The sequence below is a fragment of the Scatophagus argus genome, chromosome 10 (genome assembly GCF_020382885.2).
Source record: "Scatophagus argus isolate fScaArg1 chromosome 10, fScaArg1.pri, whole genome shotgun sequence".
Lineage (NCBI taxonomy): Eukaryota > Metazoa > Chordata > Actinopteri > Scatophagidae > Scatophagus > Scatophagus argus.
The window spans coordinates 6730343-6799975 of record NC_058502.1 but is presented as its reverse complement, the minus strand read 5'-3'; the positions used below and the strand labels follow the sequence as shown (position 1 = coordinate 6799975).

General features: G+C 42.0%; 7 protein-coding genes across 8 annotated transcripts; 1 reads left to right on the top strand and 6 right to left on the bottom strand.

The window, feature by feature from the left end:
- Positions 1–1641: 1641 nt before the first annotated feature.
- On the top strand, positions 1642–2810 carry olig3 (oligodendrocyte transcription factor 3). Its single transcript, XM_046402866.1, has one exon. It carries the CDS (start codon positions 1719–1721, stop codon positions 2601–2603), a length of 885 nt encoding a protein of 294 aa, XP_046258822.1. The 5' UTR covers positions 1642–1718; the 3' UTR covers positions 2604–2810.
- A 28876-nt stretch (positions 2811–31686) lies between these two features.
- LOC124066492 (amine sulfotransferase-like) lies at positions 31687–35860 on the bottom strand. The gene is made up of 7 exons (XM_046402917.1): positions 35793–35860; positions 34975–35138; positions 33993–34201; positions 33703–33829; positions 33268–33362; positions 32959–33133; positions 31687–32829 (listed from the first exon to the last, which is right to left on the bottom strand). Exons 2-7 carry the CDS (start codon positions 35126–35128, stop codon positions 32711–32713), a joined length of 879 nt encoding a protein of 292 aa, XP_046258873.1. The 5' UTR covers positions 35129–35138; positions 35793–35860; the 3' UTR covers positions 31687–32710.
- Positions 35861–36594: 734 nt separating this feature from the next.
- LOC124066268 (amine sulfotransferase-like) lies at positions 36595–40278 on the bottom strand. The gene is made up of 7 exons (XM_046402537.1): positions 40207–40278; positions 39329–39453; positions 38560–38768; positions 38158–38398; positions 37527–37621; positions 37218–37392; positions 36595–37088 (listed from the first exon to the last, which is right to left on the bottom strand). Exons 2-7 carry the CDS (start codon positions 39441–39443, stop codon positions 36970–36972), a joined length of 954 nt encoding a protein of 317 aa, XP_046258493.1. The 5' UTR covers positions 39444–39453; positions 40207–40278; the 3' UTR covers positions 36595–36969.
- Positions 40279–40748: 470 nt separating this feature from the next.
- LOC124066462 (amine sulfotransferase-like) lies at positions 40749–44563 on the bottom strand. Its single transcript, XM_046402847.1, has 7 exons — positions 44496–44563; positions 43678–43841; positions 42700–42908; positions 42410–42536; positions 41975–42069; positions 41665–41839; positions 40749–41538 (listed from the first exon to the last, which is right to left on the bottom strand). The coding sequence occupies exons 2-7, from the start codon at positions 43829–43831 to the stop codon at positions 41420–41422; spliced, it is 879 nt and encodes a 292-aa protein (XP_046258803.1). The 5' UTR covers positions 43832–43841; positions 44496–44563; the 3' UTR covers positions 40749–41419.
- Positions 44564–45544: 981 nt separating this feature from the next.
- Positions 45545–49325, bottom strand: LOC124066463 (amine sulfotransferase-like). Of its 2 annotated transcripts, XM_046402848.1 has the most exons (7): positions 48921–49325; positions 48043–48167; positions 47273–47481; positions 46994–47120; positions 46249–46343; positions 45939–46113; positions 45545–45809 (listed from the first exon to the last, which is right to left on the bottom strand). In XM_046402848.1, exons 2-7 carry the CDS (start codon positions 48155–48157, stop codon positions 45691–45693), a joined length of 840 nt encoding a protein of 279 aa, XP_046258804.1. In that variant the 5' UTR covers positions 48158–48167; positions 48921–49325; the 3' UTR covers positions 45545–45690. The 2 variants fall into 2 exon arrangements, with proteins under 2 accessions (XP_046258804.1, XP_046258805.1); XM_046402849.1 differs by lacking the exon at positions 48921–49325 and having other exon boundaries at positions 48048–48130.
- A 118-nt stretch (positions 49326–49443) lies between these two features.
- Positions 49444–52608, bottom strand: LOC124066267 (amine sulfotransferase-like). Its single transcript, XM_046402536.1, has 6 exons — positions 52494–52608; positions 51679–51933; positions 51437–51604; positions 50693–50787; positions 50384–50558; positions 49444–50254 (listed from the first exon to the last, which is right to left on the bottom strand). Exons 1-6 carry the CDS (start codon positions 52606–52608, stop codon positions 50136–50138), a joined length of 927 nt encoding a protein of 308 aa, XP_046258492.1. The 3' UTR covers positions 49444–50135.
- Positions 52609–56459: 3851 nt separating this feature from the next.
- On the bottom strand, positions 56460–60238 carry LOC124066496 (amine sulfotransferase-like). Its single transcript, XM_046402920.1, has 7 exons — positions 60124–60238; positions 58793–58917; positions 58209–58417; positions 57922–58048; positions 57266–57360; positions 56957–57131; positions 56460–56828 (listed from the first exon to the last, which is right to left on the bottom strand). The coding sequence occupies exons 2-7, from the start codon at positions 58905–58907 to the stop codon at positions 56710–56712; spliced, it is 840 nt and encodes a 279-aa protein (XP_046258876.1). The 5' UTR covers positions 58908–58917; positions 60124–60238; the 3' UTR covers positions 56460–56709.
- Positions 60239–69633: the final 9395 nt, after the last annotated feature.

Below are 69633 nucleotides of genomic sequence, written 5' to 3'. Positions count from 1 at the left end.
CTAGGTGGGTGGGTGGGTGTGCAGACGGATGGATGGGAGGACAGACAGATGGATGGATGGAGGGATGCTGAGGCGGTGGTCGGAGGGACGAGTGCTTCAGTTACTTCCACATGTTATTGTTGGTGGCCTGTTCGTCCACTCCACCTCCACAAAACGGATCTGGAGTAGACTCTTCAGAGTGGAGAGAGCAGCTCTCAGCAGCTCAATATAGACAATACTGACTCAATTTAATGCATTCTTCCAATATATCAATGGGACGACACCTTTAGGGAGCTGTTTGACCACTTGTTTAATCAATAAAACGTGTTGGAGGATATTTAAACGCTTTGGGTTAATGTCAGAAATTGTTGGAGAAGCAGCTTCTGGTTGATTTTAAATAGTTTATTGAATTTCTTAAATACATTTCTAGTCTGGTATTTGTGACACTCCTCCTTATTTTCTGTCTTTCTTTTAATTTTATGTGCGTGAATGAATCATTTTTGTGTTTGTGTCAGCTTTTGTTTTTTTTGTTTTTTTTTAGAAAAAACAAAAAACAACCAAAAAAAAGTATTTTGAACTGAATTGTTGTCTAAGCTAAAATTTTAAACAATTAAGTGCTGATTATTGTTAAGCAAAATAGTTTAAAGTATTTTCTTATTTTATTTTTTGGGGAATAAAATTGTTTAAAGAGAGAAACGGCTCCAAAATGTGCTGCTGCAACAACAGTAATAATAATAATAATAATAATAATGATAATAACAACATGAACAATGATCTTTCAGTAGGGGAAAAGAGGAAGCGATGAGAAGTTTTCTGAAGGTAAACTCTGACGCCCACATGCTGCCATATGGCCAGCAGAGCGCTGAGTGTCGGAGCGGGCTTGTTACTTCTGTCCCAGCGGAGGCCACGCACCCCTGCGGCAGCGGGAGCCGCTCAATGGGAAAGCAATTTCCCTTCCCATTCTTCCTCATTCCCTCAGGCAACCACCGGCCCAAACCGCGCACACTGTGGTGTTAAAATGTGACTGTCCGATAGTGAACAACCCTGTGCAAAGCGAATAGCGACATGTGAGGGGGGCCGAGGAGGGTTTGAGCGCATGCTGCCCGGTCTCTCCTCCTCCTCCTCCTCTTCCTCTTCCTCATGGAGGGAAATTTGACGAAGCTTTTTTCACGATGTTAGATTTGTACACCGCATGCAAAAACGCCGAGCAGCTCGTCCCAGGAGATGCACTGCAAGGGGATGAGAGGAGGAGAGGAGAAGAAGAGGAGGACAGAAGCAGAGGAGAGGCGCGCTGTGCCCCCCGACAGGGTCCTGACAATGGCAGTGAATGGATGCGCACCGCGGTCACTGGGACAGTCAAAGCACACCGCCCCCTTTCTAACCGGCACGTCATCCTCCTAACGAGGCGTTATGAATAGGAAAGCCGCTTTTGTCTGTCCGCATGTATAAATACCCACTATCAGTGTCCTCCTCGCCGCAGAGATACAGAGGCACACACAGAGAGAGGGAGAGAGAGGGGAAAGTCGGCAGAGGCAAAGTGGTCGCCGATGTGATAAGAAGGACAGAAGCGTGGGACAGGAGGGCTTCACACAACATCAGGAGAGAGAGAGAGAGAGGAGAAAGTGAGAGAGGAGGAGAGACAGACAGAGAGAGAGGGAGAGAGAGAGAGAGAGAGAGAGAGAGACAGGGGAAGCCAGCAGCGACCTCCTACCCAGCAACCTCCGAGGCGAACCCATAAAATGAATTCAGACTCCAGCCCGAGCAGCAGAGCCTCTTCCCCGGACATGGACGGCATGTTTCTCCGAGACCACCACCAGCATCACAATCACCACCACCACCACCACGTCGGCTCCTCGGTGTCCTCATCCACGCAGGGCGGCGAGCAGCAGCGCCAGAAGATGAGTGGCGGCGGCGGCAGTGAGCACCTGCGGTCTGGAGACGCCAAGTCAACGTCTGTCGGGAGCAGCAGAGAGGCCAACAGCAACAAGTTCAAAATGAAGAAGCAAGTCACCGAGGAGGAAATGTATCACCTCCGTCTAAAGATTAACGGCCGGGAGCGGAAGCGCATGCACGACCTCAACCTGGCCATGGACGGCCTGCGCGAGGTGATGCCCTACGCGCATGGGCCCTCGGTGCGGAAGTTGTCCAAGATCGCCACGCTGCTTCTCGCCAGGAACTACATCCTGATGCTCACCAGCTCCTTGGACGAGATGAAGCGGCTGGTGGGGGAGATTTACGGAGGACAGCACTCAGCTTTCCACTGCGGCACCGTGGCGCACACCACCGGCGGACACTCCGGGGGCCCCGCCGCTGCAGCCGCTGCCGCGGCCGCCGCCGCCGCCGCGCACCAGGTGCATCCTCTCCTCGGGAGCGCGCTGACTTCTTCCACGTCCTCCACACTGTCCAGCGCGCTGCCGGGGCTCACATCTATCCGTGCGCCCCACTCCCTGATGAAGGGCTCCCCGGCTGCGCCCCCGGCCCTGCAGCTGGGCTCCGGTTTCCAGCACTGGGCCGGACTGCCGTGCCCCTGCACCATCTGCCAGGTGCCTCCTCCTCCACACATCCCCGTCACCTCCACCGGCCTCACGAGACTGACAGTGGAGGGCAAGGACGCGATGAAATGATGACAGACACGCAGAGACTGAGAGAGATGTTGAGATGTTTGTAAATAGAGAATTGAGGGCATGAGGGTGGATTTGGCCTCACTGGTGCATGTTGTTGTTTTGTCTGTTTTCTTGTTTGGCGTATGAGAAAAAAAGTGTCATTTTCCTCCTTGTAACAAGGACTTATAAAGACTGATGATTTTGCCAGTTGAAGGTAAAAAGAGAAAGTTGTGTGTCATGCAACAAGAAGCCACGACCCTCTTGTGTCTGACTGAGTTTTAGTCTCACATCGCGATGTGGAAGGTGAAGGAGGCTGCATGAACATTTTGCTTTAATTTTACAGATTTTTTGTTTTACATCACGCGTCATTTTGTGAAAACGAAGAATGCTCTCTGTGCCTTGTACCAAGGATTTTAAACTTGAGCTCTATATGAAAATAATGACCTTTATGTGTTTGGCTAAAATGTTTCTGCCACCGCGGAAATTTGTTTTCAAATCTAAGTTTTTAGATTTATTTCGTGGCTCATTGTTTGTCCATTTATGCTTCGACTTTTATTTGTGTTTTCCTTTCTTTTTTCTTTGCATGATGGTATAATAATTATCAAAGCATGGATGTTTTTTTTCTGAACTGAATTTGTTTATGCCCAGAGACCCCGTGTCTTTATTTTTGTACATTGTTGATGACTGATGAAATATTTATTATTGCCCAGCGTCCCTGGATGAAATTTCAATAAAACTGAAATTATGGCTCACATACACTGTCTTCCCCTCTTTTTTTAGACACCTGAAACATCAAAAACAATATTTATCATGTCGACTCTGTGCTGAACACCCTGAAAGATATTTTGGATAAAACCTTCACATTATTATTATGATTATTATTATGATTATTCACTTGTTTCTTTAAGGGCTGTGCGTTGATAGCTCAGAGTCCCCCAAAATACACAAACTCGTTTTATTTCCAGATAAAATCAGACCTTCCTCTCACCAAGTCTTTGATTTTAGCCACTTTTCAGCATTTAAGTGTTAATTTAAATGATGTATTTTGTGTAATATTCTAATACACTAAAACGAGGCCTCAGTGGGGGAAGAAAAACACGACAGTCAACGTTGATTTTTACAGGCTTCACTTTTAAGCTGGTTGCACGTTTACCAGCTTATTTGAATTACAAGGAGAAAATGAAATTAAATACAACAGATTTTAGCAAGAAAATGGACAAATACGTTTATCATAAACAAAACTAAGTTAGATGACGAAACTCTGATGATTCTCTCTTTCAAATTGTTCTAACTGATTTTGAATTTTTCTGTTGATACATAAAGCACTTTTAGGATTTATTTTTTTTGTCTGATTATTAAAATTAATATTTTGGAATCACAGAGGACGAGTTTCTGCAACCACACGTCATTCATCCAACTTTAAAACTAACTGAAATCGATATTCAAACCCGATTTTTATTATCAGCTCGTGCTTTTATGTTTCCCCCTCTCATCTCTCCACCTGTTCAGGCCCCGGGGTTTGCACCATCAACATCAACTAATAACGAGCTAAGACACACACACACACACACACACACACACACATGGTCAGACGGCATTTATTTAACATTTCCGAGCAGCTCACAGCAAATGTTAAGAAGCAGCAAACGAGGATGAAATGAGGGACTGGGCTGCAGCCTAATGGAGCCCAGCTGAATTGTTCCCCGTCGCGGCTAGAAAGCGATCCGTCTCGGGGAGCGCAGAGCAGTTTGTCCCGCCGCGTCCCTTGGGTGTTTCTCCGTCTCATCTCCGCAGCGACAGAATGTATGTTTGTGGAGATTACAAGTTAATTGTTCATGGGGGACCAAGAGGAGAAAATCACATCACAGAAAGACGTCGGGATTACAGGCTACTAAACGCAGAAGATTATACATTCAGACCCCCCTCGTCGGCCTCGCCGCATGCAAATGAGTGTGTGGATTAAAAAAGAAAAAAAAAATAAAGAAAGAAAGAAAAATAAAGAAAGAAAGACAGTAAGAGAAAAGGGAGAAGAAGCCCTTTTGTAACTTATTTGGAGGGAAGAAAACACAAGTTCTGTGGGCTAAGTTGGGAAAGAGTGAAAGAGTTCATTTTACACTTCGTCTTCTTCTTCTTCTTCTTCTTCCTCTTTTGTCTTTAGGAATGAGCACAGCCTGCGTTTTACCCTCGCAGGCTGCCAGATGGGATGTAAATAGCTGGGAAGCAGCAATGGCCTTTTAACCACGCAACACTGAGGAGGATGTTGTCAAGGGAAGCTGGCGGTTTGCGAGTTAATAGTCATGAGTTGGGGTAATTACTTAAGGTTTATTATGCTCTGGTTTCAAAGGAAATGGACTCTTCAATGGCTCGAGAAATACTTCTTAATTCTGGCTAATTAAGAGCTGAGTAAAGCAGAGACAACTGCTGCTGCTGCTGCTGCTGCTGACCATCAAGCACAGTTACATTCATGGAGGGAGACCATTTGTGAGTAAGCCACAAAAAAAAAAGGTGCACAAAACAGTCATGCACATGCAAATAACATGCACGAAACACAAGCAAGCAACTGCACAGTAAAGAGGTGGATGTAAATCACTGCTTTTGAAATTTTAATCTGGGAGTGTTGGATAAATCTGCTCTCTGCTAACAGGAGTGTCTACTGGTCTGCACACTCAAGATGTTTTTACTGTAATTCAGCTAAAAGGCAACAAATAAGTGCGGAAAAAAAACGTAATTTGCACACTTGCAAAACAGTCACTGAATTATGTGCTTTCTGTCACTGTGTTTATCATAATGACGGGGCTTATCTTCTTAGCAGGATTCACAAACATCCTCATTAGACTTTTATTTATACTTTTACCTAATCACGTAAATCCCACTGAGATTCAAATTCTTCTTTTCCACTAGAGGAGGCCTGACACAGAGAAAAGTTGTTGATAACGATGCAATTCTGCAAATAAAACAAAACAGAACAAGTCAAAATGAAGAGTAAGATATTTAACAGAGAAAACAAAAAGTGAACTCTGCAGAAATGTTTGACACTTATTTATTTATTTATTTTTTGCCTTGTAAGCTGTGAGGGACCAGAGTGGTCTCCCCGAATAACGGGATCTCGGCAAGACCGGATTCAGGTGGAAGAGGTTGAAAAACAGGAGGCAGCAAAGCGTCAGGTGCCAGGAAAAATCCTTTTAATCTCCCAGAACACAAGGTTTTCACAGGCAGACAAAATGCAGGAATAATGCAGGAACTGAACACCGATAACCAACTCTCACAACAGCACATACTAGTTCTCCCAAGGAACAACAAGTGCAAAATGAGGCTCCTTTAAATAGGGCTGCTTGTAGAGCCCAAATGGTCCAAACCATTATTGAGGGGATTACCAATAAACATAATGGTCCATACAATACTATAATCATAATAAATGGATACAAACAAATAAATAATGCACAAGTTAATTTACCCACACACCAAATATGTACACACCACACAATAATTTTATACAAACACCACATAGCCAATACCATAGAAAAATAAAAACCCCCTGAGTGCAATGGGCCGTGCCCCCTTGCCCTGGGCCCAATAAAGTCCGCCCCTGCAGCGGCGCGCGCTTCCGCAGAGGAGCAGTGGAGCTGGACCGGGAGTGCAGGTGATTATGAGTGTATGAAAAACCAGAGTCTTTACAAACTGAAATGAAGAGGTGGACGAGTAGTGGGTACCTCACTACACGCCTGGATGCTAAACCGGGGAGAAAACTGATACGGGTGAGTTGTGGTTGTGGAAGGTGAGCGACGCAGCGGGCTGAACTTTCAGCGCCGAAGCGTCCATGGCGTACGCCACGCCAAACATGTCACCAAGCATTTGCATATACATAAACTGACGATAGAGTCCATTTCTCCGTGTGCTTGGGAGTGTGTGTGTGTGTGTGTGCGTGTGCGCACACACGCGTCAGCGCGTATATGCGCTACAAAGTCCGAAACGTCTTTTTAATTTTAAGTGTTCGACGCTGCCTCACAGGCCATCAAAACGCGTCCCTCGTGGGAGACCGTGAGAAGGAGGGTGCTCACCTTCTCACATTTCCCTACCCCTCTGGAGTCTCGCCAACTGGGTGGCGAGACAAGAAGTCTGCCACGGTATTCTCCTTTCCCGCCCGGTACCGCACCGTAAAACGATACGGCTGCAATGCCAAGAACCAGCGGGTGACACGAGCATTGGAGTCCTTCATGCGGCCCAACCACTGCAAGGCGCGGTGGTCAGTCTCCAAAGAAAAGTCTCTACCTAGGAGGTAATATTTTAAAGTGTCCAGAGCCCACTTCACTGCCAAACACTCAAGCTCAACCGTTGCATACCTGGTCTCTCGAGGAAACAGTTTGCGACTGATGTAGGCCACAGGCTTCTTGTTGTCACCCTCTCCTTGGAGCAGCACTGCCCCAAGACCAACACCGGAGGCATCAGTCTGGACAGTGAAGTGTTGTCCAAAATCAGGACTCTGGAGCACTGGGTCTTTGCAGAGCGCCTCTTTCAGGTCCAGGAACGCCTGCTCTTGCTTCTCCCCCCACTGGACCTTGGAGGATCCCGACTTCCGGGTCAAGTCTGACAATGGTGCCGCTCGCCGTGCACAGTCCGGCACAAACCGGCGGTACCACCCCACTAGGCCCAGGAACGACCGGACATCCTTCTTGGTCTGGGGCCGCGGGCAGTCCAGTACCGCCTGAACCTTCTCTTGCTGCGGCCGAATCACTCCTCGGCCCAGAACATGGCCAAGGTACCGCACCTCCTCCTTCGCCAGGGAACACTTCTGTGGGTGGATGGTCAAGCCCGCCTTCTGGATGCGCTGAAACACCTCACCTAGATGACAGAGGTGGTCCTCCCAGGTTGCACTGTACACCACAATGTCATCTAGGTAGGCTGCGGCAAAAGAGTCGGTACCAGCCAACACAATGTCCATCAGTCTCTGAAAAGTGGCCGGTGCCCCCTGCAGACCAAAGGGCATTACCTGGAACTGAAACAGCCCCTGAGGGGTACGAAAGGCTGTGTAGGGCCTGGCCTCCTTAGTCAGGGGTACTTGCCAGTACCCTTTGCACAAGTCCAAGGTGGTGATAAATGATGCTTTACCCAGGCGCTCAATTAAGTCTTCCAGCCTCGGCATAGGGTAAGCATCAAAGTGGGACTGTGCGTTCACTTTTCGAAAGTCGATACAAAAGCGCATGGTGCCATCTTTCTTGGGCACCAGCACTACTGGGTTGCTCCACTCACTAGACGATTTCTCGATCACCCCCAAGGCCAGCATCTCCTCCACCTCCGCCTTGAGGCATGGCAGGAGACGCTCAGGGACCCGGTACATCCGCTGCCGCACCGGAGTTGTGTCTTTCAGAGGGATGGAATGCTCGACCACTGTTGTGAAGCCCGGTCTCTCCTGGAAGAGACCTGCAGGGATGACCGCTTCCATCCCTCTCTGCTGCTGAGGAGTCAGGTGCGACAGGTCTAGGGTGGTTGACTGCTGGCTGATGGGGAAGAACTGCTCCGGACTCTCCTCCCCCTCTGCCACTGCCAGCATACTGAGTTGCAACTCCGGTTGCCTCTCATGCCACTCCTTCAGGAGATTAATATGGAAGGTTTGCCTGGGTTTTCTCTTCCCAGGAAGATCAATCTCGTAGGTGGCTGGACCCATCTTCCGCACCACCTTGTACGGCCCCTGCCACCTGGCAAGCAGCTTGTTCTCAGTGGTGGGCAGAAGAAGCAGAACCTTCTGCCCTGGTTGGAGACTCCTCTGCCTGGCTGCCTTGTCGTACCAGGACTTCTGGTGAGTCTGGGCCTGCCCCAGGTTCGCTCGTACCAGCTCTGCCATCTCCTCCATCTTGTCTCTCATCTTCAGCACATGAGCCAAGATGCTGTGAGTCTTGGGAGACCTGGGTCCCTCCCAGGCTTCTCTCAGGACGTCCAAGGGACCACGAACCTGTCGGCCATAAAGCAGCTCAAAGGGTGAAAAACCCGTGGAGGCCTGGGGGACCTCACGGTAGGCAAAAAGTAAGAAGGGCAGCCAGCGGTCCCAGTCTTTCCCATTGGCTGCCACAAACTTTCTCAACATGCTTTTAAGCGTCTGGTTGTAACGCTCTACCAGGCCATCGGACTGAGGGTGGTATGGAGTGGTTCTTATTCCCTTAATACCCAGCAAACTATAAACCTGTTTCATTGTTTTTGATAGGAAAGCTGTGCCCTGGTCCGTAAGGACTTCCTGTGGGATGCCCACCCTGGAGAAGAGTTGCAACAATGCCTGTGCTATGGGGCGAGCTGTTACCTTGCGCAGAGGGAAGGCCTCTGGGTAACGCGTAGCATAGTCACAGACTACCAGAATGTACCGGTAGCCTGTCTGTGTTCTCTCCAGGGGACCTACAATGTCCATAGCAATACGGGTAAACGGCACCTCGATGACAGGAAGTGGTTGAAGGGGATAAGGGCTAGTCTTTCTGCGACTGGTCAACTGGCATTCTGGACAGGTCTTACAGTAATTTAAGACGTCACTGTAGAGCCCTGGCCAATAGAACCTGGCTGCAATTCTCTCATGGCTCTTGGTGTTGCTCAGATGACCTGCCCAAGGGATTTTGTGACCCAAAGCTAGCACCTGTTCCCTGAGCTGTTTGGGAACCACTAACTGCTCAGTCCTGCCTTCCCCTGGCTGGTGATATAACCTTCCGTCTCTCAAAACATATCCCTCCCCAGACAAAGCGGAAGGGACTTCTGTCTGGACATCATCAATGTGGGTGACCTTCTCGAAAGCTTTCTGCAGAGTGGGATCCTCTCTCTGCAGCTGCTCAAAATTATCTTCCCCCTTCACCCACTCATCGTCTGGTTGGTTAACCGGTGGCTCCTCAGATCTCTGCAATGTCCCCACTAACCTATCCTGTCTGCGCTGCCTGCGGGTCTTCCTGCATTTTACTCTGGCAGGAGGAGTGATGTCCTCCTCGGCAAATGGCAGCTCTGACAGGCTAGTGGACTCAGGCTCATCAGCAGGCTCTTCAGGACCCGGTGCCCGGCTCTGGGCCCTCGTCACTACCATGCTGATGGGTCGGCTTGTTTGCACTAGCTCAAGCAGGACAGGGAGGTCTTGGCCAATGACCACAGAATGGCTCAGTCTCTCAACCACCCCCACCGTCATTTGATAAGTCTGGCCTCTGACCTCCAGGTAGATTTCAGCTACCGGGTACTCATGCTCATCCCCATTTACACAAGAGACCCTCAGTTTTTCATCCGGTAAATAGTCTCTTTTTTCTACTACGCGGGGCTGCACTAATGTCTGGGTGCTTGCAGTGTCCAACAGGGCAATAGCCCTCTTCCCATTAACTACAACTGGTTCAGTCTGAAGCCTCCCCACCAACCCTGTGTCACCCTCTTCCCGTCTCGGGACACAGCAATGGCTGGAGTGCTTGGGCTTCCTGTTTGGACATTCAGGCTTAATGTGGCCCTCTTGATGGCAGTGATAGCAAACCACCGTAGCAGTAGGTTTCTGTTCACGGGCATCTCTGGACCTAACTGTGGGCAACGAACTTTGGACAGGCTGTCTACTGGGCTCCCTAGTCTTTGAACCACTCCCATGACCAAACCCCTCAGACCTACCTCGAGCTGCTGGTCTTGGTGGTGGCTCCATCCGGAAGGTCTTGTGGCCCCGCCGAGCTGCCATGAAGTTCTCCACCAGCTCTGCTGCCCTCTGACCATCCTGCGGATTGTGCTCCTTCACCCATACTCTGATGTCGGGGTTCAGGGTTCGCAGGAACTGCTCCAAGACAAGGGTTTCCATCACCTCGTCAATTGTCTTCGTTGCCGGCCGAATCCACTTGTTGATGAGATCTTTGAGGCGGGTGTACAGCTCCCGAGGCGTTTCTCCCGGCCTGACGTCTGGTTCACGGAACCTCCTCCGGTACACCTCCTCGTTGATCTCATATTTGTTTAGGATGGCCTCCTTCACACGATCATAGTTCATAGCATGGTTTATGTCCATTGCCACATACGCACTACGTGCCTTGCCAGAGAGGTAGGGCACCAGGATCACCGCCCAGTCCTCTCTTGGCCAGCGGTAAGCCATAGCTAGCCGCTCAAATGTGGTCAGGTATTGTTCGATGTCATCCCCTTCCTCAAACCTGGGGATCGCCGCACTGGACCAGGCCCTTGGTGCAGGGGCTGGTCCTGCTGCTGCTGGAGATACTGGTGCTGCTGGAGCTACTGCTGGTACGCCACCCAGTGGGGAATGGAGACCCCCTGGCTGATGCATAGGTGGTGCTGGAGGTGGACGTCTACGGTCAGCATCAACATCTTCCCTGAGTTGATTCAGCTGGAGCTGGACACCCCTCCATCTCTGTTCCTGCTTCGATGCCTCCCTCTCCTGGGCTCGAAAGTTCCTGACCAGGAGCTGATGCAGGGTGGCTAGGTCACACTCACTGGGCTGTTCTCCGCCCGACGCCTGGGCCCCGACCTCACCGTCTGTCTGCACCTCTTCTTCCTCCTCTGTGTCCACTGGGGTCTGGATGGGGACATCCACGCTCACCCCAGTTCGGCTGTCTTGCGCCCCACGGCCTCGCTTCCCTGCTCGACCTCTCATTCCAACTCTTTTTTCCAGCTTCTCCGATGGCCACAGATCCCACCGCTGCCACCAAATGTGAGGGACCAGAGTGGTCTCCCCGAATAACGGGATCTCGGCAAGACCGGATTCAGGTGGAAGAGGTTGAAAAACAGGAGGCAGCAAAGCGTCAGGTGCCAGGAAAAATCCTTTTAATCTCCCAGAACACAAGGTTTTCACAGGCAGACAAAATGCAGGAATAATGCAGGAACTGAACACCGATAACCAACTCTCACAACAGCACATACTAGTTCTCCCAAGGAACAACAAGTGCAAAATGAGGCTCCTTTAAATAGGGCTGCTTGTAGAGCCCAAATGGTCCAAACCATTATTGAGGGGATTACCAATAAACATAATGGTCCATACAATACTATAATCATAATAAATGGATACAAACAAATAAATAATGCACAAGTTAATTTACCCACACACCAAATATGTACACACCACACAATAATTTTATACAAACACCACATAGCCAATACCATAGAAAAATAAAAACCCCCTGAGTGCAATGGGCCGTGCCCCCTTGCCCTGGGCCCAATAAAGTCCGCCCCTGCAGCGGCGCGCGCTTCCGCAGAGGAGCAGTGGAGCTGGACCGGGAGTGCAGGTGATTATGAGTGTATGAAAAACCAGAGTCTTTACAAACTGAAATGAAGAGGTGGACGAGTAGTGGGTACCTCACTACACGCCTGGATGCTAAACCGGGGAGAAAACTGATACGGGTGAGTTGTGGTTGTGGAAGGTGAGCGACGCAGCGGGCTGAACTTTCAGCGCCGAAGCGTCCATGGCGTACGCCACGCCAAACATGTCACCAAGCATTTGCATATACATAAACTGACGATAGAGTCCATTTCTCCGTGTGCTTGGGAGTGTGTGTGTGTGTGTGTGTGCGTGTGCGCACACACGCGTCAGCGCGTATATGCGCTACAAAGTCCGAAACGTCTTTTTAATTTTAAGTGTTCGACGCTGCCTCACAGGCCATCAAAACGCGTCCCTCGTGGGAGACCGTGAGAAGGAGGGTGCTCACCTTCTCACATAAGCCAAAATAAATGAGCTCAGCTGAACTGTATTTCCATTATGACAAACTTTGTTTTCCTTGTTGAGCTCTTAGTGCAAAAGGACGGGACAACATTCAGAGCATATTAACAGTAAAAGCATCACATGTGTAAGAACATATTGAAATACACAAAGTAGCATAAATAAAAAAGATGGACTCAAAGTGTGGAAGGTTTGCACTTCAGTCAAGTCAAATCATCACAACCAGCAAAAACAATAGACTTTTAAAAGTGCTCAAACCTCAGAAAAGGCACTTCAGACAGACAGGCAGCCAGACAGACAGACAAACAGGCAGGCAGACAGACAGGAAGCACAAAGTCTCCAGAAATCCTGTGCATTTTGAGTGGATTTGTGGCCATCAGCTCCTCTTTTCACGAGGCTTAACAAACGACTGGTCCTTCACACACCTGTTACTGGGAGCCACTCGAGGTTTATCACTTAAAGCAACAGCGCTTTGTTTGACCTCTTACACACTCACACTCACACAAACACAAACACACACACACATTAACAGATGCTAACAAGGCAACAATGGCTGTCATCCTCACTCCGTGGCCCTGTGCTTCCCGAGCTGCCTTCTCCAAAATCTGACCTTTAAAATCTGCAGTCTGTAAAGTTGTTTTAGTGAAAACACACTGATAGATGTTTGGCAGCTCCATCAAAGCTGCGAACACAATGCAGCTTTCTGGTCAGATGTGTGCAAGGCTTTAATAACTCCACAGTTTGTCTGTGACACCTCATTTGGCAATCGCACACCGCTGTAGCACTGAATCTGAAGAGAGTGTGTGTGAGGCTGAAGCGGTCTGCTGGTTTGTTTACTCGCTCGGCCAGTGAGCTGCCGCAGGGCCGGTGCCTGAGGGCGGCAATTGAAAATAAATTTCAGTTGAATAAGGGGCAGCGGCAGCATCAGCCGAGCTGCCGTTAGAACAAAAGCAGTTGAGGGGATAAGTTATTGACTGGGCTGACAGCCTGAACGAGGCTGATTATAACTGCCTGGTCGTGCTGTGTGTGTGTGTGTCATAGTCTGTGAAGCAGGTGCAGAGGCCATTCCCTGTCTGTGTCTTACCTCTCTCGATCTGCCTCTCTCTCTCTCTCTCTCTCTGCCCTCGGGGAAGCCTCGGGACCCTCTGCCCTCCTGTCCTCAGCTGATTCCACAGACTAATGTTTAACCCATACTGCCAAAACAGAAAGCATATTTCCATCATAAGAGCGCTTTGCCATCGCCATTAGCGACTGAGCTCATTTGCATGTTAATTGTGCAGTAAGAGAGGTGGTGTTGACACTTCCCTTTGTCCACGCAGGGTCGCCGGGAAGTGAGAGGATGGCGCTGCAGAATGACACGCATGTGCTTTATTGTTTCAGGCTGCTTGTATCATCTGGTGTCACAGGCCTCCCGAAACACAGTGGAAGACAGATAAAGTTAATTTAATAAGGTGTTATTTTGTATCTTAAGATTCAAATAAAGCTCCCATCTGAGACATCACTGATATGAAACGTTACAGAACTCGTTAAAATCAAGTCATTTTTCAGAATGCACTTGATAAGAAATGAGGAAAGGAGAGCTTGTTGGAAGTAGATTTACTCAAGTACTACACTTCAGTACAATTTTTAAGTACTTTTTTGAAAATTCAAACTCTGTGCTATGTCGTACTGCTAATATATCACAGACAAATTCCTGCATTGAAAATTATTTGCAAAATATACTTACAGAAAAAGTACTTGCAGTGGGTCAGAATTGGCCCTTACATTATTAATAGCATTAGAATTAATGTGTAGGAAGCTTTTTACTGCTGTGGCTGGTAAAGCTGCAGCTGGTTTTTCAAAAACTAGAAATCTGAAGTAACAAAAAGTAACAGCAATACTCTACTAAAGTACCTCAAAATTGCACTTAAGTACCTGTGCTTGAGTACTTAGTTATATTCCATCACTGCAGGCAGTACACAGTATAATTATACTACCTTCCTCCTACCAGCATCTAAAGTCTGTTTGCACATTAATACGATGTGTGCAACAATCAGTTTGACCAGCTAACTGACAGGAAATTAATCATCAACAGTTTTCATAAAAATGTGAAACATTCACTTGTTTCTGTGGATTTGTTGATTTTTAAAACTTTTTTTTGTTCATTTTGTGTGATTGTAAACTCAACATTATCAAATGATCCTCTATAGGCTCTATAGGTGAATGTTTTCTGAATGTTGTGGACATTTTTTTTTTTTTTTGCTATTTTCTAACATTAACATTAACATTATTAAATTGATTAATTCAAAGAATGAACAAAAGACTGATTCATTGATAGAATATTGATTAGCAGCCTTAGACATCATGTTTATAATGACGTAACACATGATGCACACATCTGAGCTCCTCCGGCGGTGAATTACCATGTGAGCACGACCACTGTCAGCATTGTTAATCCTGGGCCTGTCAAATAAAGAAAATTTAACACAGAGACACCATCCTGACAAAATGGACACGCTGAGTTTACACAGCATGTAAAATATGCCCAAGAAGACACACAGTGCACACAGTCTCGCTTTGATTTGTCCACACACACACACAAGCCAGTTCTGGTGTGAATTTTGTCTAATAAATACAGATTCAGCCAAACAGAAAGTGTCTGCGTGTGTTTGTGAGTGTGTGTGTGTGTGTGTGTCAGCAGTAATATCCTCCTACAGTGACTGACAGATGGCGTTCAGTGTTTGGCCGTAAATGTGCTCTCTGAGTGTTTGTCTGTGTGCCAGTCGCCTGTAGTTTGGAGACTCCCCGTGAGAGTCTAACTGTCCTGACACCGCTCAAAACCAACTGTCCTTGATTGTCAACCATGGATGAACCGCAGCGTATGTGTGTGTGTGTGTGTGTGTGTGTACGTATGAATGTGTATGCGATGGCCTTCTGGAGAGAGAGAGCAGAGCAGGCCAGGGGAGCAGATGTTAATGGGAGAGATATGTCTATCTAAATCTCTGTCCACCACATGCTTCAAATCTGCCCGGAGGAACGAGTCTCTCAGCGAGATGACACAGGGAAAGCAGAGCAGGAGAACTTTGTTTTTTTTTTTTTAAATATAGGAGACTGTGTGTGTGTGTGTGTGTGTGTGTGTGTGTGCCAGCTCCGGGTCTGGCACAGCGCTGGGTGACAGTCCCCTCTCAGCGGGGTAAGTCGGGCGACAAAGTGAAACATGGTCGCGAGGAGCGCGAGCCACGACTGAAGCCAAGAACAGACAACACAAATAGAGAGATCAGACCACCTCTTTGTGACGGCGCAGTCCAAAGTGAAATAAAAAACCTGTTTGATTATGTTCCTTCACTGAAAACAAAATGAAAAAAAAAGGTTCTTGAATGAAGGCAGTTTGAATGTGGACCAAGTTGTTTTTGGCTTTGAAGGCAACATGATGTCCTTCTGTGGCTGATGCGGTGAAGGTTTTCAGCTTTCTCTAAAATTCTTGCTCTTATACCAAAATCTGGAAACGTGAGTCAGTTTACTTTTTGTTTGTAGCCTCGCATTTTCACATCAATCTTCTCTCTTAAAATGTTTGTTTCACCAATCAAAAAAAAAAATTTGCATTATAGCATTAAAGCAACGTAAATGAACGTGGCTGTCAAACTGAAATATGACAGACAGTTATGAGTATTTTCACATTTCAGCATAAAAACAACATCCAAACATCATTTCTTTGACCCTTAAATGCATCTCAAGCTACAACCAGAAAACGGTCTTTGAAGGGAATCACTGGCTTTATGTTAATCATGTTTGGACTGAAGTGACCCTTTTTTATCTCTTATTTTTTTAAGCTGTTGTTTTTTTTTTCTTTCACAACTGAACTAAACAAGAAGGATTCAAAACATGCCTTTGGGAATAGCACAAACATCTTTGCTGGCAGCAGCGTAAAAACAGACATTACACCCCTCTGACTCGAGGTACGTGGCTTGGCATCAGCCCACATTTACGCCCCACAGCCAGTCTAACCTTTTTTGTCTGTCGTGGATCAGTTGGCAGCAGAAGTCACATATACTGCAGATTTCACCTCGCTCGCTCTGTCCAGATGTTCCTTCACTTCCACCTGCCAGCTGAATTGATAAAAATGCACCTCAGAAAGTCTTCAACAATAAAAAACCCAATCACCACTTCATCAGGTCTGTCTCTGAGTAGCTATGTGATCTGGCGGTGACGTTAACCCAGGCGTTAGCCCGCTACCTAACCCTCTCTGTCGGCTGGCAGTGATCTTAAAGCAGACATTAGCCTCCTCCCTCTGGCCTGGATTCAACTGGCACACTCGGACCTCATTGATGGTGCTGCCAGGTGGACTCCATCACAGTTGGCGATTTTGATCAATATAAACGTTAACAACACCTCGACAGCTTGTTGGAGAACAAACAAACATGTAAATAATGTGTCAACACGTTCTGACGCTCTGGATGCGGTGGTTTTCTGTGGAGAGGTCAAAGATGCTTGTTTATTTCACCTCAGAGTCAGCGTGAGTAGTTGGGATATGTGCTTGGAACGTGCATCGGTGTACACGTTGAAAATCGTCCGATAAATATCGGCGTCGCTTCACTTAATGTTACTTCATGTTGTCGTCTCTCCGAGGGAAACTCACTCTCTAGCAGTCGTGAAAAATACACCAAGAGACGTTTAACATTTTATATGAAAACATAAAATACAAATGAACATAAAAGCCGTGAACAACAAACGAGACTGACCCACAGAGACCAAACACAAAAACAAAAGATAACATTTATTGTTTAATCATCCAGTTTTTAGTTCTCAGTTTCCATTGTGAAACAAGCTTGCTGTTAGGCTCCCAGTCGTCATACTAAGCTAAGCAAACTGCCATCCTTATCTCATACTTTGAAACAAATTACAAATGTATTAGTGTTTCGGCATTTACGACGTCAAATTTGTGTACCAAAATTTATGCCAGGGTGTTCATGTGAATGTTCTCACAGGGGAACTCTGTTTTCCAATTATTCTGACAACACATAAAGGCTGTATAACTCAGAAACAAAGCAAATAAGCGTATTTCCCTAAACTTGTGTCCAAGCTTCTGCTTTATTCTACCATATTTTTTTTCAATTTTTTTTCCCATTGAGGAAAAAGCATCACAGCCACTCAGCATCTTTATTGGGAGTGTTTTAATTTTTTGTGTGTGTCACGTCTGATCTCTTCTCACTGAAAAACTCTTAACTCTTTGGGAAAGTGTTGGTGTTGCTGCTTTTCAGACAACCGATTGTATTTGAAATGAGGTTGGGTTCATCACCCTGGTCTGTAGTTAACCCTCTGTTAGCATAGCATTAGGTTAGCTATCTGGTTAACGTCAATCTGCTGCCTTCGACACATCTGCTTTTATGCCAGGAAAAAAAAGCACTATATGGACACCTAAACCACCATGGAAACAGGTCCTGGTCCTGCTCAGGTTGGAGACTATTTTTTCCAAACACACCAGTGGTCTACAACTAGATGCCAAATGTTTTCTCTGGCTTTGCATATCTGGCAATAGTTTATGCATAGTTTTGTTTTAATATTTTATTCTTCACACTAAACGTCTGTAATTTGTTGAATTTGCTCTTAAACCAGACTTTAGTCTCAATCAGCCCCGCAGCTTTTACTACTGCTTCTACTTCTCTACTGCTTCGTACATAATAATAATGTAAAATATCCTATCAGTTTAGTTACAATGGGCAGGTTGATTCAGCAGGATCAGCTAAAGCAAAGCAAAAGCAGAAATTTATATTTACTAAAAGCATCTGAGCACAAAGATCACTGAGCGACAACGACTCTCACCATGTTGCTGTGAAGTCTGCACCAGCTCCGCTTGGCCAGGCTCAGCCTTGTGAACGCAGCACCGCCGAGGAGAGGGAAACACTCGGGGAAAGCACAGCTCTAATTATAAACAGGCATTATCATGGGTGTGAAACCAGAAGTGACAGCAGCAGTGAGTAGCCAGGCACGCACACACACACACACACACACACGCACACAAACAGTCTTGTTTGCATCTCTTTTGGGGACAACACATAGACTTACGTACATTTCCTGGAGCCTTAAACACCACCTCACCATAACAATCCTAACCTCAACCTCAACCTCACCTTAAAGCAAGTCGTCACCCTAATATTCAATGTTTTACGTTGAGGGGACTCGCATTTTGTCCCCATGAGTAAGGCAGGTCCCCACAATGTGACTGGGTGAACAGATTTTTGTCCCCACAATTACATGAATACACGTCCACACACACACACACACACACACAAACAACGTCTGTATGGGCCAGAGTCATCATATGGACAAATCAAAACCGCTCTGGCTCAGTAATGTCTGGCAGATGTTAACGCTTTGTACTTAATGACTCCCTCAAGACCTCACCCAATCAGACAGGACACAGTGATAGGCCGGGGGATGTGTGTGTGTGTGTGTGTGTGTGTGTGTGTGCTGCAGTAGGTAGTGGTGTGGTGTGGTGGAAACGATCTTCAAATTCATTCATGTCATTAAACCTGGTTGAACATCTGTAATGTTTGAATCTTCTGTGTCAGATAAATTATTTAAAATGTCTAATGGTGTGTGTGTGTGTGTGCATGAGAAAGGTAGAGAGAGAGAGAGAGAAAGAGACACTTCTGCTACCACAGAGTAATTTCATGCTTGACTACTGCATATTTCAAAGAATAACTAGATTTTTATTGCACATCACAGCAACGTTCTGTAAAATAAAACGAACCAAACCAAAACAAGGGAAAACATCAACACATTTACAAATCTACTTTGTGATGATTAAAGTAATGACAAGCTAGCATGTTTTTGTGGAAAACAAAATGTAGTTTTCTTGCCTTGGAAGCACATGAATCTGCAAGGTCATGTTTCATTTGCTCTGGCAGATGGTTTCTCTCTCGCTCAGACAGATTTCCCTCCCTCCTGATTTGGGACGGGCCAATCACAGCCTTCTGTCTAACGTGGGGCAGGTTTGATGCTTTGACTTATTATACAGCCTATGGTTTGATAGGATGTTCTGTGAGCCAATGGGGTTTGAGCATGAGTAAAAGGGCTGCCTTTAGCAGTAAGTCACTTTTCCCTTATTTCACCTGAGTGACTGTCACTGTGTTAACTGGTGATTTTTGTCCTGATGTATCCATGGCGGATGTCATCTTGTCATAGCGTTGAGTTGACGGCATTTTAACAATGGCAATGCAAACGATGCAGCTGGCCCTGACTGGCGCTGCTTTTCGTACAATTCAGTGTTGCTGTGAGTGGTCATATTGCTATCTGATTATGATTATGTCCATCTCCGAATTGGTCTGTCAATGCCAGGTTAGTAGTTTTCTGCTGTTTTGTTCACATCTTCCCAAACAAAAATGAGGATTTTCCCAAATAAACAATAATGATGAGGATAAAAATGACATAATAATATGTTTTAGGGTTGATTGTAATTTCATTTCTGTGTTTTCTTATTTTATTTTCACTCAGTCAGAAGCAGCTTTTTCTGTTTTAGAGTTTTTCTTTGTGTGTGTGTGTGTGTGTGTGTGTGTCTTACCCAGTAAAGTTTTCTATACAGTATTTGCCCGTCTGGTTTTCTGTCAATAGATTCTACTGAAACCATGTCAATGGGTTTCATGTACTCACACATAAATTGCTATCCTATTAGTGGTGGCCTTTCTTTGAGCTTCTGTTGAGGTTCCTGAGGATGCATGAGGTTCAAAAGCCAGCAGTTGACATTGCTCCACTCACTTTCTGGAGCTTCAGTTGAACAGCTGAGGCCTCAGATTTGTTGTTATTACAGTGCTGTCTCTGGTTGGGTTTGTGGTGATCAGTTTCCTTGCAGTAACCTTGGCATGGTGTTTGAACTCAGTTCATTAGTTAAGGTTTCCTGACATCTCCTGGTGAAACTGTTATGAACCTCATCAGCTCTGCAGTCCTAGAAACCTGTTTGTCTCCTCATAACAGCGAGGTTGCCAGTTTGGCACTCTGAGAAAACTGTAATGCTGCAGAACCACTTGGTGAACATCCTTGTATTTGTTGGTTGTTTTGTCATCTACGGTGTAGAACCCAAAAAAGGTACTATTTTACTGTAGTACTTCCACACACTGCTTCTCAGACACTGAAGTGTTGTGGTTATCTGATCAGCACAGCTTGGCCCACGAGTATCCTCCATTTTCTTATGGTGAGAATTAAATTTGTGATTCAGTGGTGTGTTGTTTTCAGGTTTTCATTTGGCATCAAGTTTCAAAGAACATTAATTTCAAACACAGTCAGTATGATGATAAAACACACACCACAGTCTTTAAAGTAGCTTGGTGCAACAATCTTTCTCCCTAACACATATTGTCATAAAAGCAGCAGTGCTCTGATTTGCTATATTGAAAATGTCAGCAGCAGCAGATGCTGTGCTAATAGCCACTGGATCCTGCACTGGAATCTAGCAGCTGGTAACCATGACACTAACTACCACCAGGGAGGATGGCCAGGCTATCCACAACCCTGTTGCAGTCGAGTAGCAGTGCACAACACTTTATCGCAGGTTTTTTTTTTTCATGCAGTACATAAGCTTCAGCTCATACTTGGTGAGCAAAAAGGCCTTAATGATGTGTTTTAGTAAAGACAGAACTGAAGAGAAAACAGAGGAGGAAACAGCGTTTGTTACAGTATTCAGAGTCAGATTTTGGCTGTAAGAGTACTCGATGCAAAGAACCAGAAATATCTTCTTTTTTTCTTGTTCCACACATATTATCAAAACTTGATGCGTCGCCCACAACACCCACAATGCAACTTTAACTCCTACGGGTTTGTTAGAGTTTCAGGTGTGTCATGCTAACAGCAGCTAATGTAGCTCTGAGCTGTTTTGCCTAGATGAGGAGCAGGGTTTTATTTTCAAACTCGTAGTTTTCAGCATATCAGAATTTGAACACAAAAGCTTTATAGAACATTTTCACATAGGTGTGAACACACTTTGATGTGTCACATAAGTGGAGTTCCTCTTTAACTTGGGTTAGATCTACCTCAAAACCTGAATGTGAAACTTTAAAAAACTAAGAGGAGTCTAAAGAGAAAGAAATGAAAACGCTAGCAGATGACTGGTAAGTAAATATGACAAACAGCTTTCCATCATTGAACTATTTCCCAAACAAGTATTCAAACTAAAAGGTGGTACAAAAACAAGGAAGAGGAAGAGTTACAGAAAATAAAGTACTGTACCAGAGCTGTCATTCCCCCCTACCCCACTCTCTCCAACTTTCTCTGTCTGTCCATCAAACAGGAAGAGTCCCCCCCCAAAACCACCACCACCTCCATCTGTTATCATTTTCCCTTCTCCACAAGTGCTGGGGGGTCAGTGGGGGCCGTCCATGGGCTGGTCATCCCGTTAGAGGCCTATTAACAGTCCCCGGGCTCTCTGCTGGGGCCTACTGGAGAGAAATCCATATCAATACCTGTCTGTTATGCCTCCCACCGCTTGACACAGCCAGGCTGCCTGCCTGGCACAGACAGCACTGCATGGGCCTCCTGTCGAGACAGAGAGGATGGGATTTCAATGCGAGTGTGGCACTTGACTGCGGACCTCCTGTCAGTCCTCCCGTTGCACTGGTGGATCTAAGTGGACAATGCAGAGTTTGAAAAGGCACACTTCCATGTCCTGTCGGCGTCTTTAATGCTATCAGTCGTCTCTTTGAATCACATCTGGCCTGCAGAGTTTACAGCATGCTGCTTCCTCCAACAAGCTGAGAAAAAGGAGGCTACAGAGGTGAAGAGAAAGTGGTGAGGGCAAATACACGCGTGGAAGCAAACTGTGGTGCCGATGGGTTTCTAAAATATGCAGTGATTCACCATATGCTTTGTGGAAATGGCAAATTGAACCAAACCATTAATCTTGGACCAAACTGGACCAAATTAGATCTTTTGATACTTTCAAAAATCACACGTAAAAAGTCTCACTGCAGCTGCTGTTTTAAACTTGTCACCACGGGATAAAATTTTTAAAATGTCACTTTTCACTCCTCATGAACTTCCAAGCTTCTGTTTACCGTGCAAATTAATGTTCTAATGACATTGTTTGAGTTTAAAACAATTAAATTATTTCATAATTTCAAACTTAGTTCTTGACCTCATTTCAAGGTCCATTTAATAGCTGCTCTGGAGGTTTTGATCGTATCATATAATCCCCTTCAAACTTTCATTTTTTTCTAAGCAGCTCATGAACGCCTCGCATGTATGAGGGCTCAAAGATGAAATTCAGAGCTTAAGTATGAACACCTACAACTCTACTGATAAAGAACATGTGATATTACTGAAAGCAGCTAAACAGTGCTCACTTCAGCAAAGCAAATTACTTTTATTCATATCTAACCTGTGATAACAAAAATGCTTACTGTTCAAGTCATTTGAGTACTTCAAACCGGCCTGTAACTCTCACATGTAATTTCACAATAAATAGATTTAAGAATAACCTTTTTGAAACATTTTAGGGAACCAAAATGTGCAAAAGTTGCAAACAAAAATTCTGTCTCTTCTCTAAGAAGAATATCAGTTTCTAATTGTTGCCATAAAGAAGGAAAAGAAAGAAGTAGCAAAAAAAAAAAAAAAAATCAGAAAAACCTCTTGGCAGCTGCCAACCCCAGAATGATATTGCTTTTTTAATATCTTGAAATTAAACACATTGTAATTGTTGATAATAGTACCTTTAATATGATTTTAAAAAATCAATGCCAATCCCCCCGGCGTCTTCAAATCTAGGACCAACCAGAGCCTTTCTTCCAACTAATCCATCATATCAGTAGGAAGTTTAAAACAAACATGTCGTGTGCGTCCATCTGTCTTGATGTTAGCAGAGAATAGAGGTCTGTTTCCTCATTAGCAGCTTATTAACAGCCCCGGCCCAGCGGAGAGCACTCTCCCTGGAGGACAGGGGGCCCCGGGGGGAGGGCATTCGAATGGCAGAGAGTGCTTTGTTTCCGGGTCTGGCCTCCGAGACCGGCCCCCTGTCCGGGCCTGCCCAGGGGACACTGTGTTATGCATGGGGAGGATAAGGAGAGCCAGAGGAGAGGGACGGAGAGAGGAGGAGAAGGAAGGATGGAGCAGTGAAGAGAGATGGAGAGGGAGAGTTGACTGGAGGTCATCCATCAAACCTGCTGTCAATTTTCCCACCTCCTGTGGAGACACAGAGAAGGAAAGAGATGGATTAAGTACTGCCAGTGTAAAACCCAACCTGTCAGCATATATATCGTCAGCGTTTGTTTTCAAAAAATTAGAGTATGACATTATTGTGCCCCCGGGATGCAGTGAATTTTTGGAATCGCAAGGTCAACACTGGAATCGTAACCACACCATTTTTAAAGCTAACTAACTTCCATTTTCGGAGGGGATGCTAGTTAGCCTAGCCTGATGGCATCTACTTTCTGAGTGAAATAATGTTAATGCTATGAAGCGACAACTATCGTCACAAGAACTCAAAGCCTGTTTGCAAGAGTAGGCCGCTGACTACATATCATGGCTTATAAACCTTGTTGTGGCTCCTCGTCTCTGCTCGAAGCTACAGGAGCTGCTGCTAGTATAACTCTGACTGAACTGTCGACGACCGAGCTGAGCTGAGTTTCACCTTCTTGTGATAAGTGCACCGAATATGCACAATAGCTGCATTAAATCGTTTTAGGTTAAAGGAGGAGGAGAATTTAAATTTCAGTTCACCTTTTAGGATTTAATAAATGCGTTCTCGTGTAATTTTCCCTCCTTTGCACCACCTGATAGCTACAGATTTGAATAACACATCTGCTCAGTGTGTGCTTGTGCCAGCACAGACATGTGTTGACCTTACACCAGGGCTGGACTCTGCAGGTCTCACGGTATTTGCTGAGGTTTGTACTGCCGATCAAGAAAACAGGGTCCAGGTCTCTGGTGATCACACTGATGCAACACCCATCTGTCCAGTGTGCGATATTTACAGTACATGTAAGAACACTCATGAATACGTACAGTACAACAACAGACATGGACGAAAGCACACTGGAGGCCATATGTTCCTCCACATCCGCATGAACATGTTTCTGATAGAATTTTAGGACGCACACGTTTTAACAAGGAAAACATCATATTCCACCTGTTAACCATCTAATTATGCAGTCGTCCTCGTATTTACAGGATTGAAGAAGTGAAAGTCAGATGACACAAGCTGGCCGTTCCTCACAACGCTTTACCAGGTTCTGCAGGGCAGCTGGTTAGCAGAGGGCCTGAGTAGGAGGAGGAAACAGGCAACAGCTGTTGGAATGAAGGCGAGTAGTTAAACACGAGTCCTCCAGGGGCTCGATGTTCGTGATCACCTGACGCCTCATGTTCCTGCACCAAGAAGAAAATAGGAAGACAGTGAGAGACGTGGGAGTGAAAGATGGCACAAAGTAGTTTGTAAAACAAGCCTTAATTAAACAAAAAATAAAGTTTGTTTGTTACTGCCCTTTAGAGTGACACAAAAAGCACTTTCTGTTTAAAAATGAGTTTAACGTGCTTTAATGACACCACTTGGTTAAACTTATGGTTTGGGTTCAAATTCTGTACTAAGGTACTTTAGTCATCATGGTTAGAGTAAGAACCAGAAGTACAGTCAGGGAGTGATGGAAAAAGAAATAGTAACTCTAAACTGGAAACAAAAAGCGATCTACCATGTTTAACTTTTGTTTACTCATCCACCCAACTCAACCTCCTCCCTACATGGACTTTGTTGAATATGGCCACTAGAGGGCTTTCTCCCTTTTTGGCAGATTTACTGAAACGTCTGTTTCTCTTGTTCCCGTTGGGACGACTGTCTATTCCAAAATAGTTTGTGTATACTGAGTAAATCAAGTAAAACATAGCTTGAGTTGAGTTTCTTCCAACTTAACTTTTTGTTCCTGCTGTTTGCTGGTTCTCTATCTGCAATCCTACAATTGCACAGTCCTCCTCCCCCACTCTTCTGCAGGCCACCCTTCCCTTCCCAGCCTGCTTTGCGAGCCCGGAGGCGCCAGCCGCACCCTGTCCTGTGCAGTCTCCTGCCGTCCCGCTGAAGACCGTGAAATCGGCATGATTAATAATTATAATTATTGGCAAACGTGCCAGCTGCTCTGTGGCAATGGGCACCTCTGATTTATGGTTCTGTAAACGCAAACAGTCATTGTCCATATTCAGAGAAGAAAGGAGGGAAGGCAGGAGGGGAGACGGAGGCAGACGGGGAGTTTTGGACGCCTGCCCTCAAAATATGATTTTATCTTCGGAAGTCAGCAGCCCTGTCCTGCAGGCATTGTCCTCCGACCCTCCCTCCTTGCTTCTAGCCATTCGTCTCTTGTTCTGCCCATGCTCCTCACCTAGTCTGTGCTCCATGGTGCATTGCTTTTTGATCTCAGTGGGCTTCAAAGGAGTCTGGGCCCACGGGGTTTCGAGCATTGTGCACTCAGACTGCTGGGTTTATGAACAGCCTATCGTTAGCATTGAATTACCATGGTCTTAGCTCCTAGTGCTGAGGTGTATGTCCACAAAGCTGCATGCAGGGGTTAAAGACAATTAATGATTTAGAAGAAAAGTAAAACCAACTGACTGCTCTGGAAGAATCATCAATTACAAGAGCATAATTACATCTTTCTGATCCATTAACAAATTGGAATACAACCAAGTGTCTGTCACAATGTAGACAACACTGACAGAGTTTACACTTTTTATTTGCGTTACCTACGTTTGTGTGTGTGTGTGTGTGCGCGTCTGTGTGTGTGTGCGGGTGTGTGATGGAGCTGTACAGTCTGTTCATCGGGCTCTGGGGGTCTGCCGATGTGTCTATCACTGACAGAACGAGACTATGGATTACCTCGCTCATTAATCACCATCAACACTCACTCACGTAGACTTGTGTTTCGCATACATACGCTGATGCAAGCTCACACAAGTATGCCGTCATGCACACACACACACACACATTAATCTCTCCACACACAGACAGAGTAGTTGTGACAGCTACTGGCCACCAACCTGTCCGCAGCCTAATCTCATTAGGGTCCTCCTGGCATCTGGGCCTGTTCTGCTGAGGGATGGTCTATGATGGAGTGAAGAAGACAAGGCGTTCAAGCGTATAATAGATGTCTAAATCATCTGGCCACAGCCAGCGGGTCCTCTTGCTCTTTGATGTGATACTGTGGAAGTATGCAGGGGAATTTATCTGAAACACGTAACATACACAGAGATGGAGGGGGACGGGAGTGAAAACAGATATCTGGAATTTTACATTCTAGTTGGTTAAATAGGGCAGAAACCACTTGAAAACAGTGGTAAACTACATGTAACTGTGGTTGGCGATGGCACAATGACACCCATCACACCTGTCTGCCACACTTCAGTCTGCTGCAGGCCTGGCCTGTCCTGTCTGGTCCTGGAGTGCGGTGTTGTACCTGTCAGTGTTGTGCAGATGGGCTCTAGCTCCCTCAGGTACCTGGGCTAAATACCCGTCATTAATCACCACATAAAGCCTCCCCAGCGGGAGATGCCCCAGGTTAGACCACATCAAGAAATAAATTGGCTGAAAAATGGCTCTGGATGAAAGCAGCATCCCTGGAGAGGAGAGGAGAGGAGAGGAGAGGAGAATCTGAGAGCCGCCGTCTCAAGCCCTCTAAGTGATCTGTCAGCGAGTTTAAGCGACATCATCATTCACTGGCCCCTATCGTGTTCCCGCGGTGCTGACAATCTCGGCTGTTTGCTTTCAGATTTGTGCACATTCATCTTCTTTATTTGCCAAAGTGGCTATGCTCAGATGGAAGGCTGAGCTTTAACTTCAAGTGTGGGAGCCTTCAGGTCCATCAGGCTTTGAATAAACACTCCTGAAGGCTGGGAAGACACCATGAAAGCGTCAAGATGCAGACTAGACTAGTCATGGAAGAGGAACTTTTGAGGCTCTTTTTTGTTATGTTGTAACTTCAGATATCAGCCGCCCCATAATAATCCATATTAATCTTCCTGTGACCCAGTTTGAGGTCATGACCCAATCTTAGAACAACATTGCTTTAGGGCTCACACTGATTTAGGCGCCAATAACATCAGGAAGGCTAAATTGGGACAGTGCCCTCTGTGATACGGGGTCCTATCAGCAGAAGAGAGACCTGTCTTCTTTTAGCACTTAATCAATCAATCAAAATGTGTCCACACAACTTGTGACGCCCAAGATGACGCAGTAAAATGTGCAAGAAAATACAACAATTGAGAGTCAGAAGCAGGGATGCATTTTATAAAAATCACAAAAACAGGAGACAAAAGCAGGTAAAAGCTAAATAAGGTCAAGGACATGTTGTAGTCCGCTGACCTAAACCTGTCCACCTCACAGTAGTGCGTCTGTCCAGTCCTATGATTAATGACCATAGGGATTCCCCCGGTCAGTCAGTGAACCTCTGCTCTATTGACACCAGTCCACCTTTCACTTGTGATATTCCACAGCACCTCAGGGCCTCACAGAGACCTCAGTGGTTGTCTGCACTGAACGGATCTCTTCAGCATCCCAAGAGTTAAATACGTGCTGACACTGGTGGACAGGCTAGCTGAACTGTGTCCATCTGTAGTGACACCAGGTGTTATGTGCCTTTCTTATGGTGACATTTAAAGAAAATTGCTACCAATTTTACTATCTGATGAGTTAAATTTTCTCAAAAACTATAGTTAACTACAGTTTTTAGATACTTGCTTGAGTATTCCTTTCCTAGTTGTTACTTTATACTTCCACTGCAAGTTTCAGACAGAAATATTGTCCAATTTATTGCAATACAGTAACTTGACAGTTTTAGTTGTTTTGCAAGTTGCGTGCCATGCAAATCATATCAGCTTCTGAAAGAGATAAGCTCTTCAAGTCTCATTGTTTTAATGTGAAAAACATCTGCCGGTGCAGTGGAAATGTTTCAGTATGTTTTCAGTGTAAATCAACACACAGCAAACTGGAACTAGAAGAAATAACATTAATGGTGGCCCTCTTACATTACGTTTTCCAAGAAAATTTGTTTTCAAATATTGCTGCTGTCAGGCAAAGTATTTCAATAGTACCAGAAAAGATGTCTTGCTGGTCAAGCATTTTCAATTTAAGTGGGAAATTTTGACATGAACTGGCGCTTTACTTTAAACGTATTTAGTGTTTTAAGCAGTGTTTAAATATTTAATACATGGTTTGACATGCTACTGTGTAGCTGTAAAAAAATATCATTAATTCCTCCTCAACTGGAGGCTTGTGAATGAACAAATAATAAAGAACAGTGTTGTTATTATTATTGTTATTACTATTATTTTACACACTGTTGAGATATGACAAAAAATGTCTTGTAGCACAATATCTGCTTACATTACAACTACAGCCAAAATTTGTAAGATTTTTAGATGCAATCGAGCTCAAAATCCAGACTTTATTCTCTGATCTTCATAAATGCATTACAGCAGTTTTCTAGATTCCTAAATTGTGTCTTTTGGGAATGTTTTAGAGGTTGATCAGTTTGTTTGCCTCACTTAATGTTGGATTTTTCTGTCTTACACTTTTTTCTAATAGCTTCTGGCGTAACAATATGTTTCCCATTCAATCTCAGTAACTCACATTTTACCTCTGCATCTCTGCATATCAAGTCTTTAACACAGCACACACTTAAAAGGCATAGCAGAGGACCACAGGCCATTATGTATCTAAAAAGAGGGCCATGGTGAGTGGCCAGGTTATGCTCCTCTATTCTTCTTATTCTTCCTTCACCATGGCTCTCGGTGTCAGTAGGAGATGGCGGGACAATGGAGGTGATCTCTCTGATCTCAGTGCTTCTATTGTGGCTCGTCATATTATTAATGTTCATCTCTGAGAAAAGCCACGGCCTCTGCCTCGCTGCTTCTGCATCGCTCTGTCATTTTCTCTCTGCTGGACTTTCTCTCTTCTCTCTGTTGTACTTCATCTCCATGCAGCTCTCTGCAGATCTCTTCGCTGTATTCTCGCTGTCAAACACACACACACACACACACACACAAGCACAGACAAACCAAAATAAAAAATAACACTCGAAACAATCAAGGAACAAGGAATCAATCATTACCAGGGTCAGTTTCTTGGAAATTTGTCCTGTTTTACAAGACATATTCTTCAGCTGTAATAAAAAGACAATTTGTCTGATCTGCGTCTCTGGCGCACTGATAGCTACAATATGTGAGGCTGCAAATTATCTTTAAATTCCTTCTCTTCAGACATTCAGACAGACATTCTCACTGATTCCCACAGTCTTTGTGCTCCCACAACTGTGCCAAAGTGGGGACACTTTGAAGGTATGTTGCCCACTCTCCTTTCAAAAAACACACAAACGACAGAAGCCACAGTGGCTGTTGCTCATTTATCAGTGGTGCCGTGGGCTGCCCATGCCTTGCTGTGCCGTGCTTGGGGTCAGGCGTCCTTCACTGTGGACTCAGAGTAATTATTAACCTACTGGGATTGTCCTGCGGTCCTCCGGTCATCTGGGACTGCAGAGTGTCAATCGGAAAAGGTCATGACAAGGCAACACCGCGATGAAGGAGGAGCAAGAGAGTGAAAATAGACAGAGGGGGAGACTGACTGATGAATTGACGTCTAACTGGAAAATTCGACCACTTTTACAACAAGAGGCGGAGATCATGGATTACACACCTCTTTTCTCTGTGCAAACATTTAAAGGATAAGTCTGGTTGTATATTTATTCTTAGTGTCAACAAATCTCACGACCAACAATGAACTGATGCTACTAACAAGCAGAAACTGACATAGTTTATTCCCCTTGTGCAGTGCTGTGCAGGAATGCATTACTCATTAGAGTACACATTAGAGTAATGTGTTTATTTTCTTAAGAGCATTGTGAGACAATGCAACAATTACACTACATTTACTCACCAAAGTCAAGCTCCGTTAACACATACTCATTCCCAACACAGCAGCTTCAAACTGTGATGCTCTTCTTACGCCTCTGTCATCACCTGGTCACCTGCAACCCTGAAGTTAATGAATCTGGTGTTGATATTCACATACTATGACACATTATGACTTTAAGTCAACAACAAGTGAAACAAGTGCACCAAAACTGAGGAATAAAATCATGCCTTTGGGTGTAAACTTATGTAAATAACACACATACATGTTATACGTTACATCACTTGTGTTACATATTTATGTAAGTTATGCAACGTAGCATAAAACCAAAATGAAGCAACTAAGGTTTAGTCACACACTCAACTCAAATCCTTGGATTCCTGCAGGAAAATCCTGTGTTTGACCCAGCTGACCACCCTCGCGTCCTCCCAGTCTGGACTTTTTTCGCTCTTTATACTCAGATAGAAATGACTCTGGGGGCCAATTACAGAAAAACTACAAATGTAGGCCAATATAGTTTTTCAGCATCGACTCTGGTGTTTTATTATCTCCGAGTCTGAACTATTGTCAGAGATAAAATTAACATATTCTCACTTCTTCCTAATGTACAAAAATGAAACCAAAATATTACGTATACGAGCGCTGCTATCAGACAGCCTACACACTAGTGATCAGTGGTGAGCTGGGTTTAGCTGTCAATCATGACATTTGCAGAAGTGTAAATGCATGAGTTTGATGTTGGTGTCTTTCAAAACTGTCAGAAAAATATGGCAGCAGATTTCATTTATCTTATGTGGAAATAACCTGAATATCTACAGATCTCCTGGTTAATCAGTTAATTAAAGACATAATATGAAAATAAACTGATAATGAAAATCATCAGCAACCAATAATCAACTAAACACCACAGAGCTTTTCGTGTTCTGGACATAATGTATTGATTATTATATAAAATGTTCATGCATCCTTACTAACATTCGTAAATATTAAGATTTACTTGAATAAAAACATTTTAAAATGTCATTTTAAGGTTTCTATGATCAATTGATCTTTTTCAAACAAAACCAAAAATGACTACATCAGTGATCTCCCTCTGCTCGACCAGACAGCCAGACCCCCTGTGTATTGTATAACATGGGAATAAGTGCTTTTATTCCATCATGGGAAGAGCATAGCGTGGACGTTCTCCACATAAAACCCACCACCTCAAACTGAAGATAATTTATACTGCTGCTGTGGCATTGTAGCCTACAGAGCTTTTGTGAGGCAGTGCGCGACACATCTTCTAAAGATGTTTGGGTTTGTGGGGAGTAAATTGTGTCGTTTGTCTGCAGTCCAGCTCTATATCATATTCGGCTAAGTTGTCGGTGCCACTGAGGTGGTGAATGGGCTGCCAGAGGCCCAGCCACTGGCGGGTGGTCTGACACAGAAAGGTTAAATATGGTTCAGCGCCAGACCCTCTCAAAGGGCCTTGCTGTTAAAAAAATAAGTTATGTTGGTTGTATGTCTTCACACAGACAGGAAATTGACAATACTGGCCCAGTGAGGCACAAGGCTGTCCCAGGGCTGAACTTCATGCTTGAACGTCCACTTGAAAAAAAGAGTCACAACATCACTTGTTTCCGGTGGATTTATTGACGGCTCATCAAAGGCCTGGCTAGACAAGAGGTGTAAAATCAACACAATGACCGTGCCTATGTAATTGTAATATTCATCGAACGTCTTTGTACTCAAGACTGTGACAACAAACTTGAACTCTTCACAGACAGAAAAAATGGAAAAAAAAGGGAGCAAAATGATTGGTTGAAACATCAACAAGCATGGTGTGGTGGTATCTTAAATAGTGGGAGAGACACTGGACTATAGTCCTGCAAACATGATCACAGTGATCTTTTGTACTGCTGGTATGCTTAATTGATCTTTTTTTTTTTTTTTTAGAAAGGGTCAGTTCATGCAAAAAAAATAAATATATACATTCACACATTTTTATTGTTTGACAAAAATCTTTGTCTTTACCACACACACACACACACCACTCTTTTTGTATCTCCATCCCTTCTCTCTAAATACTCTAAAACAACAACTCAGTTCTTTACATTAATAAAAATACCGGAAGGAAAAGAAGATCAAACCTCACCAGCTTCATGTATTTTTCCATATATCTACTTATGTTTTTGCAGTTAATTTTTGGTTAAAAACCCTAACCACTGAAAATGGATCAGTGTCGGTCTGTCTCCAGATATGTTTGGTTTTGTTTGTTTGTTTGTTTGTTTTTGTAATGCCAGGTTTCAGTGCTCTGATTAGCACAAACAAAATTTTCTTTCACTTCTAGCCATGTAATGGGAAAATTTCCTAGTTGAATCATCAGGACAAAAGATTAATGTACACCACTCAATATGTCAGAGCTTACATAAGAGAGAATAAAGCTGGCACAGTACCGCGTGGTTTAAATGAGAAAACAGTATGAAGACATGAAGTCGCGGTTTTCGAAATGTGAATTTCTGACCGCGATAGACACCAGTTTCCACTGGTCCCTGCACGGAGAGGCTTAAGTGGGTAGAAAGGATCCCTGAGTGTGAGTGCGAGCTCATGTTGAGGGATCCTCTGATCACTTCAGATCTGAGCTGAATTTAAGGGGAGCTACTGTGTCATCTCCCAGGTGCAGGTGAGAGGAAAGTCACTCATCTTCTCCTTGAACACTTTGTCAAAACGTTCATTCTGGGCCACGGTGAACAAATTCTTCCAGTCACCTGCCACACCTGTTCAGACACAGAAAAGGTTAGAGATTTAAAAGTCTCTTCTCGTCTGCTTCTGGTTTCTTTCCTCACCATTGGAAATCTAAGGTTAGAAATGTGTTTACAGGAGGAGACATTCGTGTGGAAACAAACCTTTGCGCATGGTGTTTGTCTTATAATGACTGGTTTCAACTAAGTCCTTGTAGTTTGCTTTGGGGTTGGTCTTCATGTTTTTGAATGTGGACATCTCCACAACATGATCGATGGCCTCATCTGTCAAGTCTTTTCCCAGGAAAGCACAAATCTTCACAACTTCTCCTCTGAGGTCCTGTCAACCACAGATGTTTGTTAATAGTTTAATATGACGTCATTTGCTGCAGCTGTAACACTGTGTATAAAACAGAATCCCCTGAATCCAAAATCTACAAATATTCTATGATGTGTACAATAAAGTTTTCAGACCTTCAGCATGTTCTCATACTGCACAAAATGGATGTTCAGTTGGTCTCGTGCTGCATAATATTCCCTCACGTGATCAAACCATGATCCCATGTAAGCTGATGAAGACAAATATGTACGTCAGTGCTAAAAATAACAGCAAAGGGTGAGTGAGGTGCTGGTGTGGTATGTGGTTACTGTTTGTTTCATGAAAATGAAATCAACCTTACAAAAGTGAAGTGAGATTTCAATCACGTATTGAAATAACATGGATGGATGGATTTTTTATATGACAATGGGGAACTAGTTATTGAATAACTAATAAGGAAACAGTTCAGGATGCCATAAAAAACTTATACAAAAGTTAACTAATGGGTACCTATTTTATTACTACACAGTTTCTAGGATCTGCTGAGCAATAATATGGACATCTGACAGAAAATAAGAAAGGTAACCTACTGTTACCATCCAGGAACCGCTGAAAAAAATCTTCAAAGCTCTGAGGTGTTTCCAGGAAGACCCAACTGTGAGCGAAGTAATATAATGACACCAGGACATCTTTGGGGTTCCTCCAAACATACACAACCTGAAGGTAAAAGAGATATACATATGTTGCATGTGAATATGATCTTCAGCATAATTACAAGCACTTTCAATGTTGATTTCACACCTCAGAAGACATGGTCTTTTTTATAAATTCAGCCAAAGACGGATGATTGAATCAATGCTTGAATACTGCAAATGCTTACCTTGATTTGCTTTTCTTTCACTCCAAGGGGCAACATGTCGGGGGGAAGATGTGAGCGAAAGATCCGAGGATCTGGTCTTTCTCGGAAAGGGTCGTCTGCAATTCTGATCTCCAAACAAGGAACTTGTACCCTGTTGGTGCCGTTTTGTGCCCACTCAGGATGTACAGCTTCCATGATCTGCGCCAGAATCTGCTGCATCCACACTGTGCCTGTTGAGTTTCAAATACAAAAGTTTATCAGGACCAGAGAGACAATCCCAAAAGGGTTGTACTTACCCAAGCCTGTTTATGTTATTATCATTCAAAATGACCAGAAAGTTGGTGAGATTGGTAAGACTTTGGACAAAATTTAATGCAAATATCTAATGGGATAAAATAATGAAGTGATGACATTTCACTGTAGCATCATGACATTGTATTGGTGGAGCTGTACCCATATACAGTATTTAGCACAAATGACTTTACGAATATTTATTTTGTACAAATATTTTCAAAAATATGTGTTATCAGGAAGAAGAAAAACGTTTCAAATATCTCAAACGACAGGAAGTCAGTGGTAGAGTGGAGGGAGAGAAAGAGAAAGCACAGACTGAAAAGGAGCAGATTAAAACAAGCGAAATGTCTTACATTGTTACACCACGATTATGTTTTCATTTGGGTTTTTGTTGTTTTCTTTTTTGACTTAACTGGTTTGGTGAGATAAGTTATTGTATTCTTATCTTGCTTTATCTGAGTTTTAATGGAAGGAAGAAATGTAGTGTAGGCAGTGTAGTCACTAGCGAGTTGACCTGCATGCTCTGATCCTTTTTGCAGACAGAAAACAAACAGCATGTCTGTTATATTAAGCAGATCCCAGGAGAGCAACTGGTTAGTCTGGTTAGTGAGCAACACAGTCATTTCATTCATTCATTCTTTATATTTACGCTTGTAATCAGCTGTATGGCAAGTGTTGATCTTAGCGAGAATTCTTGTAAGCAACTGACCTGACTTGGGGTAAGTGACGAGGAAAATATCAGTTGGACGAATGTCAGCATGTAGAAGAGCATCAAGGTCTTCAGGTCTCCCTTTGTCGTTGACCACAAAGTTCCTCCCTTTGTGTCTGAACAGGTCAGGGCTCACTAAGTCCAGAGAGTCCATGGATGCTAAACTGAAACAAATGAATTAAAGTTAATTTGTGAAAGCGTTTATCACTTGTACTATCTTGCTGTTGCCAGTCAGATGACTTAGTGGGTGTGCACGTATGTCATAAAACTTGCCAAACAAGACCTGGTACGTATAGCGACTTGTTGAATAAATTCAACAAGCTCAGGGAATGTTAAAAGAAGGGAGTCGTGGTAAGAGCTTTAACATAAAACAAGTGTCATTGATTAAAACTGAAGCCAAAAGACAAAATGCAGAATGGCTTCTGGTTGTAGGAAGAGAGAGGCAGGATGTTGGCACAGGGTAACAAAGGTGAGGGCAGGTAGCCTCACTATGTGGGAACATAAAATTGTTTAAACATATTTTATACTGTAGGTATTTTTTCAAATGAGTTCCAGTTGTGAAACACTGTGTTAAAAAACATGCAGTAAGTGTGAAAATTTAGCAACTGAAGGCTTTCAAAAGCATCTTTTTAAATTCATATTATGAAATGATGCAAGGCGAACAAACAAAACAATATGCACAGGAATAAAGCAACATAGGAAGTTACAATAATGTTAACCTTTTTATTTTAAACTAGTTGCTCTCCTCACCTGGAGCCTGCAACTAAACAGTCTATTAAGAATAAAGTTGTGCATTAAGTTTTAAATATTTTACTTACACTGCCGCACCAGGTGAAAACGCCAACAGAACCACCTGAACGAATCCACTGCTGTCTTTCCTCCACTGTTGTAATGCATCAGTAAGACTGACACTATTATATATGCATGAAGTGGGATGTCCATAGAAGAGGAGAAAACAAGTCAGGACAGACGCTCAGCTCAGTTGCTCTGGGCGTGTATGTTAAGACAACATCAAGGAGACTGAGAATGATAATTAGCATTTACAGCCCCACTTCCAAAAGGGTAAACCAATTATGTTTACTGTTAACGGCTTCACAAAGTGTTCACAAGTCCATGTAGTAATACTGATTATACAGTCAAGTATTTCACAAATTATTGAACCTCTCCTCATCCTGACCTATGAATGACTGGGCCTTTCGAGGAGCCTTTCATACCAAATCATGATACAATCATCTGTTTACCAGTGTAAGGTTCCAAACAGGTGTGTGTTTCCCCAGTCTTTTGTTGCCCCTGGTCCAACTGGTTTGAATGACGTTGCTGGCATCAGTTTCAGAACAAGCATAAATTTTGATCAGATTTTATTGAATGGTCACATTCTGTTTTATTTATGTTTTACACAGTGTCCCATCACAAGCATTTTATTTCTTTTTTTTAATTTAAGTCTTCGCACAAGAAAAGCATTGCAATGAAAAAGGACTTGTTGGTGTGTAGACTCTTAAACCTGTCTAAAACTGAACCTCAATTTATAATATGACCATGAACTTCTACTTCACACAGAAAATATATGGAGTGGACATTAAAATAAGAACAAAAAATTAACGGAAACTAAGATGGAAAAAATAGTAAAACTGAGACAAAGGGAAAAATGAGGATCTTAACAAAGTTAAAAACCGCATACATAACATGTATAATCCATTGAAATACATCATTTTAAAAGAATTATAAGAACATCTACCTATGAAACAAGGAATTTCGATCTGTCTGTATATCCTGTCAATGTAAATGAAATAACAAGAACTGAAATTACCTACAAGATTTGATTGACTGTATGCCTTGAGAGCAGAGAGACTGTTTCTGTTAAAACAAGCTGATAAAACAAATTTATTGAACACAAATGTTCTTGAACACACCACGTAGTCAACCTAAACTGAGAATGAAACTTTCTAACTGACTGTGAGCTCATGTAGAGGGAGGCTTAAGGGCTGAGTTGAGGAGCTACTGTGTCATCTCCCAGGTGCAGGTGAGAGGAAAGTCACTCATCTTCTCCTTGAACACTTTGTCAAAACGTTCATTCTGGGCCACGGTGAACAAATTCTTCCAGTCACCTGCCACACCTGTTCAGACACAGAAAAGGTTAGAGATTTAAAAGTCTCTTCTGGTCTGCTTCAGGTTTCTTTCCTCACCATTGGAAATCTAAGGTTAGAAATGTGTTTACAGGAGGAGACATTCATGTGGAAACAAACCTTTTCGCATGGTGTCTGTCTTATATTGAATGCCTTCAACTAAGTCCTTGTAGTTTGCTTTGGGGTTGGTCTTCATGTTTTTGAATGTGGACATCTCCACAACATGATCGATGGCTTCATCTGTCAAGTCTTTTCCCAGGAAAGCACAAATCTTCACAACTTCTCCTCTGAGGTCCTGTCAACCACAGATGTTTGTTAATAGTTTAATATGACATCATTTGCTGCAGCTCTAACACTGTGTATAAAACAGAATCCCCTGAATCCAAAATCTACAAATATTCTATGACATGTACAATAAAGTTTTCAGACCTTCAGCATGTTCTCATACTGCACAAAATGGATGTTCAGTTGGTCTCGTGCTGCGTAATATTCCCTCACGTGATCAAACCATGATCCAACGTAAGCTGTTGAAGGCAAATAAGTACATCAGTGCTGAAAATAACAGCAAAGGGTGAGTGAGGTGCTGGTGTTGTATGTGGTTACTGTTTGTTTCATGAAAATGAAATCAACCTTACAAAGTGAAGTGAGATTTCACTCATATTTTTAACATGATACTGGGGAACAAGATGTAAAGTTATGGAACAAGGGAGCAAAGCAGGGTGTTATTAAGACCTTATACAGTGGTTAACTAATTGGTATCTATTCTGTTATTACATGGTTTGTATGTTCCACTGAGCAATAAGATGGAATATTGGAGAGAAAATTACAAAGACTTAATATTGTAGTGATTATTACTGTAGGGTAAAACCATAAATGACCATAAAACTGAGCAAAAACCTAAACATTTCAGGGAGGATGAAATGATGACATCTGCATTATTTAAGAAATAAATTTGATGTGATTTTCTTTTTTAAAAAAAACCTGATTAACAACAGACTTGTGAACAACATCCCGATCTTCTATAATGTTGGGGTACTCTGTTTGATTAACACTGATTAACAGGCACAGAAAAAAACACTGTAATATGATAGCCATACAAAAACACAAGTGAGGTACATCTGGAGTGGGTGAATTTGTTCCATTAATGGCACAGGGCCATAGATGCTGAACCTACTGTGACCATTTAGGAACTGGTGAAGGAGATCCTCAAAGCTCTGAGGCGCTTCAATAAACATCCAACTGTGAGCAAAGTGGTAATATGACACCAGGACATCTTTGGGGTTCCTCCAAACATACACAACCTGAAGGAAAAAGAGATATATGTGCTGTATGTGCATATGGCCTTCAGCATGATTAAGAGTGATTTCAATGTTGTTTTCACACCTCAGGAGACATGGACTTTTTTATAAATTCAACCAAAGATGGATGATTGAATCAGTGATTGAATAGCACAAACGGTTACCTTGATTTTTTTTTCTTTCACGCCAAGGGGCAACATGCCAATGGGAAGATGTGACAAAAAGATCCGAGGATCTGGTCTTTCTCGGAAAGGGTCTTCTAAAAGTCTCCCCTCCAGCCAAGGAACTCGGATCCTATTGGTGCCATCTTCTACCCAATCAGGTTGTGCAGCCTCCATGATCTGCACCAGAATCTGCTGCATCCACACTGTGCCTGTTGAGTTTCAAATACAAAAGAGACGTAGGATGATACCGACACTCCCAAATGCTCCCAGGTAACACTTGCCTGAGCCTGTTTCTGTTTAAAGGAGTGGACAACAGCCTAAATCGTTCAAACTGACAGTAAAGTTGAATCAAAAACTCTATAAAACAACTTCAGAATGAACAGTGTAACCCCCACGACAGAAGGATTCATTGCAGGACTGTCATAATTAGACCTAGTGGCACAAACAAAGAACAGCTCTTAAAGGGCAAAGCCTATACTCATAGAATCTAGGGTAACGTAACCAATGGTTTTCAAAAATACCCATATACGGGTGCACAAGAGGGCTTAACTCTCCCGTCATTGCATACCCAGTCACAGCCTCACATTGTCTCACAACCCTGTTTACACTAGTTTCATCACCAGGCGTGCTCTTACCACTTATTGATCCCCATTCCCTCTGATTACTTCAGTGTTGCTCAAGCACTTTTGGCAAATGGCAAGTCAAACTATGCTGCACCGATTTGCTTGATAAATGTTGATCTTAGCTAAATGTATCATAAACAAGTGACCTGACTTGGGGTAAGTGATGAGGAAGATATCACTAGGACGGATCTCAACATGTGGAATAGCATCAAGGTCCTTGGGTCGCCATTTGGGGTTGATCACTGCCTCCACAGAGTCCATAGATGCTAAACTGAAACAAATAAATGAGAGTTCCTTTGTGAAAATGTTGTTACGTTTATCACTTGTACTATTTTGCTGCTGTCAGTCACACAGTTTAAATGGTGTGTTTATACTGTAAGTATGTTTTTAACTACAAGGCACTTCTTCTGTTTTGACGACAAATTACCGAGCAGAGAAGATTTGAAGTTTGGGGGTTGATGTTTCTACGTAACTATTGATATATGTGCCGTGATTTATTTCACAATTCTCTTATAATACCTTCCTATACCGGAGAGGTGCAGGTGAGGTTAACCACATAGATTTTAAAAAACTACAGTGTACATTTCTGTTTTCATTTTGAGAAAAGAGTAATTGTGAAAAAATCGGGAGTGTCCTTCCAAAGCTGAGAAGCATCTGTAGCTTTTATGTCCTTTCACACTGCAACTGTAATGCACAGTAAAGGACACAAAAATTGCAATCACAGAAAACCTTTACTGAGAGTCGCTTTACAATATCAACAATGCATGGACCAGTTAGGGTTGAGTGTGTAAATTTATCTTTTTAATTTTGTATTATGAAATGATACACATGAACAAAAAGGTTTGGAAATGCATTGGAAAAAGGACTGCTTGCATAGAAAATTGTTCAATTTCCAAATAATACTGGAAGTTACAATAATGTTGATGGTATTATTTTAAACTAGTTGCTCTCCTCACCTGGAGCCTGCAACTAAACAGTCTATTAAGAATAAAGTTGTGCATTAAGTTTTAAATATTTTACTTACACTGCCACACCAGGTGAAAACGCCAACAGAACCACCTGAACAAATCCACTGCTGTCTTTCCTCCACTGTTGTAATGCATCAGTAAGACTGACACTATTATATGAGCATGAAGTGCGATGTCCATAGAAGAGGAGAAAACACCTCAGGACAGACGCTCAGCTCAGTTGCTCTGAGCGTGTATGTTGGGACAACATCAAGGAGACTGAGAATGACGATTAGCATGTACAGCCTCACTTCCAAAAGGGTAAACCAATTATATTTACTGTTAACGGCTTCACAAAGTGTTCCCAAGCCCATGTAGTAATATTGATTATACAGTCAAATATTTCACAAATTATTGAACCTCTCCTCATCCTGACCTATGAATGACTGGGCCTTTCAAGGAGCCTTTCATACCAAATCATGATACAATCATCTGTTTACCAGTGTAAGGTTCCAAACAGGTGTGTGTTTCCCCAGTCTTTTGTTGCCCCTGGTCCAACTGGTTTGAATGACGTTGCTGGTATCAGTTTCAGAACACGCATACATTTTGATCAGATTTTATTGAATGGTCACATTCTGTTTTATTTATGTTTTACACAGTGTCCCATCACAAGCATTTTATTTCCTTTTTTTAATTTAAGTCTTCGCACAAGAAAAGCATCGCAATGAAAAAGGACTTGTTGGTGTGTAGACTCTTAAACCTGTCTAAAACTGAACCTCAATTTAAAATATGACCATGAACTTCTACTTCACACAGAAAATATATGGAGTGGACATTAAAATAAGGACGGAAAATTAACGGAAACTAAGATGTAAAAATGAGACAAAGAGAAAAATGGGGATCTTAACAAAGTTAAAAACTGCATACATAACATGTATAATCCTGAAATACATCATTTTAAAAGAATTATAAGAACATCTACCTATGAAACAAGGAATTTTGATCTGTCTGTATATCCTCTCAATGTCTCGAGAAACAATTTCATTATTGCCTTTGTTTGACTAAAGGAAATTATTCCTGAAATAACAAGAACTGAAATTACCTACAAGATTTGATTGACTGTATGCCTTGTGAGCAGAGAGACTGTTTCTGTTAAAACAAGCTGATAAAACAAATTTATTGAACACAAATGTTCTTGAACACACCACGTAGTCAACCTAAACTGAGAATGAAACTTTCTAACTGACTGTGAGCTCATGTAGAGGGAGGCTTAAGGGCTGAGTTGAGGAGCTACTGTGTCATCTCCCAGGTGCAGGTGAGAGGAAAGTCACTCATCTTCTCCTTGAACACTTTGTCAAAACGTTCATTTTGGGCCACGGTGAACAAATTCTTCCAGTCACCTGCCACACCTGTTCAGACACAGAAAAGGTTAGAGATTTAAAAGTCTCTTCTGGTCTGCTTCTGGTTGCTTTCCTCACCATTGGAAATCTAAGGTTAGAAATGTGTTTACAGGAGACATTCATGTGGAAACAAACCTTTGCGCATGGTGTTTGTCTTATATTGAATGCCTTCAACTAAGTCCTTGTAGTTTGCTTTGGGGTTGGTCTTCATGTTTTTGAATGTGGACATCTCCACAACATGATCGATGGCCTCATCTGTCAAGTCTTTTCCCAGGAAAGCACAAATCTTCACAACTTCTCCTCTGAGGTCCTGTCAACCACAGATGTTTTGTTAATAGTTTAATATGACGTCATTTGCTGCAGCTCTAACACTGTGTATAAAACAGAATCCCCTGAATCCAAAATCTACAAATATTCTATGACATGTACAATAAAGTTTTCAGACCTTCAGCATGTTCTCATACTGCACAAAATGGATGTTCAGTTGGTCTCGTGCTGCATAATATTCCTTCACATGATCAAACCATGATCCCATGTAAGCTGATGAAGACAAATATGTACGTCAGTGCTAAAAATAACAGCAAAGGGTGAGTGAGGTGCTGGTGTGGTATGTGGTTACTGTTTGTTTCATGAAAATGAAATCAACCTTACAAAAGTGAAGTGAGATTTCAATCACGTATTGAAATAACATGGATGGATGGATTTTTTATATGACAACGGGGAACTAGTTATTGAATAACTAATAAGGAAACAGTTCAGGATGCCATAAAAAACTTATACAAAAGTTAACTAATGGGTACCTATTTTATTACTACACAGTTTCTAGGATCTGCTGAGCAATAATATGGACATCTGACAGAAAATAAGAAAGGTAACCTACTGTTACCATCCAGGAACCGCTGAAAAAAATCTTCAAAGCTCTGAGGTGTTTCCAGGAAGACCCAACTGTGAGCGAAGTAATATAATGACACCAGGACATCTTTGGGGTTCCTCCAAACATACACAACCTGAAGGTAAAAGAGATATACATATGTTGCATGTGAATATGATCTTCAGCATAATTACAAGCACTTTCAATGTTGATTTCACACCTCAGAAGACATGGTCTTTTTTATAAATTCAGCCAAAGACGGATGATTGAATCAATGCTTGAATACTGCAAATGCTCACCTTGATTTGCTTTTCTTTCACTCCAAGGGGCAACATGTCGGGGGGAAGATGTGAGCGAAAGATCCGAGGATCTGGTCTTTCTCGGAAAGGGTCGTCTGCAATTCTGATCTCCAAACAAGGAACTTGTACCCTGTTGGTGCCGTTTTGTGCCCACTCAGGATGTACAGCTTCCATGATCTGCGCCAGAATCTGCTGCATCCACACTGTGCCTGTTGAGTTTCAAATACAAAAGTTTATCAGGACCAGAGAGACAATCCCAAAAGGGTTGTACTTACCCAAGCCTGTTTATGTTATTATCATTCAAAATGACCAGAAAGTTGGTGAGATTGGTAAGACTTTGGACAAAATTTAATGCAAATATCTAATGGGATAAAATAATGAAGTGATGACATTTCACTGTAGCATCATGACATTGTATTGGTGGAGCTGTACCCATATACAGTATTTAGCACAAATGACTTTACGAATATTTATTTTGTACAAATATTTTCAAAAATATGTGTTATCAGGAAGAAGAAAAACGTTTCAAATATCTCAAACGACAGGAAGTCAGCGGTAGAGTGGAGGGAGAGAAAGAGAAAGCACAGACTGAAAAGGAGCAGATTAAAACAAAATGTCTTACATTGTTACACCACGATTATGTTTTCATTTGGGTTTTTGTTGTTTTCTTTTTTGACTTAACTGGTTTGGTGAGATAAGTTATTGTATTCTTATCTTGCTTTATCTGAGTTTTAATGGAAGGAAGAAATGTAGTGTAGGCAGTGTAGTCACTAGCGAGTTGACCTGCATGCTCTGATCCTTTTTGCAGACAGAAAACAAACAGCATGCCTGTTATATTAAGCAGATCCCAGGAGAGCAACTGGTTAGTCTGGTTAGTGAGCAACACAGTCATTTCATTCATTCATTCTTTATATTTACGCTTGTAATCAGCTGTATGGCAAGTGTTGATCTTAGCGAGAATTCTTGTAAGCAACTGACCTGACTTGGGGTAAGTGACGAGGAAAATATCAGTTGGACGAATGTCAGCATGTAGAAGAGCATCAAGGTCTTCAGGTCTCCCTTTGTCGTTGACCACAAAGTTCCTCCCTTTGTGTCTGAACAGGTCAGGGCTCACTAAGTCCAGAGAGTCCATGGATGCTAAACTGAAACAAATGAATTAAAGTTAATTTGTGAAAGCGTTTATCACTTGTACTATCTTGCTGTTGCCAGTCAGATGACTTAGTGGGTGTGCACGTATGTCATAAAACTTGCCAAACAAGACCTGGTACGTATAGCGACTTGTTGAATAAATTCAACAAGCTCAGGGAATGTTAAAAGAAGGGAGTCGTGGTAAGAGATTTTACATAAAACAAGTGTCATTGATTAAAACTGAAGCCAAAAGACAAAATGCAGAATGGCTTCTGGTTGTAGGAAGAGAGAGGCAGGATGTTGGCACAGGGTAACAAAGGTGAGGGCAGGTAGCCTCACTATGTGGGAACATAAAATTGTTTAAACATATTTTATACTGTAGGTATTTTTTCAAATGAGTTCCAGTTGTGAAACACTGTGTTAAAAAACATGCAGTAAGTGTGAAAATTTAGCAACTGAAGACTTTCAAAAGCATCTTTTTAAATTCATATTATGAAATGATGCAAGGCAAACAAACAAAACAATATGCACAGGAAAAAAGCAACATAGGAAGTTACAATAATGTTAACCTTTTTATTTTAAACTAGTTGCTCTCCTCACCTGGAGCCTGCAACTAAATAGTCTATTAAGAATAAAGTTGTGCATTAAGTTTTAAATATTTTACTTACACTGCCGCACCAGGTGAAAACGCCAACAGAACCACCTGAACGAATCCACTGCTGTCTTTCCTCCACTGTTGTAATGCATCAGTAAGACTGACACTATTATATATGCATGAAGTGGGATGTCCATAGAAGAGGAGAAAACAAGTCAGGACAGACGCTCAGCTCAGTTGCTCTGGGCGTGTATGTTAAGACAACATCAAGGAGACTGAGAATGATAATTAGCATTTACAGCCCCACTTCCAAAAGGGTAAACCAATTATGTTTACTGTTAACGGCTTCACAAAGTGTTCACAAGTCCATGTAGTAATACTGATTATACAGTCAAGTATTTCACAAATTATTGAACCTCTCCTCATCCTGACCTATGAATGACTGGGCCTTTCAAGGAGCCTTTCATACCAAATCATGATACAATCATCTGTTTACCAGTGTAAGGTTCCAAACAGGTGTGTGTTTCCCCAGTCTTTTGTTGCCCCTGGTCCAACTGGTTTGAATGACGTTGCTGGCATCAGTTTCAGAACAAGCATAAATTTTGATCAGATTTTATTGAATGGTCACATTCTGTTTTATTTATGTTTTACACAGTGTCCCATCACAAGCATTTTATTTCTTTTTTTTAATTTAAGTCTTCGCACAAGAAAAGCATTGCAATGAAAAAGGACTTGTTGGTGTGTAGACTCTTAAACCTGTCTAAAACTGAACCTCAATTTATAATATGACCATGAACTTCTACTTCATACAGAAAATATATGGAGTGGACATTAAAATAAGAACAAAAAATGAACGGAAACTGAGATGGAAAATAAAACCCTGTCGAAAAAAATAGTAAAAATGAGACAAAGGGAAAAATGAGGATCTTAACAAAGTTAAAAACTGCATACATAACATGTATAATCCATTGAAATACATCATTTTAAAAGAATTATAAGAACATCTACCTATGAAACAAGGAATTTCGATCTGTCTGTATATCCAGTCAATGTAAATGAAATAACAAGAACTGAAATTACCTACAAGATTTGATTGACTGTATGCCTTGTGAGCAGAGAGACTGTTTCTGTTAAAACAAGCTGATAAAACAAATTTATTGAACACAAATGTTCTTGAACACACCACATAGTCAACCTAAACTGAGAATGAAACTTTCTAACTAACTGTGAGCTCATGTAGAGGGAGGCTTAAGGGCTGAGTTGAGGAGCTACTGTGTCATCTCCCAGGTGCAGGTGAGAGGAAAGTCACTCATCTTCTCCTTGAACACTTTGTCAAAATGTTCATTCTGGGCCACGGTGAACAAATTCTTCCAGTCACCTGCCACACCTGTTCAGACACAGAAAAGGTTAGAGATTTAAAAGTCTCTTCTGGTCTGCTTCTGGTTGCTTTCCTCACCATTGGAAATCTAAGGTTAGAAATGTGTTTACAGGAGGAGACATTCGTGTGGAAACAAACCTTTTCGCATGGTGTTTGTCTTATATTGAATGCCTTCAACTAAGTCCTTGTAGTTTGCTTTGGGGTTGGTCTTCATGTTTTTGAATGTGGACATCTCCACAACATGATCGATGGCCTCATCTGTCAAGTCTTTTCCCAGGAAAGCACAAATCTTCACAACTTCTCCTCTGAGGTCCTGTCAACCACAGATGTTTTGTTAATAGTTTAATATGACGTCATTTGCTGCAGCTGTAACACTGTGTATAAAACAGAATCCCCTGAATCCAAAATCTACAAATATTCTATGACGTGTACAATAAAGTTTTCAGACCTTCAGCATGTTCTCATACTGCACAAAATGGATGTTCAGTTGGTCTCGTGCTGCGTAATATTCCCTCACGTGATCAAACCATGATCCAACGTAAGCTGTTGAAGACAAATAAGTACATCAGTGCTGAAAATAACAGCAAAGGGTGAGTGAGGTGCTGGTGTTGTATGTGGTTACTGTTTGTTTCATGAAAATGAAATCAACCTTACAAAGTGAAGTGAGATTTCACTCATATTTTTAACATGGTACTGGGGAACAAGATGTAAAGTTATGGAACAAGGGAGCAAAGCAGAGTGTTATTAAGACCTTATACAGTGGTTAACTAATTGGTATCTATTCTGTTATTACATGGTATGTATGATCCACTGAGCAATAAGATGGAATATTGGAGAGGAAATTACAAAGACTTACTATTGTAGTGATTATTACTGTAGGGTAAAACCATAAATGACCATAAAACTGAGCAAAAACCTAAACATTTCAGGGAGGATGAAATGATGACATCTGCATTATTTAAGAAATAAATTTGATGTGATTTTCTTTTTTAAAAAAACCTGATTAACAACAGACTTGTGAACAACATCCCGATCTTCTGTAATGTTGGGGTACTCTGTTTGATTAACACTGATTAACAGGCACAGAAAAAAAACACTGTAATATGATAGCCATACAAAAACACAAGTGAGGTACATCTGGAGTGGGTGAATTTGTTCCATTAATGGCACAGGGCCATAGATGCTGAACCTACCGTAACCATTTAGGAACTGCTGAAAGAGATCCTCAAAGCTCTGAGGCGCTTCAATAAACATCCAACTGTGAGCAAAGTGGTAATATGACACCAGGACATCTTTGGGGTTCCTCCAAACATACACAACCTGAAGAAAAAAGAGATATATGTGCTGTATGTGCATATGGCCTTCAGCATGATTAAGAGTGTTGTTTTCACATCTCAGGAGACATGGACTTTTTTATAAATTCAACCAAAGATGGATGATTGAATTAATGATTGAATAGCACAAATGGTTACCTTGATTTGCTTTTCTTTCACGCCAAGGGGCAACATGCCAATGGGAAGATGTGAAAAAAAGATCCGAGGATCTGGTCTTTCTCGGAAAGGGTCTTCTAAAAGTCTCCCCTCCAGCCAAGGAACTCGGATCCTATTGGTGCCATCTTCTACCCAATCAGGTTGTGCAGCCTCCATGATCTGCACCAGAATCTGCTGCATCCACACTGTGCCTGTTGAGTTTCAAATACAAAAGAGACATAGGATGATACCGACACTCCCAAATGCTCCCAGGTAACACTTGCCTGAGCCTGTTTCTGTTATATAGGAGTGGACAACAGCCTAAATCGTTCAAACTGACAGTAAAGTTGAATCAAAAACTCTATAAAACAACTTCAGAATGAACAGTGTAACCCCCACGACAGAAGGATTCATTGCAGGACTGTCATAATTAGACCTAGTGGCACAAACAAAGAACAGCTCTAAAAGGGCAAAGCCTGTACTCACAGAATCTAGGGTAACGTAACCATTGCTTTTCAAAAATACCCATATACGGGTGCACAAGAGGGCTTAACTCTCCCGTCATTGCATACCCAGTCACAGCCTCACATTGTCTCACAACCCTGTTTACACTAGTTTCATCACCAGACGTGCTCTTACCACTTATTGATCCCCATTCCCTCTGATTACTTCAGTGTTGCTCAAGCACTTTTGGCAAATGGCAAGTCAAACTATGCTGCACCGATTTGCTTGATAAATGTTGATCTTAGCTAAATGTATCATAAACAAGTGACCTGACTTGGGGTAAGTGATGAGGAAGATATCACTAGGACGGATCTCAACATGTGGAATAGCATCAAGGTCCTTGGGTCGCCATTTGGGGTTGATCACTGCCTCCACAGAGTCCATAGATGCTAAACTGAAACAAATAAATGAGAGTTCCTTTGTGAAAATGTTGTTACGTTTATCACTTGTACTATTTTGCTGCTGTCAGTCACACAGTTTAAATGGTGTGTTTATACTGTAAGTATGTTTTTAACTACAAGGCACTTCTTCTGTTTTGACGACAAATTACCGAGCAGAGAAGATTTGAAGTTTGGGGGTTGATGTTTCTACGTAACTATTGATATATGTGCCGTGATTTATTTCACAATTCTCTTATAATACCTTCCTATACCGGAGAGGTGCAGGTGAGGTTAACCACATAGATTTTAAAAAACTACAGTGTACATTTCTGTTTTCATTTTGAGAAAAGAGTAATTGTGAAAAAATCGGGAGTGTCCTTCCAAAGCTGAGAAGCATCTGTAGCTTTTATGTCCTTTCACACTGCAACTGTAATGCACAGTAAAGGACACAAAAATTGCAATCACAGAAAACCTTTACTGAGAGTCGCTTTACAATATCAACAATGCATGGACCAGTTAGGGTTGAGTGTGTAAATTTATCTTTTTAATTTTGTATTATGAAATGATACACATGAACAAAAAGGTTTGGAAATGCATTGGAAAAAGGACTGCTTGCATAGAAAATTGTTCAATTTCAAAATAATACTGGAAGTTACAATAATGTTGATGGTATTATTTTAAACTAGTTGCTCTCCTCACCTGGAGCCTGCAACTAAACAGTCTATTAAGAATAAAGTTGTGCATTAAGTTTTAAATATTTTACTTACACTGCCACACCAGGTGAAAACGCCAACAGAACCACCTGAACAAATCCACTGCTGTCTTTCCTCCACTGTTGTAATGCATCAGTAAGACTGACACTATTATATGAGCATGAAGTGGGATGTCCATAGAAGAGGAGAAAACACCTCAGGACAGACGCTCAGCTCAGTTGCTCTGAGCGTGTATGTTGGGACAACATCAAGGAGACTGAGAATGACGATTAGCATGTACAGCCTCACTTCCAAAAGGGTAAACCAATTATGTTTACTGTTAACGGCTTCACAAAGTGTTCACAAGCCCATGTAGTAATATTGATTATACAGTCAAATATTTCACAAATTATTGAACCTCTCCTCATCCTGACCTATGAATGACTGGGCCTTTCGAGGAGCCTTTCATACCAAATCATGATACAATCATCTGTTTACCAGTGTAAGGTTCCAAACAGGTGTGTGTTTCCCCAGTCTTTTGTTGCCCCTGGTCCAACTGGTTTGAATGACGTTGCTGGTATCAGTTTCAGAACAGGCATAAGTTTTGATCAGATTTTATTGAATGGTCACATTCTGTTTTATTTATGTTTTACACAGTGTCCCATCACAAGCATTTTATTTCCTTTTTTTAATTTAAGTCTTCGCACAAGAAAAGCATCGCAATGAAAAAGGACTTGTTGGTGTGTAGACTCTTAAACCTGTCTAAAACTGAACCTCAATTTAAAATATGACCATGAACTTCTACTTCACACAGAAAATATATGGAGTGGACATTAAAATAAGGACGGAAAATTAACGGAAACTAAGATGTAAAAATGAGACAAAGAGAAAAATGGGGATCTTAACAAAGTTAAAAACTGCATACATAACATGTATAATCCATTGAAATACATCATTTTAAAAGAATTATAAGAACATCTACCTATGAAACAAGGAATTTTGATCTGTCTGTATATCCTCTCAATGTCTCGAGAAACAATTTCATTATTGCCTTTGTTTGACTAAAGGAAATTATTCCTGAAATAACAAGAACTGAAATTACCTACAAGATTTGATTGACTGTATGCCTTGTGAGCAGAGAGACTGTTTCTGTTAAAACAAGCTGATAAAACAAATTTATTGAACACAAATGTTCTTGAACACACCACGTAGTCAACCTAAACTGAGAATGAAACTTTCTAACTAACTGTGAGCTCATGTAGAGGGAGGCTTAAGGGCTGAGTTGAGGAGCTACTGTGTCATCTCCCAGGTGCAGGTGAGAGGAAAGTCACTCATCTTCTCCTTGAACACTTTGTCAAAACGTTCATTCTGGGCCACAGTGAACAAATTCTTCCAGTCACCTGCCACACCTGTTCAGACACAGAAAAGGTTAGAGATTTAAAAGTCTCTTCTGGTCTGCTTCTGGTTTCTTTCCTCACCATTGGAAATCTAAGGTTAGAAATGTGTTTACAGGAGGAGACATTCGTGTGGAAACAAACCTTTGCGCATGGTGTTTGTCTTATATTGAATGCCTTCAACTAAGTCCTTGTAGTTTGCTTTGGGGTTGGTCTTCATGTTTTTGAATGTGGACATCTCCACAACATGATCGATGGCTTCATCTGTCAAGTCTTTTCCCAGGAAAGCACAAATCTTCACAACTTCTCCTCTGAGGTCCTGTCAACCACAGATGTTTGTTAATAGTTTAATATGACGTCATTTGCTGCAGCTCTAACACTGTGTATAAAACAGAATCCCCTGAATCCAAATTCTACAAATATTCTATGACGTGTACAATAAAGTTTTCAGACCTTCAGCATGTTCTCATACTGCACAAAATGGATGTTCAGTTGGTCTCGTGCTGCGTAATATTCCCTCATGTGATCAAACCATGATCCCATGTAACCTGTTGAAGACAAATAAGTACATCAGTGCTGAAAATAACAGCAAAAGGTGAGTGAGGTGCTGGTGTTGTATGTGGTTACTGTTTGTTTCATGAAAATGAAATCAACCTTACAAAGTGAAGTGAGATTTCACTCATATTTTTTACATGGTACTGGGGAACAAGATGTAAAGTTATGGAACAAGGGAGCAAAGCAGGGTGTTATTAAGACCTTATACAGTGGTTAACTAATTGGTATCTATTCTGTTATTACATGGTATGTATGATCCACTGAGCAATAAGATGGAACATTGGAGAGGAAATTACAAAGACTTAATATTGTAGTGATTATTACTGTAGGGTAAAACCATAAATGACCATAAAACTGAGCAAAAACCTAAACATTTCAGGGAGGATGAAATGATGACATCTGCATTATTTAAGAAATAAATTTGATGTGATTTTCTTTTTTAAAAAAACCTGATTAACAACAGACTTGTGAACAACATCCCGATCTTCTATAATGTTGGGGTACTCTGTTTGATTAACACTGATTAACAGGCACAGAAAAAAACACTGTAATATGATAGCCATACAAAAACACAAGTGAGGTACATCTGGAGTGGGTGAATTTGTTCCATTAATGGCACAGGGCCATAGATGCTGAACCTACTGTGACCATTTAGGAACTGGTGAAGGAGATCCTCAAAGCTCTGAGGCGCTTCAATAAACATCCAACTGTGAGCAAAGTGGTAATATGACACCAGGACGTCTTTGGGGTTCCTCCAAACATACACAACCTGAAGAAAAAAGAGATATATGTGCTGTATGTGCATATGGCCTTCAGCATGATTAAGAGTGATTTCAATGTTGTTTTCACACCTCAGGAGACATGGACTTTTTTATAAATTCAACCAAAGATGGATGATTGAATCAGTGATTGAATAGCACAAACGGTTACCTTGATTTTTTTTTCTTTCACGCCAAGGGGCAACATGCCAATGGGAAGATGTGACAAAAAGATCCGAGGATCTGGTCTTTCTCGGAAAGGGTCTTCTAAAAGTCTCCCCTCCAGCCAAGGAACTCGGATCCTATTGGTGCCATCTTCTACCCAATCAGGTTGTGCAGCCTCCATGATCTGCACCAGAATCTGCTGCATCCACACTGTGCCTGTTGAGTTTCAAATACAAAAGAGACGTAGGATGATACCGACACTCCCAAATGCTCCCAGGTAACACTTGCCTGAGCCTGTTTCTGTTTAAAGGAGTGGACAACAGCCTAAATCGTTCAAACTGACAGTAAAGTTGAATCAAAAACTCTATAAAACAACTTCAGAATGAACAGTGTAACCCCCACGACAGAAGGATTCATTGCAGGACTGTCATAATTAGACCTAGTGGCACAAACAAAGAACAGCTCTTAAAGGGCAAAGCCTATACTCATAGAATCTAGGGTAACGTAACCAATGGTTTTCAAAAATACCCATATACGGGTGCACAAGAGGGCTTAACTCTCCCGTCATTGCATACCCAGTCACAGCCTCACATTGTCTCACAACCCTGTTTACACTAGTTTCATCACCAGGCGTGCTCTTACCACTTATTGATCCCCATTCCCTCTGATTACTTCAGTGTTGCTCAAGCACTTTTGGCAAATGGCAAGTCAAACTATGCTGCACCGATTTGCTTGATAAATGTTGATCTTAGCTAAATGTATCGTAAACAAGTGACCTGACTTGGGGTAAGTGATGAGGAAGATATCACTAGGACGGATCTCAACATGTGGAATAGCATCAAGGTCCTTGGGTCTCCATTTGGGGTTGATCACTGCCTCCACAGAGTCCATAGATGCTAAACTGAAACAAATAAATGAGAGTTCCTTTGTGAAGATGTTGTTACATTTATCACTTGTACTATTTTGCTGCTGTCAGTCACACAGTTTAAATGGTGTGTTTATACTGTAAGTATGTTTTTAACTACAAGGCACTTCTTCTGTTTTGATGACAAATTACCGAGCAGAGAAGATTTGAAGTTTGGGGGTTGATGTTTCTACGTAACTATTGATATATGTGCCGTGATTTATTTCACAATTCTCTTATAATACCTTCCTATACCGGAGAGGTGCAGGTGAGGTTAACCACATAGATTTTAAAAAATTACTGTGTACATTTCTGTTTTCATTTTGAGAAAAGAGAACAGTAATTGTGAAAAAATCGGGAGTGTCCTTCCAAAGCTGAGAAGCATTTGTAGCTTTTATGTCCTTTCACACTGCAACTGTAATGCACAGTAAAGGACACAAAAATTGCAGTCACAGAAAACCTTTACCGAGAGTCGCTTTACAATATCAACAATGCATGGACCAGTTAGGGTTGAGTGTGTAAATTTATCAGCTAAAAGCATTCAAAGCATCTTTTTAATTTTGTATTATGAAATGATACACATGAACAAAAAGGTTTAGAAATGCATTGGAAAAAGGACTGCTTGCATAGAAAATTGTTCAACTTCAAAATAATACTGGAAGTTACAATAATGTTGATGGTATTATTTTAAACTAGTTGCTCTCCTCACCTGGAGCCTGCAACTAAATAGTCTATTAAGAATAAAGTTGTGCATTAAGTTTTAAATATTTTACTTACACTGCCACACCAGGTGAAAACGCCAACAGAACCACCTGAACAAATCCACTGCTGTCTTTCCTCCACTGTTGTAATGCATCAGTAAGACTGACACTATTATATAAGCATGAAGTGGGATGTCCATAGAAGAGGAGAAAACGCCTCAGGACAGACGCTCAGCTCAGTTGCTCCGAGCGTGTATGTTAGGACAACATCAAGAAGACTGAGAATGATAATTAGCATGTACAGCCTCACTTCCAAACAGGTGTGTGTTTCCCCAGTCTTTTGTTGCCCCTGGTCCAACTGGTTTGAATGACGTTGCTGGCATCAGTTTCAGAACAGGCATACATTTTGATCAGATTTTATTGAATGGTCACATTCTGTTTTATTTATGTTTTACACAGTGTCCCATCACAAGCATTTTATTTCCTTTTTTTAATTTAAGTCTTCGCACAAGAAAAGCATTGCAATGAAAAGGGACTTGTTGGTGTGTAGACTCTTAAACCTGTCTAAAACTGAACCTCAATTTATAATATGACCATGAACTTTTTAAATTATTCCTGAAATTACAAGAACTGAAATTACCTGCAAGATCTGATTGACTGTATGCCTTCAGATCAGAGAGACTGTTTCTGAAACAAGCTGATAAAAATAATTCACTGAACACAGTGTTCTTGAACACACCACGTAGTCAACCTAAACTGAGACTGAAAGGAACTGAAGGAATCCACTGCTGTCTTTCCTCCACTGTTGTAATGCATCAGTAAGACTGACACTGTTAAATGAGTATGTGGTTGGATGTCCATAAATTCTAAAATAGCACCTCAGGACAGACGCTCAGCTCAGTTGCTCTAAGCGTGTATGTTAGAACAACGTCAGCAAGACAGAATATGATGATTAGCATGTACAGCCCCATTTCCAAAATGGTTAAATGATTGTGCTTACTGACAACGGTTTTACAAAGTATTCCCAAGTCAATGAAATAATGCTGATTATATGATCAAGTGGTTCACAAAGTAGTGAACCTCTCCTCGTCCTGACTTATGAACGACTGGGCCTGTCGAGGCTGCCTCTTGCATTACAATCACCAGTAACCAGTGAACCTGTTTACCTGTGGAAGGTTCCAAACAGGTGTTTATTTCCTAAGTCTCTTGTTGCCGCTGACCCAACTGGTTTGAAGTTACTGGCACTGTTCCAGAGTAGGCATAAATTTTAATCAAATTTTATCAAATAATCACATTGTATTTTATTTATGGTTTGCATAGCATGACATTGCATGCATTTTAATGTTTTAAATCTGTGCACGGGAAAAGTATTCATGATCATCATTAAGTCAAAGTAATCTACATATTGAAAATTACTCACTGAACTGTATTTTTGATTTTTTGTCACACACTCTAATATTTTGTTGGACCGCCTTTAGCTTTGATTACGGCACGCATTGGCTGTGGCATTGTTTCGATAAGCTTCTGCAATGTCACAAGATTTCTGTATCCTGGCATTGTCATCTTGGAATATGTCCGTGCCATCAGGGAAGAAAAAATCCATTGATGGAATAACCTGGTCATTTAGTATATTCAGATAGTCAGCTGACCTCATTCTTTTAGCACACACTGTTGCTGAACCTACACCTGACCAACTACAGCAACCCCAGATCATAGCACCGCCCCCACAGGCTTGTACAGTAGGCACTAGGCATGATGGGTGCATCACTTCATCTGCCTCTCTTCTTACCCTGATGCACCCATCACTCTGGAACAGGGCAAATCTGGACTCATCAGACCACATGACCTTCTTCCATTGCTCCAGAGTCCAATCTTTATGCTCCCTAGCAAACTGAAGCCTTTTTTTCTGGTCAGCCTCACCGATTAGTGGTTTTCTTAAGGCTACGCAGCTGTTCAGTCCCAATCCTTTGAGTTCCCTTCACATTGTGCGTGTGGAAATGCTCTTACTTTCACTATTAAACATAGCCCTGTGTTCTACTGCTGTTTTTCTTCGATTTGATTTCACCAAATGTTTAAGTGATCGCTGATCACGATCATTCAAGTTTTTTTTCCTGTCACATTTCTTTCTCGAAGACGATGCGTCCCTACTATCCTTCCAGTTTTTAATAATGCGTTGGACAGTTCTTAACCTAATTGTAGTAGTTTCTGCAATCTCCTTAGATGTTTTCTCTGTTTGATGCATGCCAATGATTTGACCCTTCTCAAACAGACTAACATCTTTTCCACGACCACAGGATGTGTCTTTCGACATGGTTGTTTAAGAAATGAGAAGCAACTCATTGCACCAGTTGGGGTTAAATAACTTGTTGCCAGCTGAAAGATAATCGCCCATGCAGTAATTATCCAATAGGAGGCTCGTACCTATTTGCTTAGTTAAATCCAGGTGGTGACTTTTTTTTTTTTCATTAATGCATTTTAGGGTTTTCACACAGGGCAAACATTGCCATGAAGAAAGACTTTGTTGTGTAGTTTCTTGAATCTGACTAAAATTGAACTTTACGTGAACATTCAAACAAGGACAGAAAATTAATGGAAACTATCATGGACAATAAAACATTCTCAATGAAATAGTGAAAATAAGATGAAGGGGAAAAAAAGGATGAAAACAAAGTTTAAAAAACATGCATATAGAGTCGCATGAGATACATAAGTTCAGAAGAACTAAAATAACATCTAATTGTAAAGAAAGGAAATTGTCCTCTATCCCTTCCAGATATTTTGAGAAATTACTTCATTTTTATCTTTGTTTGACTCAAAAAAATAATTGCTTTTTAAAAACCAGGCACGATAGCAGGGGAGAAGTCAAATTACCTGCCAGACTTGATTGTCTTTATGCCTTGAGAGCAGAGAGACTCTTTGTGTTGAAATAAGCTAATGAACTGAGTTTAGTGAACACAGTGCGTCGCTGTCTCGAGCTCACCCAGCAGTCGATCTTTCTCTCTCTCACTGTGGTCAGCTTAAATGAATAATAATTCACCCAGATCATCCAAACAAGATGTTATTTACTTAAACAGAATTTAAAAGTCAGCGTTCCAAATGAATTAAAGCATTGGTCTTCACAATACACAGCAAAAATATATATATATATGCTTCACTTTTATTTTGATGTGAGCAATACAACCACATGTGCTGCTTATAATAATCGAAAATCTGAATAATCAGATATCTCAACAATAAAAATGTTTCAGAAAACAAGTCAAAATCAATGATCTGATCAGTGGGAGAAGCAAGTGTAGAAAGGATCCCTGAGTGGTCACTGTTGTTGTGCCTGAGCTCATGTTGAGGGATCCTCTGATCACTTAAGAGCTGAGCTGAATTTAAGAGGAGCTACTGTGTCATCTCCCAGGTGCAGGTCAGATGAAAGTCACTCATCTTCTCCTTGAACACTTTGTCAAAATGTTCATTTTGGGCCACGGTGAACAAATTCTTCCAGTCACCTGCCACACCTGTTCAGACACAGAAAAGGTTAGAGATTTAGCAGTCTGTTCCCATCTGCTTCTGGTTGCTTTCCTACCATTAGAAATCTAAGGTTAGAAATGTGTTTACAGGAGGAGACATTCGTGTGGAAACAAACCTTTTCGCATGGTGTCTGTCTTATATTGAATGCCTTCAACTAAGTCCTTGTAGTTTGCTTTGGGGTTGGTCTTCATGTTTTTGAATGTGGACATCTCCACAACATGATCGATGGCTTCATCTGTCAAGTCTTTTCCCAGGAAAGCACAAATCTTCACAACTTCTCCTCTGAGGTCCTGTCAACCACAGATGTTTGTTAATAGTTTAATATGACGTCATTTGCTGCAGCTCTAACACTATGTATAAAACAGAATCCCCTGAATCCAAAATCTACAAATATTCTATGACATGTACAATAAAGTTTTCAGACCTTCAGCATGTTCTCATACTGCACAAAATGGATGTTCAGTTGGTCTCGTGTTGCATAATATTCCCTCACGTGATCAAACCATGATCCCATGTAACCTGTTGAAGGCAAATATGTACATCAGTGCTGAAAATAACAGCAAAAAGTGAGTGAGATGCTGGTGTGGTATGTGGTTACTGTTTGTTTCATGAAAATGAAATCAGCCTTAGAGATTTCACCCATATGTTTTACATGCTGGGGAACCAGATGTTATGGAACAAGGGAGGAAACCAGGATGTTATAAAGACATTATACAGTGGTTAACTAACTGGTACCTATTCTATTATTACATGGTGTGTATGACCCACTGAACAATAAGATGGAATATTGGAGAGGAAATTACAAAGACTTACTATTGTAGTGTAGGGTAAAACCATAAATGACCATAAAACTGAGCAAAAACCTAAACATTTCAGGGAGGATGACTTCTGCATTAAATACTGTAACATGATACCCACAAAAAAACACAAGTGAGTGACATCTGGGATGGGTGAATTTGTTCCTTTGATGGCTGGAGGAGCCACAGGGCCATAGATGTCCAATAAGTTTACTGGTGAGGTGCACAACAGTTGAGACAGTGTGCTTTACAAACATAACTGACCCCTTCATGCTGAACCTACTGTAACCATCCAGGAACTGCAGAAAGAAATCCTCAAAGCTCCGAGGTGTTTCCATCAAGACCCAACTTTGAGCAAAGTGGTAATATGACACCAGGACGTCTTTGGGGTTCCTCCAAACATACACAATCTTAAGGGAAAAGAGATATATATGCTGTATGTGCAGATTATCTTCAGCATGATTAGGAGTGATTTTAATGTTGTTTTCACACCTCAGGAGACATGGACTTTTTTATAAATTCAACCAAAGATGGATGATTGATCGGTGCTTGAATATCGCAAATGATTACCTTGATTTGCTTTTCTTTCACTCCAAGGGGCAACATGCCAACCCGCAGATGGGAGCGAAAGAGCCGAGGATTTGGTCTTTCTCGAAAAGGGTCTTCTATAAGTCTCCCCTCCAGCCAAGGAACTCGGATCCTATTGGTTTCATCTTCTGCCCAATCAGGTTGTGCAGCCTCCATGATTTGCACCAGAATCTGCTGCATCCACACTGTGCCTGTTGAGTTTCAAATATAAAAGAGGAGCCCACAGACAATCCCAAAGTACCACAGCAATTCTCTAAAACAGTCTCAGGCAGAACAGTGTAACCCTCACAGCAGAAGGATTCATTGCAAGACTGTTGTAATTAGACCTAGTAGAATATACAAAGGATTTGGAACATCAGTAGTGATTTATAAACCAGTAGTCCATCCCTGTTGTTTGTTCAGGCACTTGCTCATTACACAAAAGAACAATGAGCTGTTTTTGAAGTACTTTTGATCGTGGAAAATCAGCCTAATGATGTGCCACCACAGGGCACCCACAGCCAACACACACACCCTCTGCTCACTGTGTTATAAATGTTAGTCAAAATGTATTGCAAACAACTGACCTGACTTCGGGTAAGTGATGAGGAAGATATCAGTAGGATGGATCTCAACATGTTGAACAGCATCAAGGTCCTTGGGTCTCCATTTGGGGTTGATCATCGAGTCCGCAGAGTCCATGGATGCTAAACTGAAACAAATAAATTAATTTGAGTTAATTTGTGAAAGTGTTGTTACATTTATCACTTGTACTATTTTGCTGTTGTCAATCAGACTATTTAAAGGGTTTATGTGGATGTTACAAAACCTGCTAAAGATGTGAAGTTAGATGGGCTCACAATGTGTGTGTACTGCAGGTATTTTTCTAAAAATACCAGGTGCCTATTCTCTTATTAAAAGGCACATTCCCGAGCAAAGAAGATTAGAAGTTCAAAGGAAAATGTGGTGATATATTCTATCTTCTAGTATGGAAAGGGTATTCCCTAACAGCAATGGCCCCTATCACAGGATAATGTGCCCTGCCACACTAGCAACAAGTTTGAGGTGTTGATTTGGTCTCCTAATTCTCCAGATCTCAGTCCAATTGAACATCTGTGGCTTGTGCTGGAAAAGCAAGTCGGATCCATAGAGGGTCCACGTTGTAGCTTACAGGACTTAACGATCTGTTGCTGATGGCTTGGTGTCAGATACCACAGCATCCTTTCAGAGCTAAAGTGGAGTCCATGCCTTGATGGGTCAGGGCTGTTTAGGCAGCAAAAAGGGAACCTATTTAATCTGAAGTGGGTGGTCATAACGTTATGGCTGATCAGTGTATGTGCTAATTTATTTCAAAACTTTCTTATCGTGTCTTGTCTTCCTATACTGGAGAGATACAGAAGAGGCTAACTACATAGATTGTTATTTTGGGAAAAAAAACACAGAAATTGTAAAGAAATAAGCAGGAGTGTCCTTCATCAGGTGAAAGGTACCACTAGATTTTATGTCCTTTCACACTGCAACTGTCATGCACAGTAAAGGAACAGTATAAACATTACAGTCACAGAAAACCTTTACCGAGAGTCACTGCATGATTTCTACAGTGCAGGGACCAGTTCCAGTTGAAAATCACTATGTTAAATGACATGCAGTAAGTGTGTACATTTAACAGCCAAAAGCATTCAAAGCATCTTTTTAATTTTGTGTTATGAAATGATACACATGAACAAAAAAAGGTTTGGAGATGCATTGCAAAACAAAGACTGCTTGCATAGAAAATTGTTTATTTCAAAAGAAGACGGGAAGTTACAATAATGTTAACAGTTTCATTTTAAACTAGTTGCTCTCCTCACCTGGTGCCTTAAACTAAACAGTGTATTAAGAATAAAGTTCTGTATTAAGGTTTAAACATTTTACTTACCACACCAGCTGAACACGTCAAAAGAAGACCTTGAAGAAATCCACTGCTGTCTTTCCTCCGCTGCTGTAATGCAGTAGTAAGACTGCTATTACAGTATGAGTATCTAATGGGGTGTTCACAAATTATAAAATGGCACCTCAGGACAGATATACAGTTGAATTGCTCTGGGTGTGTATGTTAGGACAACATATAGAAGACTTAATATGATTAGCATGTACATCCCCGTTTCCAAAAAGACTGCACCGACTGTGTTTACTGACAGCGGTTTTTCAAAGTGTTCCCAAGCTCTCCTCATCCTGGTTTGTGAATGAATCAGCCTTTCAGGGAGCTTTTCAAGTCTTTTGAGCAGCCTTTCATACTAAATCATTATACGATCACCTGTTACCAATGAACCTCTTTACCTGTGGAAAATTCAAAACAGGTGTTTATTTCCCAATCTATTGTTACTCCCGTCCCAGCTGGTATCAGTTTCATAGCAGGCATAAACTTTAATACAATTTAATTTAATAATCACATTCTGCTTTATTTATATTTTACACTGCTTTAATTATGTTTTTAATTTTTATTTTAAGTCTTTGCACAGGGAAAGTTTGTGAAGAAAAATGTAATAATAACCATGAACGTTATTTTCCTATTTGTTCACACGCATAATCAAACTCGGCCTGCATGTTTTAATTCTCAGCTACACACCTGTAAGTTTTTATGATTTCATCTTGCTCAGTTGTGACGATGATCACATTGATATAATCTGTCCACAGACAGACAGACAGACAGACACTTAAACACATAAATCTGCCAGACTATTAGGGTTGAGAGAATTTTGACTGAAACGAGCATCCATTACAGATAATGTACATTTGCCAAGTGCAAGTATAATCCGAGTAAAATGTGTCAATACCCATGACCATGAAGAAGGATAATCCTCATTGGGTGACTATAAAAACTTCTAAATTGTTCTCTTATACTCTAGTGGTCAGCAACATTGTTCCTCAGTTCTGAGGCTGTTTGGTAAATGGTTCTGGAGTGAATAATAAATATTGCAACATCTGATCAACTTTTATTAATTTCAGTTGATCAATTAATGTGGTCTTTGATTGGTAGCAGTTGCAGAGTTGGGAAGTCGTTCTTCCAGCTTTTGTGTGTTCTTGAGCTTTTAACCTATAATGTTGGGGACAATATATTCTGCATAGAGGATGTATAGTTTTTTAGTATTTGCGTTTTTAGAAAATGCAAATACAAAAGTATCTCTCTTTGAAATAAAATGTGATTTTCAGGACTAGATTAATAATACATATGTTGCATAAAAACAATTTCATTGAAGTTTATTCACTGTTAGTGCATGTACTTTATATTTTCAAATCATATGTTGGGCACTAGTCTGGGTACATGTGCTTTCCTTCATTCATGTTTAATATTTATGAATGTAACCAAGATAGGACAATCCTTCATTAGCCCCACAGTGGGTAAATTTCGAGTAAAAGTGTTTAGCTTGGCTAAAATCATTGTAAGCAACTGACCTGACTTGTGGGAAGTGACAAGGAAGATGTCAGTAGGATGAATCACAAAATACTGGAGAGCATCAATGTCCTTGGGTCGCAATTTGTTATTGACCAGAAAGTTCCTCCTTTTGTGTCTAAACAGGTAACGGCTCGCTAAGTCCAGAGAGCCTATGGATGCTAAAATTAAACAAATAAATGAGAGTGAATTCATGAAAGTGTTATTAGTTTTAGCACTTTGCTTTATCTGCATTACCATAAAATGTGCTACATATACATATAGGTACAAGAGAACAAGATGTGAAGTTGAGGAAAAAAAGAGACAACATGGGAACTTGAAATGAACCTGTTCTAGTTAAAAATCAAGGTGTTATATGATGTGCAGTGTTTATTTACACTGATGTATTTTAAATGCATCTGAATACATTCAAAGCTTCTGATTCTGGATTGCAAAATGAAATGTGTGAACAATGACATTTTGTCAATTTCTGTTTTATAAACATAAAATTGTTTCATTTCGAGCAGAAAAAGTTTCCCAGTTACACTGCTGCCTTTTTTCCGATGTTAGCTGCTTAGGGCAAACTCTCGCTTAAGTTCTTGTTTTAGTCATTTAACAACAATAACAATCAGAATGCAGTTAAACAATTACCTTCCAGAATTACAGGCCATATGTTTTAAATTAAGGGTTTTTGTTTGGTCATATGAAAGACTTCAAAGCTTGGTTCATGAATAAATACCTGCAAAACTAGCGAAACTCCCCTCAGCCCCAAACTGTACTTTGCAACTCTTGACAGCTCTTAGCTTACTGACATGCTAAATTGAGATGGTGTACATGATACATTTCTGACGTGTTTAAAAGGAACGTGTTAACATTGTTACTATGAGCATTAGCATTTAGCTCAAGCACTACAGTGCCTAACCACAGTCTCAGAGACCCATTAGCATGGCTTTAGGTTCTTAATCCTTGACCAGAGTGCCTGCAAAGATTATCTGGTGTGCATGTTGCTGATTACAATAAATAGCACAACCCCAATGTTCTGCACACGGCTGTGTCACCGGGCAACTCTCTTAGAGCTGGGTTGATTTCCTTCAGAGTGAAAAAACAAGAGGAACTGCATAAAACTGGGCAAATTTCCTCTGGCAGGTCAAAGTAAAATATGTTGTTTTTCTATATTTCTAAGAGTGGTCAGAGGTGGGAGTGGGAAGTTGAAAGAAAGTGTGTGTGTGTGTGTGTGTGTGTGTGTGTGTGTGTGTGTGTGTGTGTGTGTGTGTTGGGGTGTGGGGATCTGAGAAGCAGTGACCAGGATGGGAAGAAGCTTCAAAGCCCAGGGAAGAGGTCCCTGGCCCCCCACTGCAGCCTTGTTCACACGAGAATCAATCTGGTGCCAGTGTTTGATGTGAACCGAAAATAAAAGAAGCAAAACAATGAATGACAGCGGGGAGATGTGGAAAGATGGTGCACAAACAGACAGGGAGATTAATGGGACCAAGAGTTGAAAAAAATGTAGAGGTATGAAGAGTTGCCAGAGGGCCACATTCACCAAAGATGGACAAGGACACGGTATCATTGCGTAAGACAAGTATGCAGACATGGAAAAAGGAGGTATAAAGATGCAAGAACCACACTGAGGAAGGGACTAAAAGGCACACAAGCAACTGATTGACAGAAACACGAAAGTAGGAGGACAAAGTGAGACGGACAGCCTTGCAGAAAGACACAGTCTCTCAGTCAGACAGACACAATCCATCAGTCAGTCAGACACTGAGGGCAAAAGAAGGTTCAAAGTCAGCATGGTGGACACCAGTGCAGAGTCTCCTTGCATGGTCTCCCTGTGACGCCAGGAACTCACATTAGCATCACAATGCAAACTGCATTATCATCATCGCCATCACAATTATCATGAAAAATGAAAATCATATTGAGTTCGGGGCAAAGCCTTCAGCCGGACAGCTTTCGATAAAGGATCCACCCCTCTGGAATATGGAGGTTATCGTTCCGCATCTCTGGTTATTAAGGGATGTAAATTTACAGAAAATGCTTTTATACTAACAATTAAGAATAAAAGAGCACCAATATAAATCAGAAACCCCCTTTTTTTTTTAAAACCCATGTCCCGCGTGATCAGATCTGAGAACTCCCCCTCCATCACTCAGTCGTCATGCTCCTCATGGAACAGTGTAGGAATGTTGTTTTATTTGTACTAAGTTGAACAGAAAAGTCAGAGCTCTGTTATCACGGGCCGCAAAGGGACAATGAGAGGCGGAGAGAGCAGCTTTTGGGTCTTTTCTTGTTTTTATTTCAGTCCAAACACACTCTGACATTGTTGTTCTTTCTGCTAATTAAGCTGTTAGAGAGAGGGGCTGGTCTGACAGGGCCCTGCTTGGCGGGGAGGCAAAGAGTCAATGGGCCGAGGCTGAACAGGAGACATTTATGGGCTGCCTTAAGCCATTGTTTCCCCCCACCGAGGATCTTTTCAGGCCGGCGGCCTCTGTCTCGGTGACCTGTACAATGAGAAGAATGCCACTCCGTGAACACAGAGCCGACCACAAAGAACTGCCCCGCAGAATGACGATTTCACGGTCCTGAGCCAAATCCGGATTCGATAGATAGTTCTCACTTCTTCTGATCATCAGACACTCTGTGTTTGTGTGTTTATCCTGCAAAGGTGGATAATATAGGTTTGACACAGGTGATTTAATAATATGTCTGGTGCAAACGTTAATTCAAAGCCCAGTTTGTAAACTGGCTTCATTAGATTGAGTTAATTTGTCAGACGGATTTCCAGTTTAAAAACATAATGGGTTAACAACAGGTTGCTAGTGCAAGAATTGAGAGAAGTTTCTTTTTCCAGCAAAGTACTTCAAAGTGTAAATTTCCAATTAATACTCTCAAAAATCAGACTTGGGCTTTAATCAGCTGTTACAGAATGGTCTCTCTGAGTTTGTCCAGCAGCAGTTGTTTGGACCACCTGTTCCTGTTACAGAAGCTGTCGCCCAGCCTTGCAGATTAAACAGGTGGGATTAAGGCAAAGCTCTGGGCAGTTTGCAGAACATCTCCTAACACGAGCTACAAACACCCCTTCTGTGAGTGTGTGTGTGTTTAGTGTGTGTGTGTGTGCATGCTCTGGTCCATTTGATGGTCATCCAAGCATCTCTGTATGTTTACTTGGACTGCGAGGATATATTTTCCTCTCTTGCGGAGTCACGCAGCCCCGTCGCTGGACGGAGGATGAATTTCTGATCTGCTTAGTTGTAGGAGAAAACTTTCTTCTTTTCAAATTGCGGTTTTCCAACGACTTAAAACAAGCCATTTCTGTGTCCGCGCCACCTGCTTATGTCTTATCATTGTGCCAGTTTCTGCTCCTTTAGCAACTGCCATGTGTTGTCACAATGTAACTCCATTTACTGCAAAGTGTTGAATGGCACTTTCAGACGAGCCAGCACCTCGCACAACAAAGCAGCTCAATTATAGAGCCATTTATGTGTTTGTCAGCAGCTTCAAATGGGCACTGGTTTCTCGGGGTAGCCATATTGGCGAGGTCAGGCACAGCATCTGAAAAGGCAGCTTTATTACAGAACAACCCATCCCTCTCTTAGATGAACACCCAAGAAGAAAAAGCTAACCAAAAAAAGAAGAAATAAAAAATGACAACTTTGTTCTTTATAACAGTTTGGCTGAGCCTGCCTGTCTGGCTGCTCTGCGGAGCGCAGCAGCATGTGTTTCAGGGATTGTCCTGGAAGCGGGAGTGCAGAAACAGCAGGGAGCAGAAGACAAACAGGCAATTCGTGACTCATTAAACACGGCGACGGTGGCCAGAACAGTGGAGGGGTGTGAGGACCCACGTTCCAACCGGGCGATAAACCCCCCCCGTACCAGCTGGAGCAGGCATCTGTCAGCCGCACGCCGCACCACGCCACGCCACCGATTATCAGCAACAAGCCATATCTGAGTTGCCGGCCACAGCCATTTTCAAACACCCCACACTTACATAACAGCCCTGATTGGCTCACATGGGACTCGCTGGTCCACTGACAGGCTTCATGTTGGAAAGCCGTTGCAGGCCGAGTCGTGGAGAGAGGCAAATCAAGTCTGTCTCTCGCATTACCAGAGGTCAGGTCATGTCATTTTGTCATTTTAATAGGAGCAGCAGGTTGGCAGTTTGGTTTGGAAGGCCCTCTGATAACAGTAGCCCATAACATCGAAGCAAAGAAAAGACACCAAACCCAGAATAACTACCTGCCCCCAGGGCCAGAGGTCCAGGTAATTTCAACTTCAAACTCACAGCACATACAGCAGACCTCTGTGCTTGTATCTGTCTTGTATTTTGTATCCGAATGTACAATGTAAACAAAATTAGGATGTTTCTATCTTTAAAGCAACTGCAATCAGTACTTTACGAATAACGATGGATCAACTCTGTCTGACCTTAAAAGGGTCAGGTGCAGAGAATTGTCACCCAACTCTGTAGTGTTTTTGCAACAATTTACTGTTGCTGTTCATTCCCACTGTTCCCATAGTCTCACTTTGAGCATCAGCAGCTGTCAGCTGTTTCCAGTAGGAAAACCTCTAATACAGGCGCTGTTACCTTCCCAGCACCAAACAGCAGACAACGTTAGCATCTAGCTGATGAACATAAGCCAGATCCTTAGCTAATGTTGCTCATTGTAAGTATTTGTTTACAATGTTTCTGTATTAACCCAAAAGATGATAGCAAGTCAGTGTTGTGTTCGCAGTATTATTTCCACTTCCCCAAAGTAACCACACAGTCATTTAGTGCAGTTTCGGTCATTTCTAATTCTAATTTCTAACTTGCATATTCACACAGCAATGAGGTTTAAACATTTCTTCAAACTTGTGTGATTGGTGGAAGATGTGAGACTCCAGTTTCTTTAACGATTCTTTATTTCTCCATCTGTCTCAATGAGAAGGAAGACATGTCAGAAGAGAATATTCTCCCAGCAAAAATGAGGTTCTAAACCACAAAGACAACATAACTCAATATTAACTTATGGCAATGCGGATGCAAGGTAATCAAAATCCTTCATCGTCTGGAAAAGCTCAACATCAGCACAACTTTGCAACGAGGTAAAAGTTTTGCTCTCAATAGAATTTAATGAGCTGCTAACTGCCTAATTAAACGCTGAGAGCAGATAAAAGCATGAAATATAGATAAGCTGGAAGCGCTGCCTATAGCTCTGCGGTCTGCACAGAGGAAGACAGTGATGTCTCCTAAAACCACAATCGGCACAGCAACTGAACCGAGCGTCGTCTTCCACGCGGTTCTGAATGTTTAATAAGAAAATGAAGTTAAACATGCTGCCTCGCAAGCCATGAATCACAACGGAATCGTCTGCCAGCAGAACAATGTAAAAAGTGTCTGTGTCTCAGTGAAAAGCCTGCGTTTATGTGGTACTTCCGGAGCCCAAGGCACTTTGTAGGACTGAGGGATTTCGGCTTTAACAGCACTCGTGGTGTGACAGAAGGGGCCTCTCCCTCTCCTCACCAGTGGTAGCCAGGGTTGTAATTCTGACTTTAGCTGTCTTTACGACTCCCTCTCCTCGTTTCTCTGGAATATGAAAACATCAGCATATGGCCGCCGACAGCACCGAGGCTAAGGAGTCAATTTCCCCTAAGTAACATTGGGACAGGGGTGACATTCATTTCAGTACTGCCCTCCTGGCTCAAAAAAAAAAAAAAAAAAGAGGACAGAGGAGAGACAGAGGAAGAGACGGAGCGAGAGGAGGCAGATGGTGAGACGCGCAAGGACAGAGAAATTCACAGGGAAAGGAAGAGACAAAGATGGTTTGGCTTTATCAGCAGGTCTTCGTTGCCTCTCTGTCTCACTGTGTTCAGCGTGCAATTCACAGAGTTTCATGTGGCTACCAGGAGCAGAAAATCTGTCCGTCAGCTGCCAAAGGTTCCAGCTCCGCTCCGTTCCTCTGAGCACTCTTAAAAACCCGCTGTTTCACACCCATGAATTACACTATTTATGGCCCTGGTTAAAATGGACAGTTTCTGGGCACACTGCATGTTTGTGAGTGTGTGTGTGAGCGTGGGTGTGCCATGTGGCAGATGGGAAGCAATATGGCACACCTCTGCCCAGACAGATGTGGCACAGCACATCGCAGCGAGCCGGGAGAGGGATCGCAAACCTCGGTAACATCTGGACCTGTGGCAACCTTCACCCTCAGCCAACAAGCTAACTTTACGTAGCTGCTAAGGACCCGCGAGGAGAGGAGAAACCGCTGCCTCGTAACATGTCACCATTCCCCGCAATCCCTTACATCGCATCTTCATCCCCAGCGGCATTTTGACTGACAGACGAGGAATCCCACCTCCCTCAGTGAGGGCTGTCAATCAATTGCTCTGTGGAGTGGAGCACTGAGGCCTGTCCCGACATGGGCCTGTCATGGCCTGCTGCACAGGACTACATTCCCACCACTCAGGGGGCAGCCTGGCTGGGGCAGACTGGGGCTTCTACGAGGGTCGTGGTAGTGAGGATGAGGAGAGATGATAATGATCAGGACAGGAGACAGGGGTGTAAAATGGACTTCGTGAGAAGACACCAGAGGAGGTATCTGACTGTATCCTTTGTACCCTTAGGTAATTCTTGATCATCCAGTGATTAACACAACCTTTTATTCTGTCTTTAATGAATACTTACAATAGAACAAAATGTAATTATGATAGGCAACGCTGCCTGTTTGCTTCCAAATTTTACATATACTGCCTCATTCCCTGGGAATGACAGAGATGGTCAGTCCGTCTAACATTTTAGAACAAAACGAAATATTTCAACAGAAAGATTGGCATAAAGATTTTTCGAAGGTATTCAAGCTTCTCAAATGATGTCTTGACAATCAAGACTTTTCGTCTGCTGCAATGAGGTTTAGTGGTTTTCGGTGAAACGTCTCAGCAACTGCTAGCGACACTTTAAGGTCAAAATTTAAGTTTGTCTTTCATTTATGACGTCCTCATCCACCTCAGCTGTACTTTTCAAGTGCTTTGTGAAAAGTAGCAAACAAATGCAAGCACACTGAGCAAAGAGGACAAACACTGTAAACGTCCCTACGTGATGTACTTACTGATGTCATATCATGCCGATTTCAGACCTGAGCTCAAAGCACTGCTGCTTCTTCACAGCAGCTGAATGCAGGATCTCACATGTTGGAATTACTTTGAACAGTTATGCAATATAACTGTATTCTGTAACGGCAGTTACAATCCAACGTAAAAACATATTTTTCCAAACTTATTGTGTAAAAATATTAGGTGCAATTTATGGATTGCCATACGTGCCCCCAATCACGGGACATTAAAATAATAACTATTATTGACACTGCAGTTTAATGAACCAAAAATGTAGAAATGCAAATCAACTTGATTTGAAACTAATTTTAAGATTTGCAGACAAGAAAAAGTGGTTGACTCATTTTGAAAACAAGTTTCCCTCCTGCCAGGACTGTGATGAAACCAAAAAACTGTGTTTCAGTGCAGTCTGTTTCACAGATAATATTCAAGATTAGGTAAACCATAATAACACACTGAAGCTCAATTAAACAATCAGAGAACAATTTCACAGTAGAGCAGGCAACAGTTAATTAGCTGACTTTTCAAGGTAAGAACAAAGCATTTTACTTTACTGTAACATCTAACAGGACACGACATGGGACAGCAGTGTGAGATAGACAGGAAGCCGTTTTCATGATGTCTTGCATTATTAATCAAATTGTCAGGTGTGCCTCGTCCTTTGTAGGACACAAGCAAAGTGTGATGTTTCTGGTTGTTTCTGACTGGTTTTTCAGGTGTGTTTGGTCCTTCACTCCCAGTTTCTGCTCACTTCCAACTCAAGAACACGAAGCCAAAGTCTGACCTGGTCAGCTCAACATGTGCAGAATGAACAGCTTACCTTCTGACTCTTCGGGGCAGAAGTTAACCTGGCTCTTATGTGCGGCTGTGCATGCTCCATACAGAGGGAGGATTTAGGATTCACTTCCCTTTGCAAATAAAGTT

Bases quoted from the DNA above. Each gene is read 5' to 3' on its own strand.
- olig3 (XM_046402866.1), top strand. From the start codon at position 1,719: ATGAATTCAGACTCCAGCCCGAGCAGCAGAGCCTCTTCCCCGGACATG.
- LOC124066462 (XM_046402847.1), bottom strand. From the start codon at position 43,831: ATGGACTCTCTGGACTTAGTGAGCCCTGACCTGTTCAGACACAAAGGG. The intron at 41,840-41,974 runs GTCTGAAAACTT...TGTGGTTGACAG, and splicing joins AGTATGAGAACATGCTGAAG to GACCTCAGAGGAGAAGTTGT. The intron at 41,539-41,664 runs GTTTGTTTCCAC...GTGTCTGAACAG, and splicing joins GACAAACACCATGCGCAAAG to GTGTGGCAGGTGACTGGAAG.
- LOC124066496 (XM_046402920.1), bottom strand. From the start codon at position 58,907: ATGGACTCTGCGGACTCGATGATCAACCCCAAATGGAGACCCAAGGAC. The intron at 57,132-57,265 runs GTCTGAAAACTT...TGTGGTTGACAG, and splicing joins AGTATGAGAACATGCTGAAG to GACCTCAGAGGAGAAGTTGT. The intron at 56,829-56,956 runs GTTTGTTTCCAC...GTGTCTGAACAG, and splicing joins GACAGACACCATGCGAAAAG to GTGTGGCAGGTGACTGGAAG.
- LOC124066268 (XM_046402537.1), bottom strand. From the start codon at position 39,443: ATGGACTCTGTGGAGGCAGTGATCAACCCCAAATGGCGACCCAAGGAC. The intron at 38,769-39,328 runs GTCACTTGTTTA...GAAACTCAACAG, and splicing joins CATCACTTACCCCAAGTCAG to GCACAGTGTGGATGCAGCAG. The intron at 38,399-38,559 runs GTAACCGTTTGT...TTTTTCCTTCAG, and splicing joins TGAAAGAAAAAAAAATCAAG to GTTGTGTATGTTTGGAGGAA.
- LOC124066463 (XM_046402848.1), bottom strand. From the start codon at position 48,157: ATGGACTCTGTGGAGGCAGTGATCAACCCCAAATGGCGACCCAAGGAC. The intron at 47,121-47,272 runs GTAACCATTTGT...TTTTTTCTTCAG, and splicing joins TGAAAGAAAAGCAAATCAAG to GTTGTGTATGTTTGGAGGAA. The intron at 46,344-46,993 runs GTAGGTTCAGCA...TGTCTTCAACAG, and splicing joins GCAGTTCCTAAATGGTTACG to CTTACGTTGGATCATGGTTT.
- LOC124066492 (XM_046402917.1), bottom strand. From the start codon at position 35,128: ATGGACTCTCTGGACTTAGTGAGCCCTGACCTGTTCAGACACAAAGGG. The intron at 33,830-33,992 runs GTAAGCATTTGC...TTTTACCTTCAG, and splicing joins TGAAAGAAAAGCAAATCAAG to GTTGTGTATGTTTGGAGGAA. The intron at 33,134-33,267 runs GTCTGAAAACTT...TGTGGTTGACAG, and splicing joins AGTATGAGAACATGCTGAAG to GACCTCAGAGGAGAAGTTGT.
- LOC124066267 (XM_046402536.1), bottom strand. From the start codon at position 52,608: ATGGACTCTGTGGAGGCAGTGATCAACCCCAAATGGAGACCCAAGGAC. The intron at 51,934-52,493 runs GTCACTTGTTTA...GAAACTCAACAG, and splicing joins CATCACTTACCCCAAGTCAG to GCACAGTGTGGATGCAGCAG. The intron at 50,255-50,383 runs GTTTGTTTCCAC...GTGTCTGAACAG, and splicing joins GACAAACACCATGCGCAAAG to GTGTGGCAGGTGACTGGAAG.